The sequence below is a fragment of the Mustela erminea genome, chromosome 9 (assembly GCF_009829155.1).
Source record: "Mustela erminea isolate mMusErm1 chromosome 9, mMusErm1.Pri, whole genome shotgun sequence".
NCBI classification, from domain to species: Eukaryota; Metazoa; Chordata; class Mammalia; order Carnivora; family Mustelidae; genus Mustela; species Mustela erminea.
The window spans coordinates 98362419-98434507 of record NC_045622.1 but is presented as its reverse complement, the minus strand read 5'-3'; the positions used below and the strand labels follow the sequence as shown (position 1 = coordinate 98434507).

The 72089-nt window shown below is 37.4% G+C and overlaps 1 protein-coding gene and 1 pseudogene across 1 annotated transcript; both read right to left on the bottom strand.

Annotated features, from left to right (window-relative positions):
* Positions 1–30370: 30370 nt before the first annotated feature.
* Positions 30371–31285, bottom strand: LOC116599507 (olfactory receptor 4C11-like). Its single transcript, XM_032359379.1, has one exon. The coding sequence runs from the start codon at positions 31283–31285 to the stop codon at positions 30371–30373; it is 915 nt and encodes a 304-aa protein (XP_032215270.1).
* Positions 31286–47429: 16144 nt separating this feature from the next.
* Positions 47430–48397, bottom strand: LOC116599503 (annotated as a pseudogene).
* Positions 48398–72089: the final 23692 nt, after the last annotated feature.

Sequence of the window (72089 nt, the reverse complement as noted above, 5' to 3'; positions counted from 1 at the left end):
CTCATTTTTTTACACAAAAAATGAAGTAGCAGAGAAAGAAATTAGCAGTCCCATTTACAATTGCACCAAAAATAATAAAATACCTAGGAATAAACTTAACCAAGGAGGTGAAATTTCTGTACACTATAAAACACTAATGAAAGAAATTCAAAATGACACAAACAAATGGAAAGATATTTGATGCTTGCGGATGGGAAGAATAAATGTTGTTTAAAAGTCCATTCTAGGGCACCTGGGTGGCTCAGTGGGTTAAGCCGCTGCCTTCGGCTCAGGTCATGATCTCAGGGTCCTGGGATCGAGTCCCACATCGGGCTCTCTGCTCGGCAGGGAGCCTGCTTCCCTCTCTCTCTCTCTCTCTGCCTGCCTCTCCATCTACTTGTGATTTCTCTCTGTCAAATAAATAAATAAAATCTTTAAAAAAAAAATAAAAAAAAAATAAAAAAAAATTATAAAAGTCCATTCTAACCCTAAGAACTCTACAGATTTAAAGCAATCCCTACAAAATACCAACAACATTTTCACAGAACTAGACAAAGTAACCTAAAATGGGCATGGAACCACAAAGGACCCAGATTACAAAAGCAGTATTGAAAAAAAGGAGCAAAACTGGAGATATCAAAATTCCAGCTATGAAGATATACTACAAAGCTGTAGCAATGAGAACAATATGGTTCTGGCACAAAAATAGACACATAGATCAATATAACAGAATAGAGAACCCAGAAATAAACTCATGATTATTGGAAGTTAATCTACAAGAAAGGAGGTAAGAATACGTTTTGAGAAAAAAACAGTCTTCTCCACAAATGGTACAGGGAAAACTGGACAGCAGCTAAATGCAAAAGAATGAAACTGGACCACTTTCTTACACAATACACAAAAATAAACTCAAAATAGATTAAAGGCCTAAATGTGAAACCTGAAAACATAAAAACCTTAAAAGAGAGTAATGGCAGTAATGTCTCTGGCATTAGCCTCAATTATATTTTTCTAGATATGTCTCCTTGATGAGGGAGCAGTAGACTGAGGATAGGCAGAAGTTGACAGTCCATAGCCCACCATCCACATCCTTGGAATATATGAGACAATCTCCAGGCATTCCTGTCTGCCCTAAAGAAAAAACAAATTAATTTATAGAGATTACAATCCTACAAGACATGAATCTCCCTAAATTTACAAAAATCTTAGCAATTTACAAGAACAAAACATTTCTTTTTTTTTTTTTTTTATTTCCAGCATAACAGTATTCATTATTTTTGCACCACACCCCGTGCTCCATGCAATCCGTGCCCTCTATAATACCCACCACCTGGTACCCCAACCTCCCACCCCCTGTCCCTTCAAAACCCTCAGATTGTTTTTCAGAGTCCATAGTCTCTCATGGTTCACCTCCCCTTCCAATTTCCCCCAACTCCCTTCTCCACTCTAAGTCTCCATGTCCTCCATGCTATTTGTTATGCTCCACAAATAAGTGAAACCATATGAACAAACATTTATATCAATGCCCTAGCTTCAAGAAGGGAATGTAGGGGTGCCTGGGTGGCTCAGTGGGTTAAAGCCTCTGCCTTTGTCTCAGGTCATGATTCCAGGGTCCTGGGATCAAGACCCATATTGGGCTTTCTGCTCAGCGGGTAGCCTGCTTCCTCCTCTCTCTCTGCCTGCCTCTTTGCCTACTTGGGATCTCTGTCATATAAATAAATAAAATCTTAAAAAAAAATATGAAGGGGATGTAAATACAATTAAAGGTGCTTAAAATCTGCAAACCATTGACAGATACTTGAAGTGGGCAAAGTAAACTTTTTGTTCCTCCAGGAAGCTCCCAGCTCTTTTACTGTTAATGACTTACTAGGAGGAAAAATAACTTTAATTTCACAAAGGCAAAGTCTCTGATATCCTGGAAGTCTTCTTTAACATACAAAAATCCTTTGAAACCACCTTTTCCCTTAACTTCCCCAACTCCCAAATACATAATCAGCCACACTTCACAAACCCTGGGCAGCTTTTTCTCCCTGTGGGTCCTGTCCACATGCTTTAATAAAGCCACCTTTTTGCACCAGAGACATCACAAGAATTCTTTCTTCATTGTCAGCTCTGGAATTCACCCCACCAAATTTCAGTTATATTCTGAAACCCCACCATGCCAAAGCAAGAGAAAGAAAAGCATAAATAAACTATTGGTACTACATCAAAATAAAAATCTGCACAGTGAAGAAAATAATGAACAAAACTAAAGACAATGTAGGAATGAGAAAAGATATTTGCAAATGACATATTCTATAATGGGTTACTATTGAAAATATGTAAAGGACTTATACAACTTAATGCCAAAAAACCACAAATAATCCAACTAAAAATAAGCAAAAAATATGTACAGATATTTCTCCAAAGAAGACATAAAGGTGGCCAACAGACACATGGAAAGATGCTTAATGTCATCATCATCAGGGAAATGAAAATCAAAAATACAGTGATATATCAACTTATGCCTGTCAGAATGGCTAAAATCAAAACACAAGAAATAACAAGTGTTGGCAAGGATGTGAAGAAAAGGGAACTGTTGGTGAGAATGCAAACTGGTGTGACTACAGTGGAAAATAACATGTAGGCTCTTTAAACAATTAAAAATAGAATTGTCATATGATCTAGTACTCCCACTACAGAGGATTCACCCAAAGATTCTGAAAGAACAATTTTTAAAAGATTTATTTATTTATTTATTTGAGAGAGGGAAAGGTAACAAGAGAGAGCATGAGCTGGGAGAGAAGGAAAAGCAGGCTCCCAGCTGACCAAGGAACCTGACCCAAGGCTAGATCCCATGACCCTGCATCATGACCTGAGCCAAAGTTAGATGGGTAACTTGACTGAGCCACCCAGGCACCTCCACAAAAACACTAGTTTGGAAAGATAAACACACCCATAGTTTTTATGCAACATTATTTACAATACACAAATTATGGAACTGTCCATTGACTGATGAATGGATAAAGAAGTGATATATATATATACAATGGAATATTATTCAGCCATAAAAAAGAACGAAATCTTGCCATTTGAAACAACACAGATGGATCTAGAGGTTAAAATCCTAAGTGAAATAAGTCAGTCAGAGAAAGACAAGTACCATATGATTTCACCCATGTGGAATTTATGAAAGAAAACAAATGAGCAACAGGGAAAAAGGAGATAAACAAAACAGACTCTTAAATATAGAGAATTGGTGGTTACCAAAGAGGAGGTGGGTGGTGTGAAGCGTGAAATAGATGAAGAAGATCCAGAGTACACTTATTGTGACAAGCACTGAGTATTGAATAGAATTGTTGAACCACTACACTGTACATCTGAAACTAATATGACACTAAATGTTAATTATACTGGAATTTCAAAAATACATAAACAAATAGGAAAATAGATTAGAGTACCAGAAAAAAAGAACTAAGATTATTTCACTGACAGGTTCATGTTGTGAACATTAATCATAGTATAATAGCTAGAGTATATGCAAAGATTACTGGCTTCAGAGATACCAGAGTAATTTTTCTAAAAGTACATATGTCCTCCAACAACAAAACTGGTAAATTAAAATCTCCAGAGCTGTGTCCTGACAATCTGCATTTTACAAGAAATCTAATTCTGTCAGTATATTGAACTTTTACAGTCTATTGGACAATACATATATCTAAATAGGATATTTATACAATGAGAAATAAATTGTCCCTCGACCCTTCCTCCCAGCATCTATATGTTAAAATAAATACACTTTGGACAATTAGTGAACATGTGCCTCTGTAACATAGAAATTATCTTTTCTCTATTCCACTTAATAGATACATTTATCTTATAAAGTTACGGATATCTCTTACACTTACCATTTTTACCCTAGAACTTCCTCATGCATTTTTCACCTCCAAATTTCTGAGTCTGCAGGTTTAAGTCTAACAAAGGAATTACCATGCTATACAACACAGCCACAGCTTTATCAGTGGAGAAGGTGGTGACTAGATGGAAATATGTAAATATTTAGGACACAATACTAAGACCACCACAGTGATATGAGAGACACAGGAGGACACAGCTTTGTGTCTCTACTCAAAGCTACAGATCCTCACTGAGCATGTAATCACCAACTAGGAGACAATCAAGAGGAAAATTTTCATAGGCAGAAGAACCCACTGTTGACAGCAACAAAGAGAACAAAGGTGTGAGTGTCCATGCAGATGAGTTTCAGCCACAGGTTTATGTCATGCATGAAGGTCTATGACAGTAGAGCCACACACAGGCAGTCACACTGTGAGGAGGACCTGAATGGTAGCAAGGACAAAGCCTCTAGTACATGTCACCTGAAAGAAGCAGCCCTATCCCTGTCACTTGTAATGATTACATAGTACAGGCGTTTGCAGATGGCCACATAGATAGTCAGCAAGGACTTCAGTCACACACTTCCTGAAAGAGGTGGTTTTTCTTACAGCTAAAGTGCCAAAAAGCATTTCAGGGTCATGGATGAAAGACAGGAGATATCTAGAAGGCGTAACTCGCACAGGAAGAAAATGGAAGCAGTACCCAAAGTCAGGAAAGATGACTTGTTGCATGAAGAAAGTTGCTCATGGATAACAGTTCTCAGTACTGGAAAGCTGTAAACTCTTCCTAAATTGATCTTAAACTGACTCATCCTGAACATAATAACTGCCTTTGTTTTGTAACTAAACCATGTTCAACTTATTTTAACTTAATTATCAAGTTTTTAAATGTTAAACATTTATCTTATTTACATGTAAACTTATTATTTTAAACTTTGACACATAAATATGCAAGACTAGTTACAAATCCGAAAAAGAGCAGAAATGAGAGACTACTAGTCTCATCACATATCAATATGTGTTATATAAGAAACACACATTGTATCTCAATTGGGACTTGAATAAAGATATCAATAAACCAGAATGCCTAAATTGAATCCAAATACCAATGGGACATTAGAATATCAGGATTTCGGGTCAAGGCTAAAAAGGTAATTATACAACTATTAAAAAGAAATGACTAAAATTTAGAAAAGCAAAAAAATTCAAACCCCAGTTAATCTCTATATCAAAATAAATTCCCAATGAATCAAGAATTTTAATATAAGACCAAAAGAAGTACTTAAAGATTAAGTGCTAAAAATAGCTGAAGAATATTTTGGCATGGATGAAGTAAGGGAAGTCTTTTTAAGCAAGGTAAAAAGGAAAAAAAAACATTAAATGTAAAATATAAGACAAAATATAGACTGTGGACTCTGGGAAACAAACTGACAGTTACAGAAAAGGGGCAGGTAGGATGAGGTAGCTCAGTGATGGGTATTAAGGAGGACATATGTTGTGATGAGCACTAGTGCTTTACCACGACTCATGAATCACTGAACACTACATCAGGAATAACAAGGTACTACATGTTGGCTAACTGAACATAATAAAAAAAATAGTATACAAAAATTAAAAATACCACATATACCTAGCATAAAAAAGTTAAAAATATCATAAGCCAGAAAAATAATAATTATATATACAACAGTAAAAAGGATCATTTCTTTAGTACATAAATGACTCATAAAATTCAGCATGGGAAAATTCAACAATCAAATACGAAATAGACTTTAATAGATGATCCACAGAAAAAGAAATACAAATCATGTTAAATATATGACAAGGTACTGAAACTCAATTATGCAAAAAGGATTTTGAAAAAAAAGGAAGTTGATTAAAGTCTAAAAGTAAAATAATGTTAGTCAGATTGTTCAAACTCAATTATATGAAAAGGATTTTGAAGGAAAGAATTTTGAATTAAAAATAGAGCTTCCCTATGACCCTGCAATTGCACTACTGGGTATTTACCCCAAAGATACAGATGTAGTGAAAAGAAGGGTCATCTGTACCCCAATGTTTATAGCAGCAATGGCCACAGTCACCAAACTGTGGAAAGAACCAAGATGCCCTTCAATGGACAAATGGATAAGGAAGATGTGGTCCGTATAAACTATGGAGTATTATGCCTCCATCAGAAAGGATGAATACCCAACTTTTGTAGGAACATGGACGGGACTGGAAGAGATTATGCTGAGTGAAATAAAGTCAAGCAGAGAGAGTCAACAATCATATGATTTCACTTATTTGTGGAGCATAACAAATAGCATGGAGGACAAGGGGAGTTAGAGAGGAGAAGGGAGTTGGGGGAAATTGGAAGGGGAGGTGAACCATGAGACACTATGGACTCTGAAAAACAATCTGAAGGGTTAGAAGGGGTGGGGGGTGGGAGGTTGGGGGAACCAGGTAGTGGGTATTGGAGAGGACACGGATTGCATGGAGCACTGGGTGTGGTACAAAAACAATGAATACTGTTATGCTGAAAATAAATTAAAAAAAAGAATTTTGATTAAAGTATAAAAATGAAATAAAATAATTCTAATCAGATTGTTCTATGCCTGAAATATGTATAGGTACATGTTGTTGAGAATGTGGATAGAAGGCCTCTCAGACACAGCGGTGTAGTTGTAAGTACCACCTCAAGGATGGCAGTTTGGCAATAACTGTGAACAATGAGATTTAGCAATCTGACCATTGATTGACTCAAATACATATAGCAACAACTCTACTGCTAGGAACTCATCTTTGCACTTATTCAAAAACATATATGTATTGTAAAATTGTTTATCATACTGAAAGTTTAGCAACAATCCAGAGAGAAATGTATACATTAATTTCAGTATATATTTATAAGGCAGTATTACCTAGTACAAGAAAAACTAGGGGTTAGATCTGTATAGAATGGTATGGAATGTGTCTTAATTGTTGCAGATGATTTCACTTCTACATAGAATCTAAAAAAGAAAAAAAAAAAAAAAAAGAGAGAGAAATGAAAAAAGATTTCCATGCACCCAAAGAAGTGGGCTGCAAAGACCTGAGTCATGAACTTCTTGTAGGAAAAGTTTTTTTTTGTTTTTTGTTTTTGTTTTTTTATGAGAAAGGGCTGTGGTTTTAGAGAAGTAAGCATCAGAAAAGAAAAGATAGAATAACAAGAAGTACATGGGACTCCCAAGGGTCCTGCTTGTTTTAATAGTCACTACAATGAGAAAGTTCCCCAACAGTGTGGCAAGGTAAAGCATCAACAAGACCTCATATATTGCTTTCTGCTTTCCTACATCCTGTGTCAACCCAAACAGAATGAACTCAATCACATTGCTATTCATCACCATACTAGTGGCTGCAGGTAAGGTTCATTTGACAAGGGTTTAATCTGCAAAGAGAAGAAAAGACGTGATATCATGGGAAGACTAGTGGGCTAACCAAGGAATTCCTTCTTTTTGTTCCATGTTATGTTACCTCCAGCTGCCTTTAATCCTCTATGAATTTCTGTGAATCTGCAGAAGTCCAAGCCTTTCCCAGATCCATCTATAGATTCAGAAACCAATGCATTGCATCAAAACCTTTGCATTTGAAGAATAAAAATTAAACATCTTTCACAATTTTGATTCCTACCAAGATTGAAAATGGCAGAACTTGAACTTTCCTTCCACAAGTGACTTAAATGCCTTGATATTTACCTTTCATATGAAAAATGGAGTCAATGGGGGAGGAGTCAAGATGACAGAGAAGTAGAAGGCTGAGACTACTTCAGCTAGCAGGAGATCAGCTATATAGTTGAACTAAAGATTTCAAGCACCTACAAATCCATCAGTAGATCAAAGAGAAGAAGAACAGCAATTCTAGAAACAGAAAATCAACCACTTTCTGAAAGGTAGGACTGGAGGAGAAGTGAATCCAAAGCTACAGGAAGATAGAACCTTGGGGGAGGGGCTTGCTCCTGGCAAGCAACAGAGCAATGGAGCACAAAACTGGGACTTTTAAAAGTCTGTTCCGCTGAGGGACATTGCTCTAGAGGCTAAACCGGGGTGAAGCCCACGTAGGGTCAGTGTGACCTCAGGTCCCGCGGGGTCCCAGAAGGATCTGGGGTATCTGAGTGTTGCAGAGCTTACAAGTATTAGAATGTGGAAGCTGGCTACAGAGACAGAGCCAACAGTAAGCTCACAGCTCAGGGTCACCTTGAACTGGTCGCAGGCTCAGTGAGCTCCGAGCGTGGCCAGGGTCAGGCAGATGGGAGTTACTGGGCGCTGTTCTCTGAGGGCGCACTGAGGAGTGGGGCCCCGGGCTCTTGGCTCCTCCAGGCCAGAGACCAGGAGGCTGCCATTTTTATTCCCATTCTCTGGAACTCTACTGAAAGCGCTCAGGGAAAAAAACCTCCTGAAAGCAAACCCGAGCGGATGACTCAGCCCGGCCCCTGGTAAGGTTGGTGCAATTCTGCCTGGGGCAAAGACACTTGAGAATCACTACAACAGGCCCCTCTCCCAAAGATCAAAAAGAAATCCCGCCAAGACCAAGTTCACCTACCACGGAGTGCAGTTTCAATACCAAGGAGAGCAGCAGAATTTCAGAGGAGGAGAAAGCAAAGCACAGAACTCATGGCTTTCTCCCCATGATTCTTTAGTCTTGCAGTTAATTTATTTATTTATTTTTCAATTTTTTTTCCTCTTCTTCTGCTAAAATTTCTTAACTTTTACCCTTTTCTTTTTTAACAATTTTTAATTAGTTTATCTAATATATTTTTTTTCTTTTTTATACTTTTTCTTTATGCATTTTCTTTTTTTAATTGTTTCTTCTTTTCTTTTTTTTCTTTCTGAACCTCTTTTTATCCCCTTTCTCCCCCCTCATGATTTGGGACTTCTGATTTGGTTAAAGCATATTTTCCTGGGGTTGTTGCCACCCTTTTAGCATTTTACTTGATCCTTCATATACTCTTATCTGGACAAAATGATAAGGAGGAAAAATTCACCAAAAAAAAAAAAAAAAAAAAGAACAAGAGGCAGTACTGAAGGCTAGGGACCATATCAATACAGACATTGGTAATATGTCAGATCTAGAGTTCAGAATGACAATTCTCAAGATCAAAATGACAAGGTGGAAAAATTCACCACAAAAAAAAGAACAAGAGGCAATACCAAAGGCTAGGGACCTAATCAATACAGACATTGGTAATATGTCAGATCTAGAGTTCAGAATGACAATTCTAGCCAGGCTCAAAAAAGGCATAGAAGATATTAGAGAAACCGTCTCGGGAGATATAAAAGCCCTTTCTGGAGAAATAAAAGAACTAAAATCAAACCAAGTTGAAATTAAAAAAAGCCATTAATGAGGTGCAGTCAAAAATGGAGGCTCTCAATGCTAGGATAAATGAGGCAGAAGAAAGAATTAGCGATATAGAAGACCAAATGACAGAGAATAAAGAAGCTGAGCAAAAGAGGGACAAACAGCTATTGGACCACAAGGGGAGAATTCGAGAGATAAGTGACACCATAAGACAAAACAACATTAGAATAATTGGGATTCCAGAAGAAGAAGAAAGAGAGAGGGGAGCAGAAGGTATACTGGAGAGAATTATTGGGGAGAATTTCCCCAATATGGCAAAGGGAACAAGCATCAAAATTCAGGAGGTTCAGAGAACGCCCCTCAAAATCAATAAGAATAGGCCCACACCCCATCACCTAATAGTAAAATTTACAAGTTTTAGTGACAAAGAGAAAATCCTGAAAGCAGCCCGGGATAACAAGTCTGTAACATACAATGGTAAAAATATTAGATTGGCAGCTGACTTATCCACAGAGACCTGGCAGGCCAGAAAGAGCTGGCATGATATTTTCAGAGCACTAAATGAAAAAAAAATGCATCCAAGAATACTATATCCAGCTAGGCTATCATTGAAAATAGAAGGAGAGATTAAAAGCTTCCAGGACAAACAAAAGCTGAAAGAATTTGTAAGCACCAAATCACCTCTACAGGAAATATTGAAAGGGGTCCTCTAAGCAAAGAGAGAGACTACAAGTGGTAGATCAGAAAGGAACAGAGACAATATACAGTAACAGTCACCTTACAGGCAATATAATGGCACTAAATTCATATCTCTCAATAGTTACCCTGAATGTTAATGGGCTAAATGCCCCAATCAAAAGACACAGGGTATCAGAATGGATAAAAAACCAAAACCCATCTATATTTTGCCTACAAGAAACTCATTTTAGACCCAAAGACATCTCCAGATGTAAAGTGAGGGGGTGGAAAACAATTTACCATGCTAATGGACATCAGAAGAAAGCAGGAGTGGCAATCCTTATATCAGATCAATTAGATTTTAAGCCAAAGACTATAATAAGAGATGAGGAAGGACACTATATCATAGTCAAAGGTTCTGTCCAACAAGAAGATCTAACAATTTTATGCTGTGAAGTGTGTAAACCTGGTGATTCACAGACCTGTACCCCTGGGGATAAAAACATATGTTTATAAAAAATAAAAAATTAAAAAAAAAATTAAAAAAAAAAGAAGATCTAACAATTTTAAATATCTATGCCCCTAACATGGGAGCAGTCAACTATATAAACCAAATAATAACAAAATCAAAGAAACACATCAACAATAATACAATAATAGTAGGGGACTTTAACACTCCCCTCACTGAAAAAGATCCTCCAAGCAAAAGATCAACAAGGAAATAAAGGCCTTAAATGACACACTGGACCAGATGGACATCAGAACATATTCAGAACATTTCAGAACATTTCATCTCAAAGCAACAGAATACACTTTCTTCTCTAGTGCACATGGAACATTCTCCAGAATAGATCACAACCTCGGTACTAAATCAGGTCTCAACCAGTATCAAAAGATTGGGATCATTCTCTGCATATTTTCAGACCACAATGCTCTGAATCTAGAACTCAATCACAAGAAGAACCCAAGTACATGGAGACTAAACAGCATCCTTCTAAAGAATGAATGGGTCAACCAGGAAATTAAAGAACAATTGAAAAAATCATGGAAACAAATGATAATGAAAACACAACAGTTCAAAATATGTGGGACACAACAAAGGCAATATTTCCTGAGAGGAAAATATATAGTGGTACAAGCCTTTCTCAAGAAACAAGAAAGGTCTCAGGTACACAACCTAACCCTACACCTAAAGGAGCTGGAGAAAGAAGAAGAAAGAAACCCTAAACCCAGCAGGAAAAGAGAAATAATAAAGATCAGAGAAGAAATCAATGAAATAGAAACCAAAAAAACAATAGAACAAATCAATGAAACTAGGAGCTGGTTCTTTGAAAGAATTAATAAGATTGATAAACCTCTAGCCAGAGTTATCAAAAAGAAAAGAGAAAGGACCAAAATAAATAAAATCATGAATGAAAGAGGAAAGATCACAACTAACACCAAAGAAATACGAACAATTATAAGAACATACTATGAGCAACTCTATGCCAACAAATTTGACAATCTGGAAGAAATGGATGCATTCCTAGAAACACATAAACTACCACAACTGAATCAGGAAGAAATAGAAAGCCTGAACAGACCCATAACCAGTAAGGAGATTGAAACAGTCATCAAAAATCTCAAAACAAACAAAAGCCCAGAGCCAGACGGCTTCCCGGGGGAATCCTACCAAACATTTAAAGAAGAACTAATTCCCATTCTCCTGAAACTGTTCCAAAAAATAGAAATGGAAGGAAAACTTCCAAACTCATTTTATGAGGCCAGCATCACCTTGATCCCCAAACCAGACAAGGATCCCATCAAAAAAGAGAGCTATAGACCAATATCCTTGATGAACACAGATGCGAAAATTCTCACCAAAATACTAGCCAATAGTTTTCAACATTACATTAAAAGGATTATTCACCACGACCAAGTGGGATTTATTCCAGGGCTGCAAGGTTGGTTCAACATCCACAAATCAATCAATGTGATACAACACATCAATAAAAGAAAGAACAAGAACCATATGATACTCTCAATAGATGCTGAAAAAGCATTTAACAAAGTACAGAATCCCTTCCTGATCAAAACTCTTCATAGTGTAAGGATAGAGGGCACATACCTCAATATCATCAAAGCCATCTATGAAAAACTCACCGCAAATATCATTCTCAATGGAGAAAAACTGAAAGCTTTTCCGCTAAGGTCAGGAACACGGCAGGGATGTCCATTACCACCACTGCTATTCAACACAGTACTAGAAGTCCTAGCCTCAGCAATCAGACAACAAAAGGAAATTAAAGGCATCCAAATCAGCAAAGAAGAAGTCAAACTATCACTCTTCACAGATGATATGATACTATATGTGGAAAACCCAAAAGACTCCACTCCAAAACTGCTAGAACTTGTACAGGAATTCAGTAAAGTGTCAGGATATAAAATCAATGCACAGAAATTAGTTGCATTTCTCTACACCAACAACAAGACAGAAGAAAGAGAAATTAAGGAGTTGATCCCATTTACAATTGCACCCAAAACCATAAGATACCTAGGATTAAACCTAACCAAAGAGGCTAAGAATCTATACTCAGAAAACTATAAAGTACTCATGAAAGAAACTGAGGAAGACACAAAGAAATGGAAAAATGTTCCATGCTCCTGGATTGGAAGAATAAATATTGTGAAAATGTCTATGCTACCTAAAGCAATCTACACATTTAATGCAATTCCTATCAAAGTACCATCCATCTTTTTCAAAGAAATGGAACAAATAATCTTAAAATTTATATGGAACCAGAAAAGACCTCGAATAGCCAAAGGAATATTGAAAAAGAAAGCCAAAGTTGGTGACATCACAATTCCGGACTTCAAGCTCTATTACGAAGCGGTCATCATCAAGACAGCATGGTACTGGCACAAAAACAGACACATAGATCAATGGAACAGAATAGAGAGCCCAGAAATAGACCCTCAACTCTATGGTCAACTAATCTTTGACAAAGCAGGAAAGAATGTCCAATGGAAAAAAGACAGCCTCATCAATAAATGGTGTTGGGAAAATTGCACAGCCACATGCAGAAAAATGAAATTGGGCCATTTCTTTACACCACACACGAAAATAGACTCAAAATGGATGAAGGATCTCAATGTGAGAAAGGAATCCATCAAAATCCTTGAGGAGAACACAGGCAGCAACCTCTTCGACCTCAGCCGCAGCAACATCTTCCTAGGAACATCACCAAAGGCAAGGGAAGCAAGGGCACAAATGAGCTATTGGGATTTCATCAAGATCAAAAGCTTTTGCACAGCAAAGGAAACAGTTAACAAAACCAAAAGACAACTGACAGAATGGGAGAAGATATTTGCAAATTACATATCAGATAAAGGACTAGTGTCCAAAATCTATAAAGAACTTAGCAAACTCAGCACCCAAAGAATAAATAATCCAATAAAGAAATGGGCAGAAGACATGAACAGACATTTCTGCAAAGAAGACATCCATATGGCCAACAGAAATAATGAAAAAGTGCTCCACATCACTCAGCATCAGGGAAATACAAATCAAAACCACAATGAGATATCACCTCACACCAGTCAGAATGGCTAAAATTAACACGTCAGGAAATGACAGATACTGGCGAGGATGCGGAGAAAGAGGAACCCTCCTACACTGTTGGTGGGAATGCAAGCTGGTGCAACCACTCTGGAAAACAGCATGGAGGTTCCTCAAAATGTTGAAAATAGAACTGCCCTATGACCCAGCAATTGCACTACTGGGTATTTACCATAAAGATACAAACGTAGTGATCCGAAGGGGTACGTGCATTCGAATGTTTATAGCAACAATGTCCACAATAGCCAAACTATGGAAAGAACCTGGATGTCCATCAACAGATGAATGGATAAAGAAGAGGTGGTATATATACACAATGGAATACTATGCAGCCATCAAAAGAAATGAAATCTTGCCATTTGCGACAACGTGGATGGAACTAGAGCATATCATGCTTAGCGAAATAAGTCAATTAGAGAAAGCCAACTATCACATGATCTCCCTGATATGAGGAAGTGGTGATGCAACATGGGGGGTTAAGTGGGTAGGAGAAGAATAAATGAAACAAGATGGGATCGGGAGGGAGACAAACCATAAGTGACTCTTAATCTCACAAAACAAACTGAGGGTTGCTGGGGGGAGGGGGGTTGGGAGAAGGGGGGTTGGGTTATGGACATTGGGGAGGGTATGTGCTATGGTGAGTGCTGTGAAGTGTGTAAACCTGGCAATTCACAGACCTGTACCCCTGGGGATAAAAATATATTACATGTTTATTAAAAAATTAAAAACTAAAAAAAAAAGAAAAAAATGGAGTCAAATACTTGTCCAATCTTACTGTACATTTCCCTATGGTTTAAAAAAAAAGGAAATTATACAACATATACACACATATAGTTCATGTATTATGTTTTTGTATCTATGTGCTTTGAAGTCTGAAGAACACCATTCCAATATAATTAAGTACTTGATATTGTTATTGATATTGATATTGTTAGAGAATCCTTCCTGAAGAAAATATTGTCACTTCAGTTCACTCATGTGTGGGTTCTTGACTCCTTCATCTGTGACCCTGTCAGTATCTTTGTTGAAATATACTTAAAAAAATTCTGTTTTGACAATCTTTTACTTACATCTCTTGTGTTCAATGTCAACTTCATTGATGTCATTATGTAACAAATATCTGGAGAATTTGGAGGTTGGCAAAACTGTGGAAAACTCTTTTTTACCCCATTTACTATACTCTTAAACTGAACTCTAGAATATGAAGAATCTCTGCATATGAATTCAATGTGGTTTAAAATTCCTAACAATGCCTATAATCTAATATAGTCTATAATATAGTCTATAATCTTCTGTATGTTTCTTTTTACCCTGAATTCCCCAGGATAATTCTTCTAGAAATATCTTTGAAAAATATTTCATAATTCTAATATAGTATGTTCTGATTTTTCTATTTCATGTTCTTGCTCTTAGCATATGTAGTTTCTCATTGAAATCGTATATCATTTTCTACTTTGATTTTAATTTGCAATTATTATACAGTTCTCCTCATACTACTACACGTCCCATAGTTTATTTAATTATGTGACATTGTGTTAATTTTTCCAAGTGACATTTATTTGACTCTTCATTGGGATATTGATATTGCTTCCAATTTATACTCTCACAAGTAACAATTTTGAATAACTGATATATGATAACATGATATTGTCCCACACACTAGAGATTATCATTGCTATTGATAATTTCTAAAATGTTTTTTTCAGCATTTTGTGTCCATTTATTAGCTATTTTTATTGCAGAATAATTCTTGACTGTCATTAATTCTTCCAAGTACACAGAATAATAAGAAAAGAAAATTAAAATCTGTTTCCAAATTATTGAATCTGTCATCCTACTCTCCAGATATAACCCCTTTTGTTTTTTTGATATGTCCTTTTAGAAACATTCTATCAGTATCTTTGCATGTGTATCTCTACAACTGTTTTCTATATACAAGTATGGCCAATATTTCAAGGTTGATGATATTGTAGAAAAGCTGATGAACATCCAGACAAACAGAACAATTACTGTGTGACATTGTCTTATTTTCTCACTTGATAACCTTTTGAAAACAATGTATTTTATTAAGTGCATATACTTCTTATCACAAGCCACGTTTAACATTTTTACCATATTTTTTACAAAAATACTGCTTTTCTGATAATTTTTTAATCTTTTGTCAGTTTATATTTTGCAATCTTGATATTTTGTCTGGAATAGGTATTAACCTAGCAAAATAATTACATTCTAGGCCAGGAACACAGTTGCTAGAATCAGATGCCTTGAGGTCAAATGCCATCTTCAATATTAACTGGCCTGGGAAGGCAATTTTAAACATAATCATGGTACCTTTTCAGATAAAATGAGAAAAAAAATCTGGCTCATAAGAAGTAAGTAAGATATTTGAAGTCGTGCATACATAAGAACTTAATTACATAATATTGCATAATAGTTGCATAATAAGTAAGTACTATGTAAGTCCCAGGCTCTGCCTCTTTTACTATTAAAATTTTACCTTTTCTCTTTTTCTGTGACGTTTTTCTTGTCATACGGTCCAAGTCGTCAATTTCCCCATTTTAATTTATTCTCTTTTCAACATATTTTAAAATTGTACTATCTATGCTCTTCTCTCATAATTTTGTAGTTATATTTTATTTAAATATTGAATCACAATTATCTGGAGTTATTATAAAAAGTGGACAAAATGCTCTCCTGTTTGAAATTATGTAATATGAGTTTTAAGATCAAGGTAGATGAAATTATTTATTATGTAAGGAACTTTGTGATTGGTATTAGAAGAATACAAACCATCTGCCTAAGAAGAGTACAAATTCCCAAAGGATAGATTGGAAGTAAAAAATTCATAATTATGTAAACTTTAACTGAAGAAAGACAGGTTCTAAACCAGATTCCCTGAGATGCAGGTATTGTAAAGAAGAGCAGAGAGTTCGGTGAGCTCCTCTGTTAGCACCTAGTGCATAGAGGCTGAAGCTGGACAGCCTAGATTCATACCCCACCCAACTGTCCACTATGGTGCGATGTTGAACAAGTCCCTTGAAATCTCTGTGCTTCATTTTCTTCACCTGTCAACACTATAAGTAAAATAACCTATTCTGTAGGGTTTTATGGAGGCTAAATAATTCAATATGCACAAAGCACAGGAGATGCAGGTCTGTACTCTCTGCAATTCAAATGGTTACTTGTATTATGATTATTATTATCAATTTTCCATTATGATTATTAATATTTACTTTCAAAATTGTTAATCTACCTTGCTCATTTACCTGTAGTAGAGCTGTACAACAGTTTTACACACAAATTTCCTTTGCTGGCTGGCTGAAATCATATCGTTACTATGGCTCATGCCAATTGGCTCATGGTGGTCAGAGACTGGGAATGATGTCTTCAAACATCCAAATGTCTTGAATAAATACAATACAAAAAAAAAAATAGAAAAGGCATATAACAGCTTCATTATGTGGGGTCCATGATGAGAAGAAAGTAGAAATAAAATTGGCCCTTACTTGTAAAGAGTTTGTGATCCAAAAATATGATATGAAAAACAGAGGGGAGAGTATTGGAGATGAAAGAAATCAAATCAAAGTATTAGTAGAGATAATAAGGCAAAGAGGTCAATATAAACCACTACACGTATTAAAGTCGTAGTGGAAGAACTTGGAAAATCAAGTTTTCCTCCCAGCCAAAGGCCATGAAAGCCAGGTTATGAAGTTTGAATATATTCTTGTGGTCAAATATAAAATTTGGAGACACACAGAGTATGAGAGCTGATTTTATTAAGATTTATTCAGCACCTAAGAACAGAATTACTCAGGTTTAAAATATATATATATATATATATATTTATATATATATATATATATATTTGACAGAGAGAGAGAGAGAGTGAAAGAGCTCAAGTAGGGGCAAAAGCAGGTAGAGAGGTAGAAGCCCCACACAGGGCTGGATTCCAGGATTCCAGGAACCTGAGTTTAAAACCTGACCAAAGGCAGCCACTTAACCCGCTGTGTCATTCAAGTGCCCTGTAAAATCGTTTAGCTGTTTAACAAAATTTAGTTATCTTTTTTTTTTCCCTAAATGTAGTCCCATTGGACTTTGAGCTTATCTGTAATGCAGTGCTTACGTCCTTCAAGATGTATGAGTTGCACTAAAGACATCCATCTTTGTATGCCCTGAATTGAGAAACTCAGGAGAAACCATCCAAGTGCATTTGCTGTATCCCCAACAAAATGAATCTGTGGTGGCTTCAGAATTGTCACATCCCCTCATAGTGAAGGACCAGAAGTGTTCACTCTCAGCTCTCTCTGGGGCAGGATGGGTACCAAACATCCACAGCAGCCCTCAGTGTTAATAACAATCATTCCGTTGTTTTGTCTTTTTTTGTTGTTATTGTTGCTGTCAAGATTCTTTTTTTAGAGCAGTGTTAGATTCACTGCAAAACCTAAGAAAGTACAGAGTCCCCATATAGTCCCTGCCTCCACACAGATATCATCCCCTGCCATTATCAGCATCTCCCACCAAAATGGCACATTTGTCACAACTGATCATTTAGCCATGACACATCACCATCACCCAAAGGCCAGAGTTTACCCCAGGATTCACTCTTGGTGTGGTACATTCTATGGAATTGGAAAAATGTTAATGACATACATCCAACATTATAATGTCATACAGAGTATTTTCACTGCCTTAAAAACAGGGTCATGTCAGATTCCCAAAACACAGAAGATACTAATTCTTTTTTTAAGATTATTATTTATTTATTTGACAGACAGAGATCACAAGTAGGCAGAGAGGCAGGTAGAGAGAGAGAGAGAGAGGAGAATGCAGGCTCCCCGCTCAGCAGAGAGAGGGGTTCAATCCCAGGACCCTGGGATCATGACCTGAGTTGAAGGCAGAGGCTTTAACCCACTGAGCCACCCAGGGACCCCAGAAGATAATAATTCTTTTCACACAATGTCTGGTATTTGTTAAATTCTAAATAAAATGTCTTGTATTGTTTAGTGTAAGAAAAAAAGAACACATTGAGTGAGAAATATATGCAAATTTTCATTGTGAGCATTATTAGTTCATAGACACCACAAAAGCATGTTGATATTTCATAAATGTGAGTATTATAAATGGCCAATTCCAGAATTCATTAAGTGGACTTTCTAATTTTCTAAACAGAAAGAAAGGACATGATGTCATATATTTCCTCTTTTCCTTCTTTTCCATCCTCTCCCTCTTTTTACCTCCTTGCTCTAAGTTGGAAAAGTAATCATTTTAAAAATATGGTGTATCATAAATATGACGAAATACCTACTATTATTTTAAAATACAAGTTTGTTACTGCTACTCTTAGAACTTTCTAGCATAAAAAGTAAATATCCTCACTGCTCTGTGACAGAAACATCTCTAAAGCCAGCTGTATTACCCCAGAACAATTGCCTGGCAGAACACATGGATGAAACATTTCTTCCTCCATCAGATAGTTATTGAGACTTTAGAGAGGTTCACAAATACCCAGTCTTTTTTTTTTAAATTTTTTTCTATTAACATATAATGTATTATTAACCCCAGGGTTACAGGTCTGTGTATCACCAGGTTTACACACTTCACAGTACTCACCATAGCACATACCTTCTCCAATGTCCATAACCCAACCATCCTCTCCCTACCCCCTCCCCCAATGACCATCAGGTTGTTTTGTGAAATTAAGAGTCTCTTATGGTTTGTATCCTTCCTGATCTCATCTTGTTTCGTTTTTTCCTTCCCTAACCCCCAACCCTCCCACCTTGCTTCTCTACTTCCTCATATCAGGGAGATCCTATGACAAATACCCAGTCTCTGGAGGGATAAGGACTCTGTCCCTCCCACCCAACCCTAAATGATATGCTCTATAAACTATTTAGCTGAGGCAATGCTGAATCACAGCAAACCATGGTGCCAAGGAATCCTGGACAAACCTGTCAACAGGCATATTCTGTCCCCAGAGCCTTTCTCCCCTCTTAGTCTCCCGAAGGGACCCCGTTCATTTCAGTTACCAACTGCTACAGTCATGTCCATGCTCAGTCCCTAATGAGAGGTAAGGGACAGTTTTAGTTGGGCCTGAAAACATACCTTATTTCTTATACTGAAAGAGATGAGGTCTGATAGAGAGCTCATAGCTTTTGCTTTCTGATAGAGAGCTCATAGATTTTGCTCTCACAATGCTGATTTATTTTGAAGATGAATCATGTGCAGTGTGTTTGCAATGTGTAAACTGTACCTCACATACATCTACTTGGCTTTCCATTGCAGGATCTATGGGGAGAGAAGATACTCCACAGTAGCCAGTCTTTCCTAGAAGGCTTGAGTTACACTCTTCTGAAGGGTCTGTAATACCAGCAGAAAGTTTGTTACTGCTACTCTTAGAACTTTCTAGCATAAAAAGTAAATATCCTCACTGCTCTGTGATAGAAACATCTCTAAAGCCAGCTGTATTACCCCAGAACAATTCCCTGGAAGAACACATGAATGAAACATTTCTTCTTCCTCCATCAGATAGTTATAGAGACTTCAAAGTGGGTCACGAATACTCAGTCTTTTTTTTTTTTTTTTACTTTTTTAAAATTAATGTTATAGTGTATTATTAGTCTCAGAGGTACAGGTCTGTGAATCGCAAGGTTTACACATTTCACAGCACTCACCATAGCACATACCTTCCCCAATGTCCATAACCCAACCATCCTTTCCTTACCGCCTCCCCCTGCCAATGCACAGCTTATTTTGTGAGATTAAGAGTCTCTTATGGTTTTCTCCCTCCCAATCCCATCTTGTTTCATTTTTTTTTCCTTCCCTACCCCACAAGCCTCCCACCTTGCCTCTCATCTTCCTCGTATCAGGGAGATCCTATGACAAATACCAGTTTTTCAAAGGATAAGGACTCTGTCCCTCTCACCCAACCCTAAAGGATATGCTCTAAAAACTACTTAGCTCAGGCAATGCTGAATCACAGCAAGCCATGGTGCCAAGGAATCCTGGACAAACCTGTCAAAAGGCATATTCTGTCCCAGAGCCTTTCTCCCCTGCTAGTCTCCCGAAATGACCCCGCTCACTTCAGTTACCAACTGCTACAGTCATGCCTATGCTCTGAGGAAAAAGAACACCTTTAAAGTCATTCTGAGGAAAAGACTACTAAAATTTCCCAAAGACCCTGCTCTTTATGTCCAGTCTTTTCTAGATAAACACAAAGCTTTTAGCCTTAGTATATTTCAATGAAGGTGACAACATTCAATTCTAGTTTCATGATTTATATCTCTGTGACTTGAGGCAAGTTTCTTAACTTCTTCCAGCTTCTTATTCTAGAAAATGTTACTGTAGATATAATTATCCTCCATCTTAATACTACTAATAAAATATAGATTATTTCAATTTAAACTACTAATCAAAATTTCTCGAAGTTCTAAAATATTTTGAAGTCATTAAGTCAGTAAGGAAAGAAGGTAAAGAAAGTGGAAATGAAAATTCTTTTACTTTTTTTCTATTTTAAAATTAATTCATTATAGTTTAAATACAAAAAATGCACCTGTTTTTTTTTAATTGAACAATTGTATAGATTACTCAGTGCTTGCCATGACTGGTGTATTCTCAAACCTTTCACCTGTTTCACCAATTATCCACCTTGATGCCCTGCACCAAGTCTTATCTCTCCTCTGATCAATGCTCTCTAGCGGCACTCCATTTTTTTTTTTTTTTAAGTTTTTTTTTTTTTTTTTTTTTTAATTTATTTGTCAGAGAGAGAGAGAGCGAGAGCGAGCACAGGCAGACAGAGTGGCAGGCAGAGTCAGAGGGAGAAGCAGGCTCCCTGCAGAGCAAGGATCCCGATGTGGGACTCGATCCCAGGATGCTGGGATCATGACCTGAGCCGAAGGCAGCTGCTTAACCAACTGAGCCACCCAGGCGTCCCGCGGCACTCCATTTTTGCTCTCATCAAAAATGAAGTCATTAAATGTAACCTACAATGCTCTGCATGATCTGGACTCACTACCCCCTCTCTGACCTCATCTAATACCATCCGTGTTCCCACCTCACTAGATTTAAACCCTCCAATACATTTCTTTCATGTATATCCACATGGGTGACATATTCTTCTTCAACTATCTATTCAAATATGATGTCCTCCATGAAGACTACTCTGACCACATTTGTAAAGCTGCAGACAGGGGAGAGAGTTAAGATGGAGGAGTAGGGGACCCTAATTTCATCTGGTCCCTGGAAATCAGCTAGATAGCTACCAAATCTTTCTGAACACCTCCAAAACCACCTGGAGACCTGAGAAAAGAAATTCCACAATTCTACAAGTGGAAAATTGACAGTGTTTTGCAGGGTAACAGCTGCAGAGACATGAATCCAAGGCAATCTATGGGAAGATAAACTGTGGGGGAAGGGAGCCTCTGTAAGCTGGGTACTGGAAAATGGTATAAGCAACAGAGCACAAAATTAAAACCTTGGAAGTTTGCCTGAAATGTGTTCAGGGGGTGAAGAGGGGCAGAATCCCAGGTGGGACACTGTGTCCTCAGGATCCTCAGGGTCACAGAAAGAATGCGGATGCCTTACTGCTACAGAGTTCCCAAGTAGTGGCAAACAATAAGTTCAGGTACCAGCTTTCTGCTCAGTGTTGTCATAAACTGAAAACTGCAGTACATTCTGGTGACCAGTCTCATTTCAGGGGCCCAACAAGTGGGAGAACCATGGAGAGATTTCCCCTTCCCCCTCTCTGGTAGGAATAAATCGGGTGCCTTCTACAAGAGTCCATAATGTTTGGACACTAGAAATGGGGTTATGTGCCTGAGATAGAAATTCTTGGTCACAGATTAGGTGAACACAGAGTGTGGACTGACACCAGGCAGACCATAATGATTGAGTGCTCTTCTCTGAAGGCCCACTAAAGTTTTAAGAGCATGAACTTTCCTCTCCAGGGCTGGAGATCAGGCTGCTACCATTTTCATTCTCATCTTCTAAAGCAGTGGGGAAAGCGTTCATGGAACAAAACCCACATAGTTTTGGTGTCATTTAAACTGGTGTCATTTAAACTGAGCCCAAACCTGACCACCCTGGACAAAGAAACCTGAGAGTCAGCATAAAATGACCTCCTCCCAGAAGACCAGCAGGTATACCCAGCTAACATCAAGTTTCTTGATCAACCAGAACTGCAAAAACCCAGCGCTATGGGAAAAAGTATATAGGATTTGTGGATTTTTCTCATGATTCTTTAGTCTTTGATTTATTTTTTTTCCTTTTCAACTAATTTCTTGTTTCTTAAAGTATTTTTTTTATTTTTATTTCCATAGGTACATTTTATCCTTTCATTGTGTTTAATTAAATTTTTGTATATATGTAAGTTTTTTCTTTCTTGACAATTTGGGGATCTAGTTTCTTCTAGCAAACAGACCAAAATACACCCAGAATCTAGTGTATTGCTATGTTCTGTTCAACTATTTCATTCTGTTTTCTTTCTCTCTCTTCCTTCCTCTCTCTGTTTCTCTGTCCTTCTCTTTCTGTTTTCCAGTTTCTCTATCTTCCGATTAGTTTAGTGTACCTTTTTCTGGGGTTATTGCTATTTTAGTATTTTGTTCTTTCATTCATCTACCCTACTCTGGACAGAATGATAAAATGGAAGAACTCACCCCAGAAAAGAGAACAAGAGGGAGTATGACAGCTTGGAACCAGATAAGAGTGGACATAAGTAGGACGTTGGAAGTAGGGTTCAGAACAATGACTATAGAGACTATGGACTCTGAAAAACAATCTGAGGGTTTTGAAGGGGTGAGGCTGGGAAGTTGGGTGAGCCTGGTGGTGGGTATTATGGAGGGCACGTATTGCATGGAGCACTGGGTGTGGTGCATATACAATGCATTCTGGTACACTGAAAAGAAATTTTAAAAATTTAAAAAAAATTTAAAAAGGAAAATGAATATAACGATCCTAGCTGGGAGATGCTCAGTCATTAAGTGTCTGCCTTCCACTCAGATCATGATCCCAAGGTCTTGGGGTTGATCCCTGCATTGGGCTCCCTGCTCAGTGTGAAGCCAGTTTCTCTCTCTTCCACTCCCTCTGCTTGTATTCTCTTTCTCGTTGTCTCTGTTTCTGTCAAATAATAATAAATATGATCTTAAAAAGAAAAGATACTAGCTGGGCTTGAAAAAAGCATAGAAGACACAAGATTATCCCTTTCTGTAGAAATAAAAGAACAAAAATCTAACCAGGTCTAAAAAAAAAATAAAAGGCTACTAATGAGATGCAATAAAAAATGGAGCTTCTAGCTGCCAGGATAAATGAGGCAGAATAGAGAATCAGTGATATAAAAGGCAAAGTGATATAAAATAAAGAAACTGAGAAAAAAGAGGGATAAACAACTACTGAATCACAAGGGAAAAATTCTAGAGAAAAGTGATACCATAAAACAACATAATATTAGAATAATTGGCGTCCCAGAAGAAGAGAAATGAAAAAGAGGGCAGAAGGTATTTGGAAGCAAATTATATGTGAGAATGTCTCTAATATGGGGAAGAAAACAGTCACTCAAGTCCAGGAGAGAAAGAGAACTCCCCTCAAAAATCAATAAAAATAGGTTAACCCCTCGCTATATAATAGTGAAGTTTGCAAATTTCAGAGACAAAGTGAAAGTCCTGAAACCAGTTCAGGACAAGAGTTCCTTAACGTACATGGGTAGAAACTTAATAGACTGCAGCAGACCTATCCACAGATACCAGGCAGGCCAGAAAAGGACTGGCATAATATATTCAGGGTGCTACATGAAAAACTATGCAGCCGAGAATACGTTATCCAGCAAGGCTGTCATTGAAGGAGAATATGATAGATAGGAGAAATAAAGAGAAGGAGAGATAAAGAGCTTTCAAGACAAACAGAAACTAAAAGAAATTGTGATCACTAAACCAGCCCTTCAAGAAATATTAAAGGGAATCCTTTGTGTGAAGAGAGAGCCCAGAAGTAACATAGACCAGAAAGGAATAGAGACAATATACAGAAAACAACAAGGGGCATGGAGTCCGCTTAAGATTTTCTCTTTCTCTCTCCCTCTGCCCCATATCACTACCTCTCTGAAAGGGAGGGGGGGAAAGGAAAGTCAAAAAAGAATAAAAAGATCAGGTATGCTAATAAGAATTTGGTATTAAATAACCATAAGGAAGACCTCAATGAGGAGAGACAAGAATAATGTCAGAAGTAGATGAAGTTATTGGGCAATTACCCATATCTTAAGTAAGGAAAGCATGTCAGATATCTAAGAAAACCAGCCAGTATGTCTCAGCTAAGGGAGCAAGTATCAAAGTATGGAAGTACCAGAAGAGGCCAAAGGGGCAATAGAAGGTCAAATCATTGCAAAAATTTGGTCTTTTTCTTGGAGAAAAATGGAATCACTGCAGGGTTTTAAGCAGACAAGTGTGCTGTGCTTAAAATAGACTTAGCAGAGCAAGAGTGGAGGGAGGGACAATTCTGAGTTCATGACTGGTTTACATGAGAAATGATGGTGGCACAACAGGATGGAAGGAGACATGGTAGTAAAAGAGATCATATTCTGCATATATTTTGAAGGCAAACAAATGTTTTTCTAACATGTTAGGTGTGAGCTGTGATATTATCAATTATTTGGTCTTCCATATTTTTGGTCTGGGAAACCAGAAGGATGGAATTTTCTGGGGAAGGCCACAGGCATTTGACTGTGACAACAATTAGTCACTGTTGGTTTCCCTGCCTGGATTGGGTCCAGTGGGGTTGCTCAGCCTGGTGGTGGTTACTGGGAACACAGGGAGTCTAGGACCTGGAAGGGACACAGGGGGCCATCACTGCACCTCTTCAGCCCTACAACACCATTGCCTACTACAAGTTTAATAGTATTCACAGATGACCTGGGCCTTATTTTCCAGTGTACTCCACTGTGGCTGGGAATCTGACAGACATGATTTTCACCATTGTAATACTTCTAACAGACCTGATCAAAACCAGGGTGATTATGCAGAATGTGCTGGAACCATCTTACAGGGGGATATTCTGTGCTTCGGCCCGCCTCAGGAAAGAGTCTACTTCTTCCCTTCATCTGCCCTTCCCCCGCTACTTTGCTCACTCTCCCCTCTCTCCCACATAAATAAATAAAACCTTAAAAAAAAAAAAAAAAAGAAAGAAAGAAGTGGGGCACTTGAGTGGCTTAGTCAGTTAAGCATTTACCTTCCATGCTGGTCATGATCCTAGGGTCCTGTAATTGAGCCCTGATTCAAGCTCCCTGCTCAGCAGGGAACCAGCGTTCCCTTATCCCACTCCCCCTTTTTGTGTGCTCCCTCTCCCTCAAATAAATAAATAAAACCTTAGGAAAGATGGGGTGCCTGGGTGGCTCAGTGGGTTAAAGCCTCTGCCTTCAGCTCAGGTCATGATCCCAGAGTCCTGGGATCGAGCCCCACATTGGGCTCTCTGCTCAGGGGGGTTCCCTGCATCAGGTTTTCTGCTCAGCCTGCTTCCTCCTCTCTCTGCCTACTTGTGATTTCCATCTGTCAAATAAATTAAAAATCTTTAAAAATAAATATTGGAAGGGAAAGGAAAGGAAAGGAAAGGAAAGGAAAGGAAAGGAAAGGAAAGGAAAGGAAAGGAGTGTACTGACTGAAGGCAAGTTACCGTCATAGGTGGATGTTCCATCATATTGGACACACAGGGAGTGATGAGACGATACTGTTGTCTGCTGCTCTTGGAAATGTAAAGATTCAGAAATACACCACCTCTGAGCTCAAACTGATGTTTCTATGAACACCTGCTCCCAGGGAAGCTTTCCCAATATGACTGTCTCATGAAGGAATTTCACCAGATTTGAAAGCAAAACCTAGCAGTAATGAAATGTGCATTTTCACTCTGAATGTAAATGTGCAATTTTCACAACACTAAAGAAAGGTAATTGCCCAGAGCACCTGGGTGGCTCAATCATTAAGCACCTGCGTTCAGCTCAGAACAGGATATCAGGGTCCTGATTTCCAGCCCCACATCAGGCTCCCTGATTCACAGGAAATCTACCTCTCCCTCTCCAACTCCCTCTGATTGTGTTCTCTCTCTTGCTATATCTCCCTCTGTCAAAAAAATAAATAAAATCTTAAAAAGAAAAGAAAGGTAATTACCCTGACACCTTGAAGCAACAAATAGATGAAGAAGCTGAGCAGATACCACATCAGGAGCTCAGGTAAGGGTCACAGCTTTCAGTAAACCACATCATCCTAATACTGCTCAATTTGACCCAAGACTCTTCAGTACAGTCACTCTGGAATTCATCATCTTTGCTGTCTTCTGAGTACACACACCACAGTATAAATTATGCCCTAATTTAAAGAAACTAAATGAAAATAAACTAAATGAAACTAAATGAAACTAAATGAAAATAGTTAACATTTAAAAATTACCAGTATTCTATTAGAACCACATTTCTTTATGTGAATGTGTAACAGTCCAGGCTCAGATGTTTCAGGAATCCTGTGTTTCAGGAAGGCAGTTTTTATCCTGACTGCTGAATTATGTCCAAAAAGATCTTCCAGGTGAAGTCATGTACAGTTTAAGTGGACTAAATACTATGCTTTTTTAAATTTTTTTTTTATTTTTTAATTTATTTTCAGCATAACAGTATTCATTGTTTTTGTACCACACCCAGTACTCCATGCAATCCATGCCCTCTCCAATACCCACCACCTGGTTCCCCCAACCTCCCACCCCCCCACCCCTTCAAAACCCTCAGATTGTTTTTCAGAGTCCATAGTCTCTCATGGTTCATCTCCCCTTCCAATTTCCCCGAACTCCCTTCTACTCTCTAACTCCCCTTGTCCTCCCTGCTCTTTGTTATTCTCCACAAATAAGTGAAACCATATGATTATTGACTCTCTCTGCTTGACTTATTTCATTCAGCATAATCTCTTCCAGTCCCGTCCATGTTGATACAAAAGTTGGGTATTCATCCTTTCTGATGGAGGCATAGTACTCCATAGTTTATATGGACCACATCTTCCTTATCCATTCGTCCGTTGAAGGTCATCTTGGTTCTTTCCACAGTATGGCGACCGTGGGCATTGCTGCTATAAACATTGCGGTACAGAAGGGCCATCTGTACCCCAATACTATGCTTTTTTAAAAAAATATTTATTTATTTGAGAGAGGGAAAGTGACAGAAAGCATGAGAGGGGAGAAGGTCAGAGGGAGAAGCACACTCCCCATGGAGCTGGGAGCCTGATGTGGGACTGGATCCTGGGACTCTGGGATCATGACTTGAGCTGAAGGCAGTCACCCAACCAGCTAAGTCACCCAGGCACCTGAATACTATGCCTTTTTAATCTGCTTTACAAGCCTACCCTGAAAATAAATTAATTAGGCAAGTTGCTAGAAAGAATCAAATAGAACATTTAACACATATCAAAAAGAAAACTGTAACATGACAAGACACTTTAGGCTAATCATCTCTACTAGATTTTTTAAAAAATCAGAGTTTAGATCATTCCACCTGGAAGGACTATATGTCAAGTTTACATAATTGTCCTTTCAAATAGTGCTTATCTGTGAATGTAAAAATATCTAATATTAAGTTGTTAATTTATACATACACAGGTTACTAGTATATTAAACTTATTTTTGAAAGGGAAAAATTGGTCTTTAAGTATAAAGATATCTTTATATATATAAAGGAAAGTATCAAGCAAGTAGTTGAGTGTACAAATTTGGCATTCAAGGAGGAGGTCTGTAGTGGAAATGCAAATATGTGAGTCATCAGCATAGAGATAGTATTTAAAGTCACAAAACTCTTGATTTTATTTTACTTTAAATATAGCTTAGGAAATGAAATTTTTTCTCTGAGCTTTAGTTTCCTAAATACATGTACTCTCAGAGAAATCTCAGCCAAACAGAAATGATTAAAAAAAAAAAAAAAAACTTCCTGATCATCAGAGATCTTCCACAAACATTCACCTAATGAAAGTTCCTAAAACTCAAGGTGAAAAGCCTTCTCTCCTTCATAATCTCGCTTTCATCACTACTTCTCCCTTCCCCTCTTTTCTGTCTTTCCTCTCTGTTTCTATAGCAATACCAAAATATAGCAATTAATAGCAAAGTTAAATTTGTGGCAAATGTGGTAAGGCAAGTAGCTTATTGATGCCTTACATTACCAACCAAGAAATTCCTGTCTACAGGATTTGTACTTTTTAAAGATTTATTTATTTATTTGAGAGAGGGAGAGAGCATGAGAGTAAGGGGAAGGACAGAGCTAGAAAATCTTCAAGCAGACTCCCCACAGAGCACAGAGCCCCTTAAAGAGCCTATGTCTCTCTACCCATGAGAAAATGACCTGAGCAGTAACAAAGAGTCAGACACTTAACTGACTCAGTTACCTGGGAACCTCTATAGGATTTGTACATTGAGAGAATTTATAGTACAGGGGATGAACTTTAAATAAGTCTTCCAAACTTTCATTGTCAGAGTTGAAATTTGACCTTTATCCTCAAGGAGGCATACTGAATGAAAGCCTCTCAGTATGGATTTAGATGGGTTCATCTGCCACACTTCAAGCTCCAGTCAACAGATCTGTAGGAAAGTAGTCTTGATTGTATTTATTCTCAGAGATAGACTCATTGCCCACTCTCGCAGGAAATGACTATCATTGTTCCTACTTATTCATTAACAGTACCTGAACTAGAATGTAAGTCTAATGACATGCATGAAAAATATAAACCAAAACACTAAAGTGCTTATTCTAGTCATTAGTCAATACTTTTCTCTCCAGAGAGGGAAATCTATATAGAAAGTTTGCTTAATAAATTACCATGCAAAGTTTGCTTAATAAAGGTAGAATTCAAGAAACCATAACCTGAGACATTTCTCTCAACCCAGAAATGTACATGCCATGCCAGGCAACCAAGCAATCTTATCTACTAGTTCTGAAACAATCCCTTGTACATTCCTTTTGGATGAAATATTGTAACAGTAGTTCTATTTTCTCGGTCAGCTGTTACTTTTCTAATATCTGTTCTCTTATCAAGGAGGCATTTGTTTTTATAATATAACTCTTAGAATTGTATAAAATTGTGCCCAATTCACCAACCAACAATTAGGAAAATGCCCATGGACCAATATGACAGATGTATATGATACTAAAAATATAAATAAATAATAGTAAATATGAAGAACAAAGAAAAAAGTTATTAAAGTACATAGAAATTGGGGATCAACAGAATGAATTTATTTGTTATAGCTAGAATTATATTATTTGAATAGATGGTCATGAGTTGTATCCTTGGACATGCTCAAGAGACCAAAAAACAAAAAGAAAAAAAAAAAAAAAGAAAAGGCCAACTTTTACAGATGTTACAAAGGGAAGACAAGCACCAAATAGAGGCTTAATTAGTTGATATTTATAGTCCTGTGGGATCATCAGCTTCTTGTACTGACTTGGGAGCATTCATCATTGAGCCAGAAAAGATAAGATCCAGATTTAGTAGTGTCAAAACTGATCTGCCCACAAAATAGGCCAGTCAAAATTTGGGACAAGTCTTTCAACCCAAGTCAGAATCATGGAAAAGAGAAACACAATGCAGGATAATGTACAAAGGAGGGAAATAAAGTGATAGGTGCAATGAAAGCTGATGCACAATATGCTGTGGAGAAAGCAGAAGGGTGATTTAGGCTTATCCCCCACAAATACTACTGTATTAGATATTGTGCCACTCTATAATACTGACTCAAAATGAAATGGCCTCTGCTCTGTGGTCATTCTGCCTATGTCTACAAAGAATCTACTGGGAGAAGATTCAATTGTCCGCACTGGGATGAAAACGTTTTTTTCATTTCTATCACTCCCATTTTATTTAAGTTGTTACAGAATTAGAAATTGGAGTTCTCTGTTTTTGTTTTTTGTTTGTTTTTCCATTTCAAGTCAGAGTTTGTTGCACCATAACTTCCTCATTGCATTTTTCACTTCTGCATTTCTCAGAGTGTAAATCAGAGGGTTGAGCATGGGTGTCCCAATAGTGTAGAACACAGCCACCATCTTGTCCACTGGAAATGTAGTTACAGGACGAGTATATGTGAATATACATGGGACAAAGAATAAGATGACCACGATAATGTGGGATGTGCAGGTGGAGAGGGCTTTCTTTCTTCCTTCTGAACTCTGGTTATTCAGAGAATGTAGGATAAAAATATAAGAGGTAAGCAAGACTATGAAACTTACCATGCAGATAGCCCCACTACTAAAAGCTACGAGTAAATTAATTAAGTGAGTGTCCATGCATGCAAGTTTCAACAAAGTTGGTATATCACAGAAATAATGATCAATACCATTAGGTCCACAGAATGGTATTTTCAAAGCCAAGAAAATCTGTGATGATGAATGGATAAAAGATATCCCCCAGGCCAGATTCACCATTGTACCACAGACACGGTGGCTCATGATAGTTGTGTACCGCAGGGGCTGACAAATGGCCACATAGCGATCTAAGGACATGAGGACGAGCACCAAGACCTCCAAACACCCAAAAAAGTGAAATGCAAAAATCTGGGTCATGCACTCATTGTAGGAGATGACTTTCTTCTCAGATACAGAGTCTACTATCAACCTAGGAGCAGTGGTTGTTGAGAAGCAGGTATCAGCAAAGGATAAGTAGAAAAGGAAGAAGTACATGGGACTCCCAAGTGTCCGGCTGTATCTTATGGTCATCATAATCAGTAAATTTGCCATCAGAGTTACAAGGTACAGAAACAAGAAGACCACAAACACGACTTCCTCCTTCAGAACATTCTGGGTTAACCCAAACAGAATGAACTCATTCACACTGGTATTCAATTCCATGGTTACACTGAGTGTAGAAACTGTTCATCTGCAGAGAAAATTGGGGAATTACTGACCTGGCAATAGTGATGAAATTGGATTCAGAAATGCACTTTCATAGTTCTAATTCCATCAACACATAAACCAATGGCTCTCAGTCTCTCATATATTGAAGTCACTTGGGAAACATGGTTTTTGTTTTTGTTTTTGTTTTTGTTTTTGTTTTTTAATGCTGATGTCCATGCTTTAACCATGAGCACTAATTGAATGTTTTCTTATGTGGACCGAGATTTTCAGGGGTAACAAAGCTCTCATGTAGTTGTTAGCTCTGCAAAGTTCTGAGATTTTGATCTCAGATCTATGATCTTGGTCAGGTCACTTTAAGTCTTGAAGCTTTTTCTTCATTTGACAATTAGACACCCTAATAGATACTTTATTAAGTATATACCTATTTGTATGATGTACATATAATGTATATGCAGCTCAATTACTGAAAAAGATTATCCTTTATAATTTTAAAACATATACACTTGGAGAATCTCTCTTAAAGTATACATTTTTTGATTTGGACACCAGCTTATTATTCCTGTCCTCTTGAGTACCTTGTTTGGATTATGCTTTAAGAAGAAATTACTTCTTAATTCTGCTTCATGGCAGCCATAATTTTATCTTCTATTACTTCAATTTAGGAAATTAGTACAATTCATTTTTATTCTCTCTACAATATTCCTGTACATTTTAATATTGATGTCAAACAATGTAGAATTTATGTTAGTATGAGTTTTGAAAAACTCTGATAAATCAACAATCCTTCAATGAATCAATAACAAAACAAATTAGCTACCAATATATGCTAAGTACATACTCATATCTCCCATCTATGTAATGGGGCATATAAATATTTCTAGAACCTCTTTACAACCAAGTCAGAAGGATAATACACCTTTAGATAAGATCATTACTTATATAAGAATTACATAAAACTATATGTGAAAATACCAAGTGAATTTTGGTTCCAAAAGTCAAGGTCACTTAATTATCAATTGGCTGGTCAGTGAAGTTTCAAAAATGCTAAAGAAGTGAAGTTTTGGTCTTGAATATATAAACTGGAGTTTCCAGCACATTTCTCTGAAATTCAAGTATGCCATAAGTTTATTCTCACTTTCCCTAAGTAGAATATAAATTTCCCATTTACCCTAATAAAGTTCCATATCTAAATAAAACTTAAAACTCATCTGCTGTCTAGCTAAAATAATACTAGTGCTGTATGATAAACTAGAGAAGTTATAACTATAGGCTGTGATTGGCAGTTCCAGTGGTCTCTGACAGCACTAGAAAAGAAAAAAAAATAATAATGTTTGTTTTGTCTTAAAACATTAGATTCCTGGGGCATCTGGGTGGCTCAGTCAGTTAAGATCCCGACTCTCAGTTTTGGCTCAGGTCCTGACCTCATAGGTCTTGGGATCAATCCCCAGCTCTCGCTCCATGTTCAGAAGAAGTCTGCTTGGATATTCTCTCCCCCTCACCCTTCCCCCACTCAGTCATTCTTCCTCTCTCTCTCTCTCTCTTTTTATCAAAAAGAATGAATCAATCAATCATTAAATAAAATCATAAAAATGAAACATTTGATTTCTAAAAAGTGTTGGAACTAAAGAGAGGGAGGGCTTGATTGTGAAGAGAGGAGCAATTAGGTGAGATAATCAGTAAAATATCATAGAGGGAGAAACATGCATTGCTTCTGGTTAACATAGAGATGATCTCCATAGAAACTATACTCCTGCTAAATTAAAAGCTTATAATAGAGAGATTGAGGGGCAGATAATGGACAATCATAAAAGCCAAGTGATGTAGCTATTTCTTGTTTTATTTTAAATAAGAAAAAGAAGATTTGGGACATTAAGACAAGAAAGTAACATTTATAAGATATACACATTATATGAGATCAACACCACCACTCATAGTTCTATCACTGAATTCAATCATCATTTCTTCACATGCCCAGATTGTCTTATCTCTCAGATTTTGGGGGACTTCACAGTAATAGAGCATGCTTCTTCTTTTTCTTAATCTTAATTTTTGCATCTTACCTTTTGAAGTTTTACATTTCAAATTATATTGCTACCAATAGCCATCTCTTGGTTTTCCCAGGTCAATAGGATTCTGCATCTATCTCTTCTATTAATATGTGCTTTATTAAATACACACATATGTTTAATATCTATATTTAATATATAGATATATTATACACACAGTTGAATTAGGCAATGCTGGACTATATATGTTTCTTGTTCTGTAACCTTTAAACATCATTGAAACAATATTCCTCTTTTCTTAGTTTTTTTGACCTTCACATATTCTTGCAAGTTAGGTGTGGCCCCTTGTTTTGTGTAAAGAAAAATCTGTATGCAGAGTTTCACCTGTGGTCCAGAAAGTTTCAGCGAGTACAGTACAGTAGGGTTAAAACAGGAATGGGATTCTACAAGATAGCATTTTCTCTCTCTAGCATTTACCCTCCATAGCATATAAAACATCAAATCTCTATCATCATGCAGATTGCATTCGAGAGGAGGCAAATCCTGAGAGACCAGAGAAGGATGCCTTCTGATACCTTAACTTCCAGTTCTGTAAAAATCAGGTTTTTTAAACTGCATGATGAGGAAAAGGGAAAACTAGATACCCAAATGAATAATGGTGAAGAGGAAGACAAGACAAAGAGAGCATATAGTCAGAGCAGGAGAGAGGAGAGTGAGAGTGAGGAGACACCAGGAAGAGAAGGGTTAGGGGAGAAGATAGAAAAGACATACAAAAGAGGGGAGGTGAGCAGAAATTTTGGAGAGGGTCTTTTGACCCAATTTTCATTGGAGAGTTCAGTTTCTTTCTTTCTGACCCACCATATGATCCCTCACCCCAAAACCAGAGAGAAGTTGCAGTTGTGAGTCATAAGCAGAGGATTAACAAGGTCCTAAAAACCCAAGTGTGTAGAAAGTACACTCTTAGTTATACCCCAGCCCAGAAGCATCACCACTGACCTAAAACTTTTCAAATCAGGGACTCTCCAAGAGAGAAACTTCCCCCAAGTTGGCCTCAATGCCATGCTGAAGTTTCTTGCTCTACCCCACCCCTACATTAAGCAGAGATGATTGAAAACTACAAAAGCCTTGCACTGAAGCCAGGAAACGCTTGGGAAGCCTTAACCACCTCAGCCCCTATGGGTGGAAATAGTGTCCAGGAACTTCAAAATTTGTTAGAAGACACTCTGAGTATAGATTCCATTAGGTCAGTCTTGACAAGGCAATGTGAAGAAGAAATGATCTCAGACAGACTGAAAAACTTACCTCTTTGCTTATGAGGAAATAGATGATTTCCAGTAGAATAAATATTTTTCATATCTTCAACTTCAATTTATCTAGAAGGTGAATCATATGAAGCGTGAATAAAACATGCAAACTATACTTCATTGAGATTTTTCAATGTATTTATCACAAGAGGTGATGGGATGTAGAGAGTTTATGCAGAAAGGGGATTCTGCATGTGGCTCTACATCACACAGTTCCTCCCTGAAACACTAATTTAGACAGAAACAGTGAGGTCTAGATTGGAGTAGGGGAGACCTTCATGAAAAAGAGAAATTTCTTAATTCAGTTCCTCAAATCTTTATGAAGGAACCTTATCCCTGCACTCTGAGAGAGAAATTCCTCTGAAGCCACCTCTCTTCCAAGAGTCGCTCTTTTGGAAAACACATGAGATAACTGATTTCTTCCACAGCACTGCATATTTATGGCAATTCTCAACCAATTTTACAAATGCCTAAGGCAGGCGTCTAGCCTTGGAAACTCCAGGTAAACCATTACTCCCAACCTAGTCCCAAAGGATGTCCAATGTGCTACCCTGTTCAGATGGTCCATGGGCAAGCACATGCTTTGGGGCCAATTAGTTAGCTTCAACTCACTGTGAACTTCATAAGAAGAAAATGTGTTCACTTCTCCATAAGTTTTGCTTAAGCCCATCTCTTCTAGAAGCGTGAAAGTTGTTGAAGCAAGCTAAAGGCTCGGATACATGAAGTATGTCAGGTAGACTGACAGGCACCTTAGCCTCACTGTTATCTGCTATGTGATGTTAAGCACCTTCTTTAATTCCCAATTTTCTCTTAGGAAAATTCAACAAATTCAACTGGTAACAAAAATTTCCCCTTTGTCCTTCCTTCCTTCCTTCCTTCCTTCCTTTCTTTCTTATTTATTTTCTTTCTTTCTTTCCTATTTTGAATATTTTTTTAGTGAGAAACAGAGCACAGGAGTTGTGGGGGGGGAGGGCAAAGGGAGAGAAATAATTTTAAGCAGGATCCACACCCAGTGAAGAACCCCACACAGGGCTCAATCTCATAACCATGAGATCATGACCTGACCTGGAATCAAGAGTCAGACACTCAACTGACTGAGCCACCTAGGTCTCCTAAATAAATAAATAAATATATATATATATATATATATATATATATATATATATATATTTTTTTTTTTTTTAATTTTATCATTAATATTCAGGTCTCCTTTTCCTAATCTTAACTATGTTTCTAAGCCAATGCAGTGAGGAAGACATGAAAGAAGGAAAGGGAAAGAATTTTTGAATACACATCTTCTCTATCTTCTTTTTCTTTTTAAATGTGCCTGCCATCCATGGGGTACTGGATGGCTCAATCAGTTAAGTCTCTGACTCTTGATTTGGGCTCAGGTCATGGTCTTGGGGTCATGAGACCAAGCCCTGTGTGACTCTGCATTTAGCACAGACTCTGCTTGTCCATCTCCCTCTCTTCCTCCCCCTACTTTCTCTTTCTCTTCTCCTTCTCAAATACATACATACATTCACACATATATACATACATACATAAGTCTTTTTAAAAAGATATGTGCCTTTCCACATATCCACACAGAAAGATACGTGCTGTTCTTCATGTCCACATAGAAAGTTGCCCAAGAATAGTTATAAGCTATTAAAGATGATATAGATTGCATTAAAAATTAATTTTCCTATGGAAAATAATATTACTACCCAGTACTCTGGTCCAAGAATCACCTGCCAGGAGTGTCACTGTCTGCCACGTACATTGAAGGCACCTTCAATGGGGATGAGATGAGCCATGCATGGTACAGGTGAAGGACAGAAGGTGGAGACAGGAATGGAGGTGAGAGGTCCTCACAAAAGAATGCACAATGCTTTGCACTCTTGATGAAAGGTCTAGTGTTAACCAGCAAGCCCTGGTATCTCACAGAACATCTGAGAGGAAATCATACCTCAACACCTGGCCTCTTTTATTACAAATGGACTCGAAGAATCCTGAGGACAGTTTTTGGTGTGTCAGTTAAGGTCTTAGAACCTTAGCTTTCCCATCAATTAAATGGGAATATGAAGACCTACCTTTAAAATGCTTCTGTAAATCTTAAAATATCTAACAGAGAAAAGAATGAATCCCTGTCTCAGAGAAAGCACAAAAGAAATATTCATCTGTTTTTTTTGTTTTGTTTTGTTTTGTTTTTTTGTTTTAATTTTTTATTTTTTATAAACATGTATTTTTATCCCCAGGGGTACAGGTCTGTGAGTCAGCACTCACCAAAGCACATACCCTCCCCAATGTCCATAACCCCACCCCTCTTTCTCCCAACCCCCCTCCCCCCAGCAACCCTCAGTTTGTTTTGTAAGATTAAGAGTCACTTATGGTTTGTCTCCCTCCCAATCCCATCTTGTTTTTATTAATCTTATTTAAACATAAGGATATTGACAACCAGAGAAGTGAAATACCTTACAAAGTTCCCATAGCTAATTGGTAATAGAACTGAGCTTAGAATCCACATCTCTTAAGTATAAGTCTAAATCTCTTTTATGTTCATATGATGTACACAGTAATGTCATAAGATTTCTTAGCCTGGAAAACAAGAACAGCCAATAAATGAGCCCCTACATTAAACTTCCTAGTCCAAAAGTCCTAAATGAATGCCTTACATTTGAGGGAAAGACTAGCTTTTCCAGTTCTGGTGGGAAAATTTTGGAGGGTAGTTTGCAAGGAGATACTGAAGTGACCAAAGGCAAGAAGCTGAGTCAACGATCTCTTGAAGTTTCTTCAATCTCTGAGTCAAATGACCTTTAGTGCTCATTAAATTTCTTGTACACCAAAAGACTGGATGCCATCTGGATTCCAGGTTCTGTCAAGGCAACTCCAGGATTTCCTGAATTCACTTGACTATGCTCATCTCATCATGGAAACTGTGGAAACAGAGCAAACGTCAACTGAAGTCTGCCCCAGTTTAAGCCGCCTCTGTCTTCATCTTAGCATCAACCAGGTCCCTGATTTAAACTCTGTTTATTTAAAGTTGTATCTTACAAGGGAAGGTTTCCAATGAATAATTCAGAAATTCTGGATAGATAAACCCAACCAATAAAATGGAAATTTGAGGAGAGAAATGATTTTAATTGGATCAGAAATAGTTCACAATTAAAATTCAGATCACTGGGAGAAAGGCATATTGTTTTCAGGGAATGGAAAAAGGGAGAGAGTGTGGAGAATGAGAACATGCATAGACAGCAATGGCTTTATTTTCTACTTGAATTTTGTATGTCCATATAAATATATTTTATATAAAAGTATATAAAATAATTTTATATATATTATATAAAATTTTATATATAGAGAGAGATGCCATTACCAAAATCTAATATCAGCAATAACTTCATTCCTTTGCCAAACTTTACTTTGGTGTGTTAATGTTACAGATATAATTAAAGGTGCATATGGGAAGATACCTCATTTATGCACTTATTCCACAGTTATTCACCAAACTCCTAAGTAAGGATGTTCTAGACTATTATGATACATAATGAACCAAAAAGAGAAAAAAAAAATTTTCCTGCCTCAACTAGAGCATACAGTCCATGGGAGGAAACTGACAAAAAAAAATTAAAAATAAGAAAATTAAATTATATCAGCATATCAGAAAGCAAAAACTTTTCTTGAAAAAAAAAAAGCAAAATAAATAAAAGTAGATGGGGAAGTGGGGTAATGAAATCCAAGGTATGAGTTTTGCTTTTTCAGAACATAGTCATATGATATAAGAACTCCTACTACTTGGTTTCTGAGAATGCTTGATCTCTTCCACCCTAGACTCCTGACTGTGTCTTCATCGATCACAGAGATCAATATCTTATATGTAACTTTCTTTTCTCTTAAAATAGTGTAAGTTTCTGTTTCTAATCTCTCAGATGTTTTTGTCATTCCTCCACAAGGATTTACCAAAGCACGAGATGAGTGGCAAGAGTTTGATGGGTAATTTCTCTTTCGAATCTTGTATTGAATCTCACATATTAAGAAAACATAATCTTCAACACTTTTTAATTTACTAAGAATACTGAATTACCAAATCAGAATTGGTAAGTGATCTACATGTGAAAATATTTTTCCTGACACCATATTATTGGCTTTTTGTCTTTTCATTTTTCTTTTTCTCTTTCTTTTCTTTCTTTTTTTTTTTTTTCAATATATAAGCTCCTATTAAAGAGGACAAAACACACAAAGATTTTGTCTCGAATATCTGACTTCTATTCATCACAATTTTTTAAACCTCAGTGTTTCATTTGCCACTACAAACCACCATCAGTCTGTTCCATATTTTATGGCATTTTTCATTTCCCTATTCCTGAAAGTGTACATCAAAGGATTCAGCAAAGGAGTTAGGATGGTGTAAAAGACAGCCACCATTTGGTCAAAGGAGAAAACAGGTGCAGGTCGTGCATACACAAATATGCAGAGGACAAAGAAAAAAACCACAATAGCAAATGAGATATGCAGGGGAAGAGAGCTTTCTACTACCCTTCAGGACTATGGGTTCTCAGAGAGAGCAAGATGACAACAGAGGAGACAAGAAACAAAGGGAGTATTATGATGCAGATAGACCCACTGTTAGCAACCACCAAAAAGCCAAAGATGTGTCAGTGCAGGCAAGCTCCAGTAATTGGGTACAAATTACACATGAAGTGATCAATGACATTAGGGCCAAAGAAGGGCAGCTGGAAATTAAAGTTTTATCATGGAATGCAGAAACCTCCCCATCCAGCCTATACCCATCAGAATGCCACAGAGCCTCCTGTCCATGATGGCTGTGTAGTGTAGGGGCTTAAAGATGGCCAAATAGTTGTCACTGGCCATGGCTGTGAGGACAATCACCTCCACCCCAGCAAAGAAGTGTTCAGCAAAGAGCTGGGTCGAGCAACCTCCAAAGGAGATGGTTTTCCCTCTCATAGAGGGAGTCCACAGTCATCTTGGGGGCAATAATAGTGGAGAAGCAGGCATCCAGGAAAGACAGGAAAGCCAAGAAGTCCATGGGGAGCCGAGGAGTGCTGAGCTGCTGCTGCTGGTCACCCCAATTAGCAGGTTGCCCCCGACAGTTGCAATGTATCCAAACAAAAATACAAATAATACTATTTTCTAAACATTAGGATTCTGTGAAAGCCCCAGGAGGCCAAACTCAAGTTATAAAGCTTTGGTTTTGCATGATTTCCAAGGGAAAGCTTAAAGCTGCCAGAAGAAACATGTACATAACATGTACATAACATAACTACAATTATGAGAAAGAAAAATGTGTTTCAGGCCAGTTTTAAAAGATATATTAGCCATTAAGAAGTTGGTATGTCCACATGAAAAATTATCTTCTGTGTTTCTAGCTTCACTAAGAACACAATATTCAAAATTTGCTGAAGGTGCTAGTGGGAGTTCAGGAAGAGTTGAGGAGGAGAAAAAGTATTATTAAATACTTTCAAAATGCCAGATCTCCTGTAAGGGGGAAAGGAGGTATCCACCTATGGAGAAATAGTTTAACTCAATTGCCAACTCTAGTCACTTAGCAGTGGCTTCCTGGAGTGGACTGTTGAGAAAGATTCTAAGGAAAGTAGTATGACACTGGAGTTTTCATGTCCACCCATGAGCACAGAAAAGGAGCAGAGGGCATTTGCATGCTATCCCTGCTAGGAGTTTGCCTGATCTGCAAACAGAAGAATAATATTCATGTCAAGAGTCACTTGCAAATCATGGCTACTCTCCAAATATTTCTTTAAACATCTGAAATGAACTTGGCCTTTAAGATGAGTTCATTCATTCCTTACAAAAAAGAAAGATACATGGGGAAGCTCCATACAAACACAGAACAAGTATCCATGTGTTGAATTTTTTATTTTATTATTTTAAAATAAGAGCAGAAGTTTAGAAAAAATAACCTATATCAGAGTGTTGTCATGTTGACTAAGCTAAATAATACAAAAAAAAAAAATTTTTTTTCTGGGCCTAGTGCCTAGGAAATGGTCCATGTTAGGTCTTGTCCTTATTATACTGGTAGGAAACTCGTGCATATAAAGGTAAAGTTCAGAACAGATGGTAGGTCTGGGATGTTAATAGAGAAACTTCAGTTCTAACACCCAAGTTCTTCCCACGTTGTCAACAGGAAAGAACAAATATCCTTTCCTTTCAAGAATGCAGAGCAGGTTCACCTTTCAATTCTCCATCCACCTGTAGAGGTTCAAGCCTTCTGATTCCCTTGTTCACATGAGACCCTTTGATGAAGGACACAGAACAAATGAATGTAGAATCAGAAGATAATGCCCAATTACTTACAGACACAATCTATCAACAATTTGGCATTATTTTTAAGCACTGTCTACACAAACAGTAAGCTGGAAATTTTAGATCATCATAAAGTAAAATATGTGGTTTTATTTTAAATCGTGGGTTTTTAAAATATGCTAATTCTAAAGTTGCAGTGAAACTGCTTCATTCATGTAATCATTTGGAAAATACCTTTGCATTATTTCCAGAATGACAAACATGTTTGTGTACCTTATAGTAGCAACTCCCACCCTAAATGTTATTCGAAAAGTGAAATAGGGTGGTAACTTTTATAATGGAAGATGATGTCATGTAATTTATGATAGTGAAAATTTAGAAATATCTAACGTGGTTATCAATAGGAGGATGCTTCTACAATTCAGGTTATGACAGATTGATAGCACCTGATGCTGACAGTGAAACACTAATTAATAGTGTGAGGACATGAATGGTGAAGCATTTTTATAATGTGAAAAGAAAAAAACAACAATTGTATAATAACTTTGCCCATTTATTCAGACATGTTAATGTAATCTTAAAATCAAGATGTGAACATACAAAAATAATAGACTTTTATTTTCAGTAAGTACCTAGAGATAACTATATGAAATTTAAAATCAAAAATCAAGTTTAATTTTTTTAAGATGATTTATTTATTCTCGAGAGACAGTATGAGCAGGAGAGGCAGAGGGAGAGGGACAGAGAATCTGACAGACTCCATGCTGAATGCAGAGATCTCAAGACACTAGATCAACCACCTGAGTTAAAAGCAACAGTCAGATGCTTAAGCCAATGGATCACCCAGACACCCCTAAAAATCTTCAAATCCACAACACCATCATTTTCCATCAACTTAGCAGTTCAGAAAAAAAGGAGAGGGGGCTTGAGAATCATTTTATCAAGTGTCCAGTATAATTGATTTCTGTAAGTGGAACTAGCATGATAACATAACATAGCTTCTTAAACTAAAAGTGTTAAACTTTTATAAGCCTTTCACATATAGATATATCATGGCCAAACTTTCCCAAAGATTCAAAGTTCTATCCTTTCTCAATAGCCATACTCTTCAATACACTGGAGGTGCACCAGAGATTGCTCAAGGATCCTCATGGCTGTAAATGGAACTGTGAACCATCTCCTGGGTTGTGACCTGGGGAATCTTGCTCCCCACTCTCCCCTTTGCCCACTATTTCCTTCCCACTCATTTTGGCACAAAACTAATTCTAGCATCAATCATTCTGAAAATAATAGAAATTCCTGTTTCAATTTTCAAATATATTTATAAAACTATATGAGAATCCCAAGAATTCTGACATTGGAACGTTTAATGTCTTCATTAATATCTCCAACCCTTTCTTCATGTGCTTCTAGATGCCTATCTCTGTTTTACTCAACTTCCTTCTTTCCCTCAGCTTATCTTCTAGATCACTGATTCTCTTTCTGTTTCATTTACCCAGACTGTTAGAGTATCCAGTTTAGAATGCAACTCATTTTTTTTTTTTTGGTTAAATATTTTGTTTATTTATTTGACAGAGAGCGGTCACAAGTAGGCAGAGAGGCAGGCAGAGAGAGAGGGGGAAGCAGGCACCCTGCTGAGCAGGGCTCTTCCCAGGACCCTAAGATCATGACCTGAGCCAAAGGCAGAGACTTAACCCACCGAGCCACCTAGACTGCAACTCATTCATAGCATTTTTTAATCTGACCTGATTGGATCTCATTTATAATACTTTATTCAAGCCTAGCTCTTGAATTTATGATTGTTCTCCTGAATTATTTCTCTGACATCTTGCTTATATCCATATCCATTAGTTCTATGGCAGAAGACATTAAGGAAAAAAGAAACAAACAAGCAAATCTATATGAAGAATTAATAGTATGGTCACCATTGTAAGTAATATTCTATAATCCTATTTCAGGCTAAATTTAAGATTTTATGTACTTATTAGTACATATCAGTCACATATGAATGTATTTTAAATATATAGGTACATGTGGCATTTCATCAGCATTTGGATTGAACTTGAAGATGAAAAACTAAATAAGTTATAATTTCATTAGCTTTGATATATTAGGTACTCCTAACCCTCTAAAAAATGTTTGCATTCTAACAGCTGCTATTTACTGAGCACATATGATTGTGTCAAGTGCTGTCCTGTGAACACCACATAAATTATTTAGTTTCCAAATCTTTTGAGACTTTTCGTATATAATCTACAATAAAAATGAAGATTTAGGGTGAAAAAATTATGTGGCTGGCCCAAGGGTACATAGCTATGTGATAGACTCATGCTTGCATTACCCTTGGCAGCTGGACAACACCATTCTTCTAAGTACTACCTCACACTTTATTTTTTTAATAACTTTTCTTTTTTTAAAGATTTTATTTATTTATTTGATAGACAGAGATTACAAGTAGTCAGAGAGGCAGGCAGGGAGAGAGGAGGAAGCAGGCTTCCCGCTGAGCAGAGAGCCCAATTCAGGGCTTGATTCCAGGACCCTGAGACCATGACCTGAGCCAAAGGCAGAGGCTTTAACCCACTGAATCACCCAGGTGCCTCCTACCTCACACTTTAAAATCCTCCCTGAAAATGCAAAAATGTGCATTATAAATCTCACCGTTTGTCAGTTTCTTGAAAATTCTGGGGATGGCAATCTCATATACTGCACAGAGAAAAACCCCTTCAATGACTAACCCAACATGTGAAGTGTGTTCCCAAGTCTTACTTGTACATGTAAGAGGGAGAGGAAGAGTAGCTCTGGCTGACAAGTTAGAGAATGTTCCCCACTACTTATCTATCTTCAACATAATCTCCAGGAAAAAAGTAAAGAAGCAAAGTGTCCTCCTTGATTTCCAACTGCAATTTAAAGAAGTTTCCCTGAAAGGTCATGACCCTATAGAACTACTTCTCTGTTCTCCTCAGGGTTTGGCAATTTCCCATCAGTATGATATTTTAAGACACAGTTTCCTGTGGTTTGATTTGATCAAGTATTTGTAAAACTTTTATGTCTCCAACCAATTAAAGTTTTTTTTTTCTTTTCTCTTTTTCCAAATTCTTCTGAGTTTCCATTTGAAGACACTTTCCATTCCCTTTATGTTCAGGAATAGAAAACTGTGGATTCAGATGGAATACAATATCTCTGTGCAGCATTAAGGCAAAATGCCCATGTGCTTACTAAATACAAGAGCTGAGTCCTGGGATGAAGTGCAACATCAAATCTATAAGGACCTGTAATGTATTGGGAGTGGAGAAGCAACAGGTGCTTGTTAAAGATTAACATATTTTATGAATAATGTGCAATGATGTATAGACTAATCTAAAATCTACTTTTTTTATTCATCAGTACTTAACCTATATATGTCATCACTTTAACACTAAAGCACACAATTTTTAAAGATTAAAGGGATTTTTATCTTTTCCATTTTCTTTTAAAGAGAAGGAATGGCAGGTCTGCTTACTCTGAATCTAGGTAGCTCTGGGATTGAAGCTTGAGGGAAACTTAGACTTAGATCATGATGTCCCTTCGGAGAGGGTCCATACCCAGAAGTCTGTTGTTCTACACACTCTTGTATCCTACCTATTTTATGACTATTCACATCTGACAAAAAGAAGCAGAATTGAAGTGATTCATCAGAAAAATGAACTTGCAGAAGGACCTTCACCTGTAGTATTAAGGAATAAGCATTATTCACCTGTGGTATTAAGAGACAAGTGTTATTTTCTTTTCACTGACAGTTTAGAGAGATTCCCTGACTAGAAGAACATCTGACCAGGTCCACATTCCTAGAGGAGATGATCTTCTAAACACATGACTCAACAGCAGGACTCCAGTAATTAATCCTGGAACTCTGGACCCTACTTCAAACCACACTTGGCATCTTCTACTTTATTTCATGCCCTGTTTTCTCCATCATTAATTATTTGATTCTGTTATAGGAAATGAAAGCTATAACACTGAAATAATAGTGTGAAGGTAGGGGAGACAGATAATATAAAAAACATGTTATTTGTGCAAGCATTAGGTGAAGTTTCACAAAACAGCTTTACAAGTCAGAAAGGACAGAGACAGAGACAGGCACAAAGAAATGTATGAAGTGAGGGGAATCAGAGGGAGATAAATAGCAATTTGCCTTTCTAAACTTGATCCAATAAAACCATTCTACCCTCAGATTTAAAATCCTGCCTTCATCATGTATTAATTTACAAAATCTATACCAAGTTTCCAAAGATAGATGGCTTAATCTCTGGGCCATTTCTTCCATTCGTTAAAGTTCTTTATTAACAGGCCTATAGCAAAATGTTTACAAAGCAGAGCTTTACGGTATGTTTTGGTTTGTAGAAGCTCCTGTCCCCTATCTCTATGTCCCTCACACTGGTTTTATCGCCAAAGATGTTCAAACATAGCTACATAAATACAAATTTTTAGAATCAGTTTATCAATTTTAATGAAAATACACTTCATCTTTCTGGTGGAGGGGTGTTATTAATTCATTATAGAAAATGGTGTCTCAAAATCAGGACCTTACTGGGCAGAACCAGTCAAATTTCCCAAAGGACCACTGCCTCGGTGAATATCCAGGGTGAGGCAGAGTGAGTTACTGCTGGAGTTCTAGAATTGCAGGGAAAGAGGAGGTACTTTTGTATTTGCTTATTGTCTGATTAGAACACAGAAAGATTCTTCAGTCTTCTGACTGGGATTAATGATGGTGTCCATAAGATAAGAAATGGGGAAAGACTACTCAAACTTGGGACACAGATGTCACTGGTGACCTTGAAAAGAGCATTTTCAGTGTTAGGTACTGTAGTATCCCTGGAAGAGGTTTAAAGAGAATAGAAAGAATTGGGAAACAGCATTAAAGAACCTCTTAAGTTTTGCTACAAAGAGGAGGCAATGAAATCGAGCAGTAGCTGATAAAGGAAATAAGACCAAGGGAAGATTTCATTTTTAAAATAAAAGAAATGACAGACTGCTTCCTTGCTGAAGCAAATGATCCATTAGTAAGGGAAATATAGGTGAAATAAGAGATGCCTTTATGTAAGTGACAAGGAGGTAAAGATCAGAACACAGATTGTAAAGAGATTGGTTGCCTTTGGATAGGAGCAAGGTTATGTGTTTATTGGAGAAGGTAGAAAGGTAGTATATAATTGAAGAGATGCTGGTATATTGATAGTCATGACTGTGGAAATGTTCTTCTGCTGATTTAATTTTTCTCAGTGAAATAGGAAGCAAGTTCATCTAATGTTTTTCCATTAATTTCATGCTTGCAATAGCTCTTTAAGAAGATATTCTTCTCCAAACTAGGGCAACATTTTACCCTATTTTGCTTTGCATTTGTATCATGAATAGTATTGAATTTTTCAATTCTCATATAGAGAGAATCATATGATTTATAAGCTACCATTAGTAACAGCAAGTTCCTATAAAAAAGGAGTAAGATCAAAACTTGTTTCAGATGTTACTGTTAAGAAGTCAGGCACTGGGGGTTCCTGGGTGGCTCAGTGGGTTAAAGCCAATGTTGGTTCAGGGCATGATCCCAGGGGCCTAGGATCGAGCCCTACAATGGGCTCTCTGCTCCATGGGGAGCCTGCTTCCTCCTCTCTCTGCCTGCCTCTCTGCCTACTTGTGATCTCCCTGTCAAATAAATAAATAAAAATCTAAAAAAAAAGGTTAAAAAAATTTTAAAAAGGAGACAGTTACTGAACTCCAAAGTAATATGTTTAAAGAGTAAAGCTATTTAATGTGAATTAATTTGGGAGAAACTTACAAGAGGTAAGAGAAGAAACTTGTATTCGAACTGATAGTAATAATTTCAACACAAATGGTAAAAAAAAGCTCTCACCTATGTAATAGAAGATGGAAATTTTGGACCTACTTTTGACACTAGGAAAATTCCCAAACAGAGTACAAATATTTGAAGCTAGGAATATCATTAAGATCCTTCTAGTTCTGCAATTCTATAAATAAAACAGAAACATTATAATCCCAATTATTTTACTAACAACAAGTTATTCATGCTGCCATGGGCTTTTTCTTCTCTTTTGACATGAGGCAAGATGAGGACATGCAAAATGAATACAGGAATGAAGAGGCAGAGAGTAACTAAGGAGAATACCAAGGGAAAGACATCAGGAGAAACTGTTTAAAGAGATGGAAACTTCACCCTAAGGGGGTAAAAACGGGGGGGGAAAAAAAAGAAAGAAAGAAAGAAAGAAAAAGGAAAATAAAGAAAGGAAAATGAGATGGAGCCAGCCAAGGAATAGCTCTGGGAAAGAGAAGTTTAGCAGAAAGCAGTGTAAGAACAAACAAAAGCCCTGAACCAGGACCTGAATTATTAAAATCCAGACTTGAGTTAATTTTTTTAAAAAGCTAAAAAAAAAAAAAAAAAAAAAAAAGGATGGAGCAAATGTACAACAGAATTAGGAAATAACTTGATTATAGTATCTTAATCTGATTGGAACACATAAATAATGCCACTGGCTCTAGGGTAACCAATGATTTGGAATGAATGGGACTTGCAGGAACTCATTATCCTTGTAGGAAAGATCTTTCCTTAGCATGTAAGCCAATGATATCCAGGGTCCCTCGTTTCACCAGTTTCCTCATGGCATTTTTTACCTCAATGTTCCTCAGGGTGTAGATCAATGGATTTAACATGGGTACAACAATGGTAAAGGACACAGCCATTGCCTTGTCTATGGGGTAAGTGGCCATAGACACGTATGCCGCACATACAGGAAAATGCATGGCACAAAGAACAAGATGACCACAGTGAGATGGGAGCCACAGGTGGAGAGGGCTTTGTGCCGCCCTTCAGAGCTACAAGAACTCAGGGAGCAGGGGATGGCCACATAGGAGGTGATGAGGATAAGGAAGATGGTCACACACATCACCCCAATGTTGAAGATGACTAAGAGACCCAGGGTGTGGGTGTCCAAGCAGGCCAGTTTCAACAAGGGAAACAAATCACACATAAAGTGATCAATGACATTGGGGCCACAGAAGGGTATTTGATACATGAAGAGAAGCTGTATTACTGCATGGAGAACAGCTCCCACCCAGATCCCTCCCAGCAGCAGATAGCACATCAGAGAGGTCATGATCGTCGTGTAGTGCAGGGGCTTACTGATGGCCACATAGCGGTCATAGGCCATCACGATGAGAAGGATGATCCCCACACCACCAAAGAAATGCTCTGCAAAGAGCTGAGTCAGGCAGCCTTCTAATGAGATGATAGTGGTCTTGGAGAGAGAGTCTACAATCATCTTTGGGGCAATGACAGAAGAGTAGGTGACATCCATGAGGGACAAGCAAGTAAGGAAAAAATACATAGATGATCTCAGACTCTGACTTGTGATCACAGTTACCACATGAGTAGGTTTCCCAACATTGTGGACACATACATGGTTAGAAACACAGCAGAGAGTATTTTCCGCATCTCCGGGTTCTCTGTAATGCCCAAAAGAATGAATTCAGTCATTGTTTGGATTCTTCATTTACTATGGGCTGATATAAGTACACCACTCTGAGATAGAAAATCTACAAAAGAATATTATTTTTGGTTAGTCATCACTAAGTATGTTGGATAATTTTACACTGTGTCTCAGACTCTCTTGACCTGCTTTTTTTCTCCAGCCTCTAATACGGTAACCAGCTGCTAACAGTATAACTCATAACAGCCCCATTTTAATTGATCCCAAATGATAAAATGAAAGTACCGCTCTGGTAGCAAACTTCTCCTGGCTCTGGATACTTAGGCAGAGGCTGTCTGCCTTTTGGTAGGAACACATTAGAGACCACTACTTTAAATGGGAATATAAAATAAGGTTTTCTTAGGCTCTTCTAAAACCCAAAGACACACTCTTCATATTATCCCTTTTTTTTTTTAAATTAATTTTTTATTTTTTATAAACATATATTTTTATCCCCAGGAGTACAGGTCTGTGAATCACCAGGTTTACACACTTCACAGCACTCACCAAAGCACATACCCTCCCCAATGTCCATAATCCCACCCCCTTCTCCCAAACCCCCTCCCCCCAGCAACCCTCAGTTTGTTTTGTGAGATTAAGAGTCACTTATGGTTTGTCTCCCTCCCAATCCCATCTTGTTTCATTTATTCTTCTCCTACCCACTTAAGCCCCCATGTTTTTACTAAACAAGGTACACAGCTTCTGGGACACTGTTTGCAGTCTAAAATATGGGCTAACCCCAATCTATAGCCCAAGAACTTCAATAATGCTTTAGTAGCTCTAATAAAGTAGAAGGATCATAGTCTCATAATCAGGGTTTTATTTCAAATTATTCCTCTAACTTCTAGAATGTGTAGTGACATTGCTCACCACTCTGGACCTCCATTTTCCTCCTCTGGAGAAGAGGCATTTATCGTAGATGACAGGTATGTTAGGATTCAAAGAAGCCAGCTAAGGAACTCTGTCCCTCTCAAAGACAGCAGCTCAGAGCTACCTACATGAAATGTTTGCACTTCCAAATATAAGATGTTCTTTGAGCCATCTTAGGACTTAAAAGATATTTTAAAGCATAATACCCTAGAATAGATAATAATGTTCATTCTGTCTTAAAATCTATAAATTCATCACACTTCTTCTTTGGCCACTAATACATACCTCAACCAGACATTCAAGACTTTGCCCATAGATATCAACCTCATTTTTTTTTTTAATATCTCCTCCCACAGCCATCAAGTCCATCTCTAACTACCAGAACATACACCTTCTTTTATCTAGTACAGTGAAAGGCCATGGGGCCAGATAAGCAGACTTCGCACTCTGTCCCACTCACGACCCTTACTGACTTAATATAATCTTCAATCCTTCAAAAATAAAACAGTGTAATAGTAGTAAAAGTTAGTATGTGTCATGGAGTTATTATCTGAGGGTACTGTGCTAAGAGCTTCATGATTTCCTCTTTTAAGTCCCACAAAAGACTTATGAGACATGGAATGGTATTATCTTGATTCTCTGATGTGGTAGATAATGCTTGTAGAGCTTGTACATTTTGGGTGGGTCTGTGAGCAAATTCATAGCACAAGCTACTAACCATCATCCTCTGCAGCCTCTCTAAGAGTTATATACCCTGCCCCACAATACATTCATGAGCATCAAAAGAAGTACCAGCATAAGAATATTTAGGAAACACTAACCAAATTTTCATGATTATTTTCTATTCTTCTAAACTCGTGACTTCCTCCAGCTTCTGCCTATGCCACATGTTGTCAAGAAATCCATTCTTCTCTCCTGCCTACTTCCTCCCCTGTGCCCCTTTTAGCACCACCATCCTGGATATTTGTTACAATAAACATATAGGGTGCATATCAGCAATAATTCAATTGTATTCCTAGCCATTTTTTAATTTAACTTCAGGTTGGTTGTCTCCTTATGTGGATGCTTAAGGATAGCTAATTTATTCTATTTTCACAAATTTCTAATGCTGTGCTGTGTACACATAGGTCATTTAATTTAATTTAATTAAACCCATGAAACTGAATTCATCCAAGGAAAGCAGCCCTGAATCCTGGTCCCCAGGCAATGGTGGTGCAGATCATGCATCCAGAAATGAGAGATTGCCATTGTCAGAGCCTGGATCCTACTCCTCCAGCATCCAGGCTTACATATCCACATATCCCATTTACCATCTTTTAGCTCTCTCTTTTCTACTCCTAGGTCTGCTTTAACCAAACCCAAGAGCAGAGCTGTACCTTGGACTTTCAATTCAGTGTTGAATCACGGCCTTCGGATCCTCTTTATAATAATGCCTTCATTTTCCAGTGATCCTGTGAAATACCATTGCTAAAAAAAAAAAAAAAGCTGTTAATATAAAGTGCAGAATTACATTTCTTCAATGTCTAATTATTACCTAGATAATGTGTACTTCCATTCTATAGTATGTCCTAGAGTGTGAGGGATACAGGAAGTGCCCTATCCATAAAGGTGGGGACAGAATAAGAACTCCTGAAACAGTAAGTGTACAACAATCAATATGGTCCATAGATTCAAAGAAGATGAAATGAGCTAAGCCTTGACGTGAGAATAGAGCCAATTCTAAATGTATGATGTAGAAAGTAAACAAGAAAGGGGAACGGCATGAGCAAGGCATGAAGAAAGGGAAAACATAATGTACATAGCCAGAATACATGGACTTTGACATCACACAAGCCTGCACTTCACAAAAACTTACTGCCAAGAAATCCATTCTACATTTATCTTCGAGGGATGTAATAAATTGGAGGTTACACATTCTCTTTAAATCTCAGGTGCTTTTTTCAAGTTGTTGTATTAAACATCATAAGCTCCTAGCATTATAGTTAAGGTTTGATATTTGCCGCTTCCAGTCGGCGAGGAGAGAAGAATTAGGCACAAACAAGTCAGCTGCAAAAGACTGGGAGCACGGGACAACAGTGGAAAAGGACTGCTGCCCCGAGCAACTCCACCGTCTCACTTTTATTGGATAGAAAACAATAGCCAATAGAAGGATTGATGAAGGTCAAACGTTAATCCTGTCTTGCTGACAAGCAAGAAGGAGGATAAAGTTTATAATTAACCAAGCACATTCAAAGGACTCATCTAACTAACAACGAGCACTTCTGGGAAGAGAAAGGAGCAATAACGAAAAAGGGAAGCAGGCGGTTTTCCTTCCACCCTGAGCTGACCGGGCGTTCCCGGGTGCTGGGCTTCCCTGAAGCAGGCGGTGTTCTGCCCTGAGCGAGCCAGGCATCCCCAGCTGCCCAGCTTCTGTGAAGGGGCGGCATTCCGCCCTGAGCGAGCCGGGCATTCCCAGCTGCCCAGCTTCACGGTCGTACAACGTCCTTCTCCCCAAAGACCTGTTGTCAGTATATGTATTTCTTAAGGCCATATCTAAATGTGCTTGGCAACTAGTAAAATCCTCCAGGGGTTACAGTTTAAGTAACAAATTGTTCCGAGGGGCAGCAGCAGATATTTACATTTACAAGCATTAAAATGTGAAAAGATATCAACATAAATTATAATTTGAATGTGTATTGAATGTTTTATTTGTGCTATCTCCTAAAACTCAGTCACAGACACCCCTAACTCACCCTCTTTAAACATGCCTTGAGTAGGTAAACGTAGCTGGTTTGCAGTTCAACTGGAACAGGTAGTAAGGCTATAATCATAAAGATCTATGCAAAACTCCTGATTTTCCACACTACACTCACTTCTCACTTCTGAGAACACAGGTAACCTGTCTGTGTCTCAGTTTCACTTTCTAAAAAATGAGAGGGTAATGAAAGGACTAAATGATTTTATAAATGTAAAGGACTTAGATCAGCATCTCCATCTCTTTTCCTAGAAGGAGGTTAAAGCTACTGACCACAAACTATTTTATAACATATTCTTTGCCCTGGCCTCATGTTTTTACTTATACTTATAGTGAATGCTTTGAGATTTTATTAGATGTATACATATGCTTCTCCTAAATGCTCTCTTTAATTTTTATAAATATCAAGAAGGAGACCATAGCCCTTGGGAAATATTTTGTGTGGGAAGATAGAGTGGTAGAAAATTTAAAGGGAAAGGACCACTCCCAACCATAAGCCCTATTGACCCTCTACTGACAGTTTAGGGCATGCTCCTCAGATGTGCCTCTGGAAGTTTAGGTATATTGAATGTGTACAATCACTTATGTTTTTTTACTCTATATTCAAGTACATAAAAATACAATAATATTCATGGAACTTCAATAGTTTGTATGGATGTTATTTGTCAGCAGTTACAGTTTTTCCTACATTTCAATTTCTACAGATTATTCTCCTTTACGGTTGTACCATGATTCATTAAACTGGTACATTTTTGCTTGACATTTATGCTATTTCTAGTATTCTCTCTTACACACAATGAAACAATGCACATCACAGAAATTTTTACTGACTGGTTTGAATATTTCTGCTCTAGAAAATTCCTAGAAATAGCAACACCAAATCCAAATAATGGAGCAAATAATCCTAAAATTTGTATGAAATCAGAAGAGACCCCGAATCGCTAAGGAAATGTTGAAAAACAAAAATAAAACTGGGGGCATCATGTTACCTGATTTCAAGCTTTACTACAAAGCTGTGATCACCAAGAGAGCATGGTACTGGCATAAAAACATACACATAGACCAGTGGAACAGAGTAGAGAGCCCAGATATGGACCCTCAACTCTATGGTCAAATAATCTTTGACAAAACAGGAAAAAATATACAGTGGGAAAAAGACAGCCTCTTCAATCAATGGTGCTGGGAAAACTGGACAGCTATATGTAGAAGAATGAAACTCAACCATTCTCTAACATGGTACACAATGATAAATTCAAAATGGATAAAAGAGGGGCGTCTGGGTGGCTCAGTGGGTTAAGCAACTGCCTTCGGCTCGGGTCATGATCTCAAGGTCCTGGGATCGAGTCCCACATCGGGCTCTCTGCTCAGTGGGGAGCCTGCTTCCTCCTCTCTCTCTCTCTCTCTCTGCCTGCCTCTCTGCCTACTTGTGATCTCTCTGTCAAATAAATAAATAAAGTCTTAAAAAAATGGATAAAAGACCTCATCTTGAGACAGGAATCCATCAGAATCCTAGAGGAGAACATAGGCAGTAACCTCTTCAATATCAGCCACAGCAACTTCTTTCAAGATATGTCTCCAAAGGCAAAGGAAAAAAAAAAATGAAAATGAACTTTTGGGACTTCATCAAAATCAAAAGCCTCTGCACAGCAAAGGAAACAGTCAACAGAACAAAAAGGCAACCCACGGAATGGGAGAAGATATTTGCAAATGACAGTACAGACAAAAGGTTGATATCCAGGATTTATAAAGGACTCCTCAAACTCAACACACACAAAAACACAGACAATCATGTCAAAAAATGGGCAGAAAATATGAACAGACACTTCTTCAATGAAGACATCCAAATGGCTATCAGACACATGAAAAAATGTTCATCATCACTAGCCATCAGGGAGTTTCAAATTAAAACCACATTGAGATATCACCTTACACCAGTTAGAATGGCCAAAATTAGCAAGACAAGAAACAACGTGTGTTGGAGAGGATGTGGAGAAAGGGAAACCCTCTTCCACTGTTGGTGGGAATGCAAGTTGGTGCAACCACTTTGGAAAACAGTGTGGAGATTCCTCAAGAAGTTAAAAATAGAGCTTCCCTATGACCCTGCAATTGCACTACTGAGTATTTACCCCAAAGATACAGATGTAGTGAAAAGAAGAGCCATCTGTACCCCAATGTTTATAGCAGCAATGGCCACGGTCGCCAAACTGTGGAAAGAACCAAGATGCCCATCAACAGAATGGATATGGAAGATGTGGTCCATATAAACTATGGAGTACTATGCCTCCATCAGAAAGGATGAATACCCAACTTTTGTAGCAACATGGATGGAACTGGAAGAGATTATACTGAGTGAAATAAGTCAGGCAAAGAGAGTCAATTATCTGGTTCACTTATTTGTGGAGAAAAACAAATAGCATGGAGGACAAGGTGAGATGGGGAGGAGAGGGGAGTTGAGGGAAATTGGAAGGGGAGGTGAACCATGAGAGACTATGGACTCTGAAAAACAATCTGAGGGTTTTGAAGGGGCAGGGGATGGGAGGTTGCAGGAACCAGGTGTTGGGTATTAGAGAGGGCAGGGATTGCATGAAACACAGGGTGCAATGCAAAAACAATGAATACTGTTACGCTGAAAAGAAATTTAAAAAATTTAAAAAAATGTTAATAAATGTTTTTTATTAAAATAATTATTATAGAAGAATTGATACCTTAATAAAATGGGTAAAATAAAGGAAAAACACAAGATTCTGAAAAAGAACTAAGAAATTAATCAAAAACTAAATACTGCTGTATCTTTCCAAGAAATGGACTATCTTATTTTCATAAAAGTGATTGTGTCATAGAAAACCCAAAGGAATCTACAGAGATTACTAGAAATAATAAGTGAATTCAGTGACTTTTTAGACACAAGATTCAAATAAAATATTAAATTACAATTCTACATATTAATAATAATTGAAAAATTGCAAAATGTTAAGCTCTTTTAACATTTTTATCTGAAAATGACATTACTTAGGAAAAGATAAACAACATCCCTCCACTAATAATTATAAATATTAACAAAACAACATTTTGTGAACACTCCAATAAATTAATTCCTTGTGTCCAGGAACTAGAAAATTCAATATTGTTAAGATATTATGCATTGCAAAGTGATCTGTAGATTCAACGCAATCTACATGAAATTCCCAGCATGCCCTTTCAGAGATGTGGACAGTTGTATTTCCCAAAATAGATACAATATCTTCCATCCCAAATGCTCTTCTGTAATGTGACTTTGCCATCAAGTGTGGGCTTCCCTACCAAGCATCATCACCTAATTCTCCACCACCTCAAATCTGGGCAGGTTATGCCCCTTCCATGACCAGTAGAAAATGGCAAAAGTTCATTTTGGGGTTAACCTGTAACTGACTTGACTGCTTTCACTTTCTACAACTGAGATCTCAGAGCACCATGTAAAAAGTCTGACTACCTGCCTGTGGTACTGTTTCTAACTGGATAGGGAGAGGGACCCTGTGAGTTCCTTCCAGTCCTCATTTCCAAGACACTTTGAACATGAGTAAAGCTGTGCTGGATCCGCAGACCACTCCGTTACCAGCTGAATACCATAGAGTGACTTCAGTTCATGACACATGAAGCCAGAAAAAAATACCCAGCCAACCTCTGCCTATATTGCTGCTCCACAAAATTTTGAGGTAAATTAAAAGAGCTGTTATTTTATGTCACAAAACTTTGGAGTCATTTTATGTCACAAAACTTTCCATGTAGCAAAAGATAAGCAGAACAAAAAGTGAGACCTGGAAGTATAATGCTTCCATAACAAAATGTAAAGCATGAGGTGTTGGTTTTGGCACCAGAAGTGATGGAAGCTGGAAAGGTGTCAAGGCTTCCCTAAGGCAAATCTTAAAACACAGGAGTAACTGTGCTTGGAGACTGAAGGAAAAGTGACTTGTGTCACCAAGTGCGGCAAAACTTTGACTATTCCTCACCCATAGGAGTGTGGAAAATGGGAACTATCCCTGAATGAGCAGGTGGATTTGACTAAGATTTCCAAATAGAATATTGAAGTGCCAGCTGTTTTCTTAGCAGTGTATGATATGTTGAATAATGGATAAAGAGAGGTGAATTATAAGAGGAACTGTTAAGTTCTCAAGCAGAATTCAGGAAAAACATCAAGGGAGACAAGAACTACTGGATTCAAGAATAACACTGGCTCTCATTCCCAACCTCTCCAAAAAATGAAAATCTCTAAAAGTAAGAAATGGTACCAAAATAAATATAATCTCAAAGTTGTAGATATAAGACCCTAGTGTACACTTCAGAAAGATTTAAGGTATGTCTACTAAAGTCTCTTAACCAGGAAAAAATATTTGTATATATATACAAATATATTTGTATATATATATGTATACATATATATATATGTATACATACAGAGATCTATATCTGATAGCAAAGGGGGAGTATTTGACTACCCATAAGAATACATATCTTATATGTGTGTGTGTGTGTATACATAAGATATGTATTCTTATGGGTAGTCAAATACTCCCCCTTTGTTATCAGATGTAGATCTCTGCATGTTCACATATAAACACATATATGAAGTGGGATACAGACCTACAGATCATTGACTATGTACCTACATGTGGTTATACAGAGCTACATGAGGTCAGATACAGATCTCTGTGGTTGGATACATACTTGTGTATTGTCAAGTGTAGGCTTATGAACATTTGTGTATAAACATACACCAATGCCTATGAAAAATGTGCTCTAACTCATGCCAGCAAAAGACATGGAGCCCTTTCTAATTATCTCATTGAAAATGTGAATCAAATGTAAATAAGAAAAGCTGCTTCTTTTTTTTTTCCTATCCTAAACTGACCTTTATTTTTAATTAATTAATTTATTTATTTATTTATTTTTTATAAACATGTATTTTTATCCCCAGGGGTACAGGTCTGTGAATCGCCAGGTTTACACACTTCACACCACTCACCATAGCACATACCCTCTCCAATGTCCATAACCCCACCCCCCCTTCTCCCAACCCCCCTCCCCCCAGCAACCCTCAGTTTGTTTTGTAAGATTAAGAGTCACTTATGGTTTGTCTCCCTCCCAATCTTCTTAAATAAGGACACCAAAAGGCAAGTTTTATACTCTATGGAAATAATTGCAATTTTTATCAAGACATTGATCAAGACTTAACAATTTATGTCTCATTCTGGATGGGAAACAAGATATGAAAACGTGCCATTTTCCCTAAAAATCAATGTGGAGAGTCATATAAAACTACATATAGTTTTATGGGAGGATTTCAAACTTCACAAAATAATCCTAAATTTTATCAGGAAAAATTAATATTTAGAAATTGCAAGAAACCTCAAAATGCTGAATAATTAAGAGAGATTATCCCTACCTGGTATAATACATGTTAAAATCCTTGGCAACTGACATAGAATGTTAGTCACAGGGAAATACACCAAAGGAAAAGGAAGAGAAGAATGAGGAAAGGGAGAGACAGCAGAAGAGGAGAGGAAATGGGCCCCATATCAAACATACTTATTGTATAAAATTTGACATATTAAATAGAAAAATTTTAAATTATTACTGACATTAATAACTTTGGCAGATTATTTTTCCTGTTAGAGGAAAACAAGCTTAGATATATCCACATCACAAACAAAAATAAATCCTAGATCATTTAAAAAGAAAACTTTGGGTGTTTTTTTTATAGTTTCTTTTTTTTTAAATTTATTTTTTATAAACATATATTTTTATCCCCAGGGGTACAGGTCTGTGAATCACCAGTTCAGCACTCACTATAGCACATACCCTCCCCTATGTCCATAACCCCACACCCCCTCTCCCAACCTCCCTCCCCCCAGCAACCTTCAGTTTGTTTTGTGAGATTAAGAGTCACTCATGGTTTTGCTCCTTCCCAATCCCATCCTGTTTCATTTATTCTTCTCCTACCCTCTTAACCCCCCATGTTGCATCTCCACTTCCTCATATCAGGGAGATCATATGATAGTTGTCTTTCCCCGCTTGACTTATTTCACTAAGCATGATACCCTTTAGTTCCATCCACATCATCGCAGATGGCAAGATTTCATTTCTTTTCATGGCTGCATAGTAATTCTATTGTATATATACCACATCTTCTTTATCAATTCATCTGTTGATGGACATCTAAGTTCTATCCATAGTTTGGCTATTGTAGACATTGCTGCTATACACATTCAGGTGCACATGCCCCTTCAGATCACTACTTTCGTATCTTTAGGGTAAATACCCAGTAGTGCAATTGCTGGGTCATAGGGTATTTCTATTTTCAACATTTTGCGGAACCTCCATGCTGTTTTCCAGAGTGGTTGCACCAGCTTGCATTCCCACCAACAGTGTAGGAGGGTTCTCCTTCCTCCGCATCCTCGCCAGCATCTGCCATTTCCTGACTTGTTAATTTTAGCCATTCTGACTGGTGTGAGGTGATATCTCATTGTGGTTTTGATTTGTATTTCCCTGATACTGAGTGATGTGGAGCACATTTTCATGTGTCTATTGGCCATCTGGATGTCTTCTTTGCAGAAATATCTGTTCATGTCTTCTGCCCATTTCTTGATTGGATTATTGGTTCTTTGGGTGTTGAGTTTGCTAAGTTCTTTATAGGTTTTGGATACCAGCCCTTTATCTGATAAGTCATTAGCAAATATCTTCTCCCATTCTGTCTTTTGATTTTGTTAACTGTTTCCTTTGCTGTGCAAAATCTTTTGATCTTGATGAAATCCCAATAGTTCATTTTTTCCCTTGCTTCCCTTGCCTTTGGCGATGTTCCTAGGAAGATGTTGCTGTGGCTGAGGTCGAAGAGGTTGCTGCCTGTGTTCTCCTCAAGGATTTTGATGGATTCCTTTCTCACATTGAGGTCCTTCATCCATTTTGAGTCTATTTTCGTGTGTGGTGTAAGGAAATGGTCCAATTTCAATTTTCTGCATGTGACTGTCCAATTTTTCCAATAGCATTTATTGAAGAGGCTGTCTTTTTTTTCACTGGACATTCTTTCCTGCTTTGTCAAAGATTAGTTGACCATAGAGTTGAGGGGTTATTTCTGGGCTCTCTCTTCTGTTCCATTGATCTATGTGTCTGTTTTGGCTCCCTATGACCCTGCAATTGCACTACTGGGTATTTAACCCAAAGATACAGATGTAGTTTAAAGAAGGGCATCTGAACCCCCAATGTTTATAGCAGCAATGGCCACGGTTGCCAAACTGTGGAAAGAACCAAGATGCCCTTAAATGGACGAATGGATAAGGAAGATGTGACCCATATACACTATGGAGTATTATGTTTCCATCAGAAAGGATGAATTCCCAACTTTTGTAGCAACATGGATGGGACTCGAAGAGATTATGCTGAGTGAAATAAGTCAAGCAGAGAGAGTCAATTATCATATGGTTTCACTTATTTGTGGAGCATAACAAATAGTTTGGTGGACATGGGGAGTTAGGGAGAAGGGAATTGGGGGAAATTGGAAGGGGAGGTGAACCATGAGAGACTATAGACTCTGAAAAACAATCTGAGGGGTTTGAAGTGGTGGGGGGTGAGAGGTTGGGGGAACCAGGTGGTGGGTATTATAGAGGGCACAGATTGCATGGAGCACTGGGTGTGGTGAAAAAATAATGAATACTGTTTTTATGAAAATAAATAAATTAAAAAAAAAGAAATGGAACTAATAATCCTAAAATTTATATAGAACCAGAAAAGACCTCAAATAGCCAAAGGAATATTGAAAAAGAAATCCAAAGTTAGTGGCATCACAATTCCAGACTTCAAGCTCTATTACAAAGCTGTCATCATCAAGACAGCATGCTACTTACTGGGTGAGTTATTTTTTAAAAAGATATTAAAATTTGTAAATTCACTGAATGACAGTAAATGACATTTTCTAATTGATTTGCTAGAAGAACTCAAAGTAAAAGAATATTAAAAATCTTTAAAAAATAAAAAATAAAAGAATATTAAGAGATGACATTTTTATATAAAACACCCACACATATAATAAAACAACATATTGTAGCAAATATCAAAGAAGATGAAATATTTGTAGCAAATATATATAATGAAAAAAAACTCAAAATTCTCACTCTAAAAGTTCAAGAATTTGAGAATGCAAGTAACTGACAAAGTTCATGGAATGGATTCTATGTCCCAGACATTGTGCAAATACAGATTACAAAGACAATTAAGTAACATTCTCTGTCTTAAGGAAACATACAGACTGATGAACGTAGACAATTGACCAGGATTTTCATCTCAATACTTGAAATAACTCTATAAATTTGGAAATTAACTAGATGTCTATCTAAGCCCATTTGGGTTGCTATAACAGAATACCATAGATTGGCTTCAGTATCATATATTTCTTATAGTTCTGGGTCTGGGAAGTCCAAGATCAAGACACTTACAGATAAAAAAAAAAAGAGGGAAGAGAGGTCTGTGGTGTCTCTTTTTACTTAATGTTTAAAGATTTTACTTATTCATTTGACAGAGAGAAAGAGAGAGAATAAGGAAAGAGAACAGCAGGTAGACAGAGAAAAAGCCTCCTCCGCTGAGCAGGAAGCTTGATGTGGGGCTCAATCCCAGCCTGGGATCATGGCCTGGACAAAAGGCAGAGGCTTAACCAACTGAGCCACCCAGGCAATCCGAGATAACTATTTTTATCTTTTTTTTTAAAGATTTTATTTATCTATTCATGAGAGACAAAGAAAGGGGCAGAGAGAGGAGAAGAGAAGGGAGTCCCAAGAGGGACTCAGTCCCAGGGCCCTGCAATCAGGATCTGAGCTGAAGGCAGACCCTTATCAGACTGAACCACTCAGGCATTCCTGTGGTACCTCTTTTTAAAGAGACACTAGACCCATTCATGAGAGCTCTGCCTTCATAACCTAATCACCGCCCAAACACTCCACCTCTAAATACCATGTACTATATAGGATTTAACTCCTGAATTTTAGGGGGAACACATATATTGAGTCTACAGCAACACCCAAAAGATGATGACTTCATTATATAACTTCTGAAAAAATTGAATGTTTACTATCATTTAATGAATAATGTCTTGTTTGGGAAGACTTTGAGATGACATGAAGGATCTCTAGGTAATACTAACTGGGATTAAAAACTGGGATATAGAGTTTTTCATACACTGTGACTTACCAGTGAAAGATTCCATTCCCCATAGCATGCGTAACTCATGAATCCAGACTAAATAAGGGAGCCAAAGCCAGGAGTTTCTTTGACTACATGCTTCCTACACTTTCATAGGCCGATAATATTTTCATTCAAACATCATTCAGAGAGAGGGATGCTTATGAAAGAGGTCTCCATTAAGGAAATCAATATATATTATGGCCTCTTTTTTGCCAAACAATCTGTATTCCATCCACAGCAGAGGTAAGAATGGCTTGCCATGTTCTCAGCATCTTTCTTACCGATGATATCATCAAAAATATCTGGTGTCAGGTTCCATATTGCATATTTGAAGGTCATGAATTATGCATTTTGGTAATTCCACATATGAAAGGAAGGGCCCAGGTCCCTAAAAAAGATGATGAAACACTGTAAGCAGGAGAAGAGATGGGGATACTAAAAAAATGACAGAGATGTTATCAGATATTTCAAATGATCAGGGAATGTTATTGGGTCATCTCAATGAAAATATAACACCAAACAAAACTTCTCCACATGAGGAGATAATAGGATTCCCTACTCAGAAAAATAAGTAAATCTAACTTATTATATCTATGTCTTTTGTTCAGGTTTTTTTCTTCACATAATATCTTCATGATTAATATTATGACTTGGAAGCAGCATTGCCTTTCAATATTATGTGCTAAGCAATGAACAAAATTATACAATTAAATATCATGCAAATACAAAAATAAGACATATACCTCAAGTATTAATAAGAGTTGTCTTTGTAAGGAAGGAGTGAACCAAGTGTATATGTCCCATTTCTGAAAATTCTTCTCAGAAATATGTAATGAGCACCATTAATTCTGAAAAAGAACAATTGGGCAAAAGAGAAGCAAGTGAAAATTGTCCAGTAAAGAAAATAAAGGTACAGTATTAACTATAGCATAACTAATCATAGAACTGAAACCAATAGTTTCAAGAAAGACATCTTATGCCCAAAAGCTACAGACCTAACAGTTTTTGAAAATCTTTGAAATCTTCTTTGATCATTGTAAATTGTACACCTTAAATCCTTTCATCATACACAAGTTCATTAAACTTGAGGAGAAATTCATTACAAATAAATAATTCTTTCATGGATGGAGCAACTCTTCATTGAAAAAAGGTGACAATTTCTCTTCAGCATCATTTTCTTCTTCAGGTCCACAGCTTTTTCATGGCATTTTTCATCTCTCCATTTAACAGAGTATAGACCAGAGGGTTTAACATAGGGGTGATAACTGTGTAAAACACAGTCAAGAATTTATCAATGGGTAAGGTGAAAGGAGGTCTCACATACATAAAAATGCAAGGGACAAAGAAGAGGACCACCACTATAATGTGAGAGCCACAAGTGGATAAGGCTTTGTGCTTCTTTTCCTGACTAAGAGTCTTCTGGGAGTGCAGAATGACTCCATAGGAAATGAGTAAGACTGTAAAGATGCCCACACAGATTGTCCCATCATTGTCAACTACAGTGAGGCCAATAATGTAGGTGTCAGTGCAGGCAAGTTTTAATAAGGGATACATGTCACAGATGAAGTGGTTGATGACATTGGGACCACAGAAGGGAAGGTTGTAAACCGAGAGAAGTTTAATGACAGCATGCAGAAAACCTCCAACGCAGGCCAACAAGAACAACAGAACACATGCCCTTTGACTCATGATTGACAAATAATGCAAGGGTTTGGAAGTTCTGGAAGCTAGTAAAATTGTACATGTAGTGAATTCTTTATATAAAAATTTTTAAATGTGTTGTTTTATTGGAAAACTACAGCAGGATTTGTATTTACTTCCCAGCTAACACAAGAGATGACTTTCTAAGTTCTAGAATCCTCTTAACTCCTAAATAAAATTGATACATTTTATGATATCAAAACATCTCAAGGACTTTAAAAAGATACCATGACATCAATAGATAAAAGTAGATGGGGGAAAAGACTTGCATTTTAGAGGACATACACAGAGTTATTATCAAAATAGACACAGACCTCTATGCAAATAAAATATAGAAGACAAAGAAACCAATGGCAAGTGGGTAAATCATATAAAAAAGCATTTATAGGAATAGCCAACAGACATATGTTATGATGGTGAAACTCATCAGTAAAAAGAAACATGAGAACTGAGGTAAGAGCTTGATTATAAAAGTGTGACCTTGGATTCTTCAAGAGCCAAAAAGAGTATTACAGAACTGAGCTCATTCCCATATATTCTAATAACCATAAAGAATCCCTAATATAGCTGATTATCAGATTCACACAGCAGAAGTTTTAAAAGACTGCATCCCAGCACCACCAAGATGTAAAATATAAAGTCTACTTTGGAATCTTACATCTAATTACACTTCCTAGGTTACCTGCATGCTGAAACATCTTTCAATTCAAGGTTGCAGTCCCTTCTCCCTTCTCTTTTGTGCAGTGATACTATCTCTGCGCACACAGATCAAGAAAACACATGCCTCATCACAGCACCTTGAACTGTTTCCATGTGAACAATGCTTTCTATGTTCGCAGAAAGTCTTATTTATTTCAGTCTTTCAGAAAAAGATTACCTCTTAAATTTCTGGGATTTTCAAATGAGTACAAAGGCCCTGTAATCTTAACAAGTCTGAACATTGGCTTGAACAAAGACAACCAAAATCTTCATTATTAGCATAATCTGCTGTAATAACAAATGCTAAACCAACCTCTTGAGGTCCCTCAAAAACACAAAACAAAACAAAACAAACCAAAAAAGCAACAACAACAACAACAAAAAGAAACCTTTTTGGAGAGAAAATTGTGAATTGTTTAAATAAAGATTGTGTGGTTTATTTTTCATGTCAATATAAGCAAAATAGTGAAATAACCTTTATGACTATCACTTCTCAATAATTTATACTGGTCTGTCTGCACAAAGCATAGTTAACGTTTGGATTCCCTGAGTGATGGAGAATAATTTCATCTAGATGCTTCACTAAGTTCTGAGTCCATCATTTGATTCCTGAAAAAGCCAGTCATATGAACATGGATCCAAATACTCTCTGAGGTCAAGATAAATGTTTGTAAACACTTTGTCTTCATTTGAACCACAACAAGCGCTATTGAGTCATTCCATTGGTGCATCTCCATGAGTCATTCTTCCCTAATTAAATTCATTGGGACTTCCATCATAATTTTGAGGGTAGATCTGGATCTCCAGAGATGCCACCAGGATAATTACCATGCACAACAGGAATTGAAGGAACATGTCCTCTGGGGGTTGGAGGGGAAGGATGTAGGATCCCCAAAGAACAACTTAAGATTGAATCACCAAAAGAGAAATGTCCAGTGTGGACAGAAATAAAATATGTAAAACCTTTCTTTTTTCAAGCATGACTTCCAAAATAGGCAAAGCTATTTCAGTTAGGTTTAAGCTATGTCTTGCAAAAGGACACCTAGAACTGACTTCCAGAACATCATGAGAGCAAATTTTATACAACCCCTTCAAATGTTGTCTCGAATGTAATAAAGCAAGTTTCTAACCTAAGGGGAAGAATCTGGAGTTTGTCACATAGGGGCACACAGGCAAGTAGATAGAAGCTCTGTTAGTATGGGAGTGGGGAGGGTGAAAACACTATGGGAGGAGTCCACTTACCTCAGAGTGCTGACAGACACCACTTAGCAAAAAACAAAACAAAACAAAACAAAACAAAACAAAACAAAACAAGTTGCAATGCATTTCAAAGGACATAAATCATACAGCACATATATAACGGAATTAAACCCCAATATAACAGTGTTTCCCAATTATTTAAAGGAGTGTGTAGAATGGAATTAGTAGCTTTAATGGTAAGTATTAGGAAATGAGGGATATTATAAGAAATGAATTAACATTTCATCTCAAGAAGTTGAAAACAGGAAAGCAAAATAAACTGAGAGGACACTGTAGAAAGGAAGTAGTAGATAAAAGAAAGAAATCATTGAAATTGAATTTTATTGAAAAAGAGAGAAAATATGGGGCGCCTGGGTGGCTCAGTGGGTTAAAGCCTCTGCCTTCGGCTCAGGTCATGATCCCAGGGTACTGGGATCGAGCACCGCATCGGGCTGTCCGCTCCGCGGAGAGCCTGCTTCCTCCTCTCTCTCTTTCTACCTGCCTCTGTGCCTACTTGTGATCTCTGTCTCTCAAATAAATAAATAAATAAAATCTTTAAAAAAAAAAAAAAAAGAAAAAAGAAAAAGAGAGAAAATAAATAAAACTAGGATTGGCTCTTCAAGATTTACAAAACTAATGTTCTAGCAAAATGGGTGAAGAAAAACTAAAAGAAAGAACAACGGATCAGAATCAAGAATGAAGATGGTCTCATCAATGTATTCTACATACCTGAAAAAGATAATGAAAGAATATCACCAATGAATTTATGAGAGTATACTTGCCTGTTTAGAAAGTGGAGCTCTGTTAAGAAAGATGTAGATTTCTGAAGAGACATAGAAAAATAATTAAAACATGGAATTAGCTAAACTTTTAAGTAAATAAACCATTTATACCTTTCTTCTCTCTAGACAAACTTCTACTCCCATATAACATTATCAATGATACTACATAACAATTAATCAAAATGTAGTACCATACGTAAATGGCTCAGGGCTGAGGGGAACTTAAAATACTTCCTGACTCTTTTTGTACACTCAGAATAACCCTTAAACCAGAATGAAACAAGAGCATCATGGGAACAATAATCAGACCAATCTCTCATGTTATCAGAGACATAAAATTCTAAACACATTAGTTTCTTTGGATGTTTTCCTTGGGGATTGTTTCTTTATTCTTACTGTTATGGTCTATTCAGCAGGTTTAGAACAGTGCTCAGTTTAGGGACAGTTGTGTCCCATTACTGATGCAAGATCTTCCTAAGACTTCAGCCAGTGTCCTGCCTTGTGAGCCAGAACCTGCCCAGGTTGTCCAGCTGAAAGACGGGCCTCTGTGACTGACCCAAGGAGCACTGGGCAATCCTTCCTAATGCAACAAGGTAAATCACCACCCAGCCCCAAGCAGTTTCCTCAAATGCACAGGCAAACACTGATTGTTACTCTGATGAACAATCTAGGAGAATCCTTGCAGCTCTCCAGCATTGATCCTTTCCTTTTCTCTCTCTTTCATTGTCTCTCACATAGTCTCACTAATATCTCATGCTCTCTCTCTCAAGTTCCCTCTCATATTCTATCTCTCTTATTCTCTCCCATTTCTCCCTCCTTTTTTCTCCCTCCCCTTTCCTCTCTCTCTTCATGCCCCCTTTCTTCCCCATCCCTCCTTCTTCTTTCCTCTAACTCTTCCTTTTCCCCCTTTTCTCTCACTTCCTCCCTCTCCTTCCCCCTCACTCTACTTCCATTCTCTATTTCTGTCTCTGTCTCTCTCTCTCTCTCTGTGTCCATCTCTCTCTCTCTCTCAATCTGCCTTGGTAGCTCTATCCTCTCCAGAATATCACCCTCTGAATTCTAGCTCCCTTGGTGCCTTGCTGAAGGACTCTCAGTTTCTTGTCCTCAACTCAAAGGGTCTGCAGGATTTCCTGTCTGTGCTATAGTATGAAAACTTCTAAATGCAAAGCTGGGGCAATCTTAGGACTCAACTTGTTTTTTCTCATCTCTCAGTGATCACTCCTTCTGATGTCTAGTCTTGAAAACCGGTATTTTGTGATTTATCAGCTTGATGTTTTAGGCAGAAGGGTAAATTTAGACCTTGTTGCCCCTTCTTATGCTGAATGAGCCTTCCCAGTACAAAGATAATTACATATTTTTAAATTTACCTATATCAGATGAAGATAGGTCAAGGAAAAAAAAAACATGGTTGTATTTATAAGCTCTTCAATATAATTAATTCTATCTCACTTTCTAAAAGTGTGGGAATTCATAGTGTCTGGCTAGATAATATTTAATAAACCCATGCGTCCCTGGATCAGACTAGCAGAAAAGCAAACAATGTCCAGACAACTGGGCCCCTTTTCAAGGTTTTTTGGGCTCTAAACAGCCAGATCCTCATTGTGGCTCAATGCACTCATCCAGAGAATAAATGCTTGACTTAGGAGAAGCACTTATCTTTGGAAGTCACATGCTCCAGGCACTCCCTACTTGCATGTCCTTCAGGAGCACAGTTTGTTCTATTCACAAGATACTCCCAATAGCACTGGCTGGAGTATTACAGCTTCCCAGTCCTTCCTTCCTTTCTTATTCCATTGTGGCATTGATACATTCACAATAAAACTAGAAGCAGAGTTTGGCTTGGGACCTTTCACTGAACTGTCTGGTGACCAGGCCCTCTCCTTTCTCCTACTGAGGTGTCTGAAGCAATCTTATTTGCTGCTTCAGGGTTTGCTGGCCAAACCCAACAACATATACTGTTATATTATGAGCATAGATAGATTTTTCCTAATATATAATGAAAGTGTAAGTCTTAAATCCAAAATCAGTATCATGCTGAATAAAAAATCTTATACCACCTTACTTATTTCAGGGTGATTTTAAAAGCAGAATTTTCCTCCTCTTTATATGATGCTTTAAGTCATAATAGAAATACAAACTACAGTGAGAATAATAATGTTCAAGGCTACATCTGACCCTTCCCACCCACCCCCAAGACGGGTAGTGAAGAAAAGGCATGAATACTAGCCAAAAAGCAGAACCAGGAGCACCATAATGGCTCAGTTCGTATCATCTCAGATCATGATCTCAAGGTCATGGGGTCAAGCATTGTCTCAAGTTCTGTCCTCAATGTGGAATCTGCTTGGGATACTCTCTCTCCTTCTCCCTCTGCCCCTCCCCACTCTTGCCCTATATAAATAAATAAATAGATAAGTAAATATATAAATAAATAAAATGTTTAAGATAAAAAAATCAAAATTACAGGGTGAATTCTTGCAACTGTCAGCATAATGTAACTCCTTTCATGGTGGGAGGTAGGGATAGAGGGTCATTATGAATTCCTGCAAGGCTCCTGTCTTTTCTCTGGCCAACATTTCTGCCAGAATTTTTAATACTTACAAGATGCATGACAAATGCAATGCCCATCCTGTTATTTTACTGTGTTCAGGAGGATATTTGACACTTTGGGGACAAATGGCAGTTGAAACTAGAGAAAGATAAAACTTTGGCTATCCAAATTTGAAAAAAATCCCTTGACCCTTTGCAAACTTCTCTTTCAGATTTTGGAATAATCAGGGGTGCATAAGTTTGAAATTATGCCAAATTTACTGTTTTTAAATTTTAAAAATTACATATATAAGATATAACTACAAGCACAGCAAAAATAAATAAATAAATAAATCGCCAAATACTAATTACTCAATTTATGCCAATAATGTCGAAAACCTGAATGAAATGGTAAGAAAACATAATTTACCTGAACTAACAATGGCAGAGAAAGAAATATCAATGGACTGATGTCTCTGAGAGAAACCTGTAAAGTGGATAAAAAACTAACCATCTGTGATGTTTCTAGGAAGAAGTTTCTACGGCTAAGTTTAAAGAGGTTGCTGCCTGTGTTCCCCTCAAGGACTTTGATGGATTTCCATCTCACATTGAGATCTTTCATCCATTTTGAGTCTATTTTTGTATGTGGTATAAGGAAATGGTCCAGTTTTTTTCTTCTGCATGTGGCTGTCCAATTTTCTCAACACCATTTGTTGAAGAAACGGTCTATTTTCCATTGGACATTCTTTCCTGCTTTGTTGAAGATTAGTTGACCATAGACTTGAGGGTCCATTTCTGGGCTCTCTATTATGTTCCATTGATCTATGTGTCTGGTTTTTGTGCCACTACCATACTGTGTTGATGATTACAGCTTATAATACAGCTTGAAGTCTGGAACTGTGATGCCACCAATGTTGACTTTCTTTTGCAACATTCCTCTGGCTATTCAGGGTCTTTTCTGGTTCCATATAAATTTTAGGATCATTTGTTCCATTTCTATGAAAAAAAAAAAGATGGCATTTACATAGAGATTGCATTACATGTGTAGATTGATTTAGGTAGCACAGACATTTTCACAATATTTGCTCCTCCAATGCATGAGCATGGAACATTTTTCCATTTCTTTGTGTCTTCCTCAGTTTCTTTCATGAGTATTTTATACTTTTCTGAGTACAGACTCTTTGCCTCTTTGGTTAGATTTTTCCTAGGTATCTTACATTTTGGGTGCAATTGTAAATGGGATCAAATTCTTATTCCTCTTTCTTCTATCCTACTGTTTGTGTATGGAAATACAACTAATTTCTGTGCATTAATTTTATATCCTGACATTTTACTGAATTCCTGTATGAGTTCTGGAAGTTTTGGAGTGGAGTCTTTTAGTGTTCCACATAAAGTATCATATCATCTGCCGAAAGTGAGAATTTGACTTCTTCTTTGCTGACTTGGATGCCTTTTATCTCTTTTTGTTGTCTGATTGCTGAGGCTAGGACTCCTAATACTATGTTGAATAGCAGTGGTGATAGTGGACAGCCCTGCCATGTTCCTGACCTTAGGGGAAACACTCTCAATTTTTCTCCATTGAGAATGATATTCACTGTGGGTTTTTCATAGATGGCTTTGATGACACTGAGGTATGTACCCTCTATCCCTATGCTGTGAAGAGTTTTGATTAAGAAAGGATGTTGCACTTTGTCAAATGCTTTTTCAGCATCTATTAAGAGTATCATATGGTTCTTCTTCTTTCTTTTATTAATGGATTGTATCAAATTGATTGATTTGCAGATGTTGAACAAAATCCAAGAGAAGCAAGGGCAAAAATGAAATATTGGGACTTCATCAAGATCAAAAGCTTTTGCACAGCAAAGGAAACAGTCAACAACTGACATAATGCCATAATGGGATAAGATTTTTGCAAATGACATATCAGATAAAGGTCTACTATCCAAACTCTATAATGAATTTGTCAAATTCAACACCCAAAGAACAAATAATCTAATCAAGAAATGGGCAGAAGACATGAAAAGATATTTCCCCAAAGAAGACATCCAAATGGCCAACAGACACAGGAAAACTTCTCAACATCACTTGGCGTCAGAGAAATACAAATCAAAACCACAGTGAGATACCACCTCATCAGTCAGGTTGGCTAAAATTAACAAGTCAGGAAATGACAGCTGTTGGTGAGGATGTGGAGAAAGGGGAACCCTCCTACGCTGCTGGTGAGAATGCAAGCTGGTGCAGCCACTCTGGAAAACAGCTGAAAACAATCTCAAAAAGTTGAAAATATAGTTACCCTACCACCCAGAAATCACACTACTGGGTATTTACCCTAAAGATACAAATGTAGTGATCTGAAGAGGCATGTGCACCTGAATGTTTATAGTGGCAATGCCCATAATAGCCAAACTATAGAAAGAATCTAGATGTCCATCAACAGATGAATGGATAAAGAAGATGTGGCATACACACACACACACACACACACACACACACACACAGAATGGAACACTATGGAGACATCAGAAAAAAATGAAATCTTGCCATTAGCAACGATGTCGATGGAACTAGAGGATATTATGCTAAGTGAAATAAGTCAATCAGAGAAAGACAATTATCATATGATCTCTCTGATATGAGGAGTTTGAGAGGCAGGGCAAGGGTTCATGGGAGTAGGGAGGAAAAAAATGAAACATGATAGGATCAGGAGGGAGACAAACCATAAGAAACTCTTAATCTCAGGAAATAAACTGAAGGTTTCTGGGGCAAGGGGGATAGGGTGGCTGAGTTATGGCCATTGGGGTGGGAATGTGCTATGGTGAGTGCTGTGAATTGTGTAGACTGATGAATCATAGACCTGTACCGCTGAAACAAATAATACATTACATGTTAATAAATAAATAAATAAAATCAGATAAGAGAAAAGAAAAACAAACCATCAAGGAAACTCCAACCTGAGATGCCTTTGTGGGAGAATTCCACCCAAGTTGCTGCTGTACAGATGTGATTAGTAACACATATTTAACTCTGGGGAATGATTTTGGCATTGACACTCTCTCAGGGTGGCGGCCATGTGAAAGCTACTTAATCCCCATGAATCTCCATCTGTACAACCATAAACTGGGTCCAAGTATAGTATCAACCTCATAGTGTCTATGAGGAACAAAATAAAAAATAAATGCTAGTGTAATTTTAGTCACAAATTTTCAAATAAAATATCACCCAATGCTACTTAAGCTGATTAAGAAAATGCATTATTTTAAAAAATCAGATTCCTAATTATCTCCATAAAGCATTTATTCAATTATTTACAATGTCTGTCTAACATAACTGCTAAGGATCTAGCAATGAATGTACATTCTAGTGGGACAATAGGTAATGAAACAAAATTTTATAAGTGAATTGGACAGTGTATTAGCTAGTCAAAGAGCTACCTTAGGTATAAAAGAAAACAGTAAGTCTAACAGAGAGATGAGAAATGGTTAGGGGTAGGGATTGTTAAAGGGTGGTTTCATAAGTCTCCATTTATAAACTGATATCAAAACCTAAGAAGTTTTGCCCATAACCAGAACCCATAGGTTATTTTAATTTATGAATATCAAAGCATAAATTGTACAATAATCCCATGCAATAGAATCCTGCAATGTAAATAATCACATTAATATATTTAAGAAAAAATAGTGTCAAAAGCTCAATAACTGTTCAAAAAAGCACCATTCTTGACTTTTTGAAATATCACCAATAACTGCAAACATCAACCTTTAAATACATTTGATCCAAGAATTCCACTTCTAAAAACTCATGCTTTAACAATTTCAAAATAACTTTATTGTACTTATTGGCTATAACAAAATAAAATTGGGGAAATCATGGAAAGGACTAGAAACATGAATTTTGCTGTATCTTCAGAAAGAAGATTTATGGACTTTGAGTAAGTTGAGAATGATCTACATGTATATAGACT

Coding starts and splice junctions, on each gene's coding strand:
- LOC116599507 (XM_032359379.1), bottom strand. CDS start 31,285: ATGGAATTGAATACCAGTGTGAATGAGTTCATTCTGTTTGGGTTAACC.